At 35.4% G+C, this 70,819-nt stretch overlaps 7 protein-coding genes and 1 non-coding gene across 19 annotated transcripts; 4 read left to right on the plus strand and 4 right to left on the minus strand.

The window, feature by feature from the left end:
* Window positions 1–5,247: 5,247 nt before the first annotated feature.
* On the plus strand, window positions 5,248–9,302 carry LOC18040362 (wall-associated receptor kinase-like 14). Its single transcript, XM_006434832.2, has 3 exons — window positions 5,248–6,430; window positions 7,635–7,709; window positions 8,001–9,302. Exons 1-3 carry the CDS (start codon window positions 5,680–5,682, stop codon window positions 9,194–9,196), a joined length of 2,022 nt encoding a protein of 673 aa, XP_006434895.1. The 5' UTR covers window positions 5,248–5,679; the 3' UTR covers window positions 9,197–9,302.
* A 5,156-nt stretch (window positions 9,303–14,458) lies between these two features.
* On the minus strand, window positions 14,459–16,562 carry LOC18040363 (allene oxide synthase 1, chloroplastic). Its single transcript, XM_006434833.2, has one exon. It carries the CDS (start codon window positions 16,358–16,360, stop codon window positions 14,762–14,764), a length of 1,599 nt encoding a protein of 532 aa, XP_006434896.1. The 5' UTR covers window positions 16,361–16,562; the 3' UTR covers window positions 14,459–14,761.
* Window positions 16,563–24,790: 8,228 nt separating this feature from the next.
* On the plus strand, window positions 24,791–27,647 carry LOC18040364. 2 transcript variants are annotated; one of them, XM_006434836.2, is made up of 6 exons: window positions 24,791–24,934; window positions 25,021–25,208; window positions 25,317–25,383; window positions 25,501–25,839; window positions 25,977–26,317; window positions 26,418–27,647. In XM_006434836.2, the coding sequence occupies exons 2-6, from the start codon at window positions 25,122–25,124 to the stop codon at window positions 26,634–26,636; spliced, it is 1,053 nt and encodes a 350-aa protein (XP_006434899.1). In that variant the 5' UTR covers window positions 24,791–24,934; window positions 25,021–25,121; the 3' UTR covers window positions 26,637–27,647. The 2 variants fall into 2 exon arrangements, with proteins under 2 accessions (XP_006434899.1, XP_006434898.1); XM_006434835.2 differs by having other exon boundaries at window positions 25,459–25,839; window positions 26,418–27,646.
* Window positions 27,648–28,811: 1,164 nt separating this feature from the next.
* On the minus strand, window positions 28,812–31,329 carry LOC18042533 (plastidial lipoyltransferase 2). The gene is made up of 4 exons (XM_006434839.2): window positions 30,987–31,329; window positions 30,623–30,887; window positions 30,005–30,152; window positions 28,812–29,213 (listed from the first exon to the last, which is right to left on the minus strand). Exons 1-4 carry the CDS (start codon window positions 31,133–31,135, stop codon window positions 28,897–28,899), a joined length of 879 nt encoding a protein of 292 aa, XP_006434902.1. The 5' UTR covers window positions 31,136–31,329; the 3' UTR covers window positions 28,812–28,896.
* A 392-nt stretch (window positions 31,330–31,721) lies between these two features.
* Window positions 31,722–31,812, plus strand: LOC112098737. Its single transcript, XR_002905846.1, has one exon. It is a non-coding gene; the product is annotated as a small nucleolar RNA SNOR75 (small nucleolar RNA).
* A 2,304-nt stretch (window positions 31,813–34,116) lies between these two features.
* On the plus strand, window positions 34,117–36,497 carry LOC18042217. Its single transcript, XM_006434842.2, has 5 exons — window positions 34,117–34,681; window positions 34,874–34,951; window positions 35,124–35,223; window positions 35,333–35,466; window positions 35,573–36,497. Exons 1-5 carry the CDS (start codon window positions 34,331–34,333, stop codon window positions 35,789–35,791), a joined length of 882 nt encoding a protein of 293 aa, XP_006434905.1. The 5' UTR covers window positions 34,117–34,330; the 3' UTR covers window positions 35,792–36,497.
* On the minus strand, window positions 36,491–47,371 carry LOC18041580 (exocyst complex component SEC3A). Of its 2 annotated transcripts, XM_006434844.2 has the most exons (25): window positions 46,946–47,371; window positions 46,245–46,315; window positions 45,693–45,773; window positions 45,518–45,585; window positions 45,336–45,438; window positions 44,481–44,626; window positions 44,029–44,146; window positions 43,716–43,820; window positions 43,056–43,157; window positions 42,818–42,955; window positions 42,179–42,307; window positions 42,024–42,104; window positions 41,838–41,912; window positions 41,079–41,249; window positions 40,849–40,993; window positions 40,654–40,718; window positions 40,197–40,367; window positions 40,028–40,107; window positions 39,094–39,175; window positions 38,202–38,299; window positions 37,947–38,055; window positions 37,737–37,805; window positions 37,085–37,150; window positions 36,918–37,007; window positions 36,491–36,710 (listed from the first exon to the last, which is right to left on the minus strand). In XM_006434844.2, the coding sequence occupies exons 1-25, from the start codon at window positions 47,118–47,120 to the stop codon at window positions 36,600–36,602; spliced, it is 2,649 nt and encodes an 882-aa protein (XP_006434907.1). In that variant the 5' UTR covers window positions 47,121–47,371; the 3' UTR covers window positions 36,491–36,599. The 2 variants fall into 2 exon arrangements, with proteins under 2 accessions (XP_006434907.1, XP_024039045.1); XM_024183277.1 differs by lacking the exon at window positions 46,946–47,371 and having other exon boundaries at window positions 45,336–45,400.
* Window positions 47,372–49,082: 1,711 nt separating this feature from the next.
* LOC18041581 (dirigent protein 11) lies at window positions 49,083–59,499 on the minus strand. Of its 10 annotated transcripts, none has more exons than XM_024184792.1 (4): window positions 53,976–59,499; window positions 51,931–51,990; window positions 50,034–51,842; window positions 49,083–49,777 (listed from the first exon to the last, which is right to left on the minus strand). In XM_024184792.1, exon 4 carries the CDS (start codon window positions 49,627–49,629, stop codon window positions 49,096–49,098), a length of 534 nt encoding a protein of 177 aa, XP_024040560.1. In that variant the 5' UTR covers window positions 49,630–49,777; window positions 50,034–51,842; window positions 51,931–51,990; window positions 53,976–59,499; the 3' UTR covers window positions 49,083–49,095. The 10 variants fall into 10 exon arrangements, with proteins under 10 accessions (XP_024040560.1, XP_024040558.1, XP_024040559.1 ...); XM_024184790.1 differs by having other exon boundaries at window positions 52,293–59,497; XM_024184791.1 differs by having other exon boundaries at window positions 50,034–51,990; window positions 53,976–59,498.
* Window positions 59,500–70,819: the final 11,320 nt, after the last annotated feature.

The raw sequence follows: 70,819 nt of genomic DNA on the forward strand, positions 1-70,819 counted from the left end.
CACTGACGTCGCCAAATTGGGCCGCAATCTAAGAAATCCACCAGTTTCCGGGGAATTTTTATTTTTTATTTTTTAAATACACCAGTTTCCGGGGAACTAATATAAGTAAAATGGGGGAAAAAAAAGAAGGTTATAAATTATAATTTTGTTCGTTTGACAAGTTGCATGCCCAGTCTGTTTTTGGTTGAATCTGATGACAGTGTCTTTGAGAGTGAGGGATAACGTTCAGTAATGGTGGAGAGCCACAGTGAAGAGACAGGAAAAAGGCAGGAATCAAACCGACTTTCTGAGAGAAAAAGACTAAACCAATAATAAAAAATAAAAATAAAAAGGAAGAATTAGTAAGGTAAAACACGGAATCAGTTTTCAAGACAACCTCGAACCCACCAAACCGGCCAAAATTAATTATTCTCATTACATCTTCGTTTGTTAACTAGAGCGCATATATATAACATTTATGCGTCTGATACGCTCCTTCTTACAGCTTGCTTCAATCAACATCCCACAATGACCGACGTAAATTCCAAAGATAAGTCCAATCTCTCAATCTCAGTCTCAGTCTCATCGGAAGCTGACAGCATCGGCAATACAGAAGATCAAGAAGAGCCGGAAGGCCAGAACATTGTCACCAGCCATGTCTACTTGAGACCGACGCACACTTCACGAAGTTTAGACAAGGAAACGGTTTTGCGGCGTATTCGTCATCGTAAGAGAATGGATAAGGTCAGAAATGCTGTGCAAGGTGTCCTTCGCCTTGGCCCTGTTTCGCCTAAGACTGACAGCCCCTCCGCCCCTCAGTTGAAGTGGGTCGATGATCCTTTTGCTGCTCTTTAATTCTTCGACACCATCCAATTCCAAGTCCATCCATTCCCACTCGCTTGCTTTACTCATATATATTTATCTATGTGTATATATAGATTTTTCTTTTACTTATTGTATACAGGAGTCCTTTCTTACCTTTCTCTACTTTGGATGCACAAGTTGCTTGCAGAAGTTGTACAATTGATAACACAACGTTGAATCGAGCAGCTTTAATAATTGCTGGTATTAGTACAGAATTCTCCAACTTAATTCCGATCTTGATTTCGCAGTATACCATCTCCTTCACTCTAGTTGTTGCCACTGGCCAGTCATCACCGTTTTAAGTTTTGCGGCCAGATTATAAGTTATAAATTTTTTATTTCTACAATTTCATTACTTTCTGACACATTTTGCTATGGAAAAATTATTAAAAAAAAAAAAAAGAAGAAGAGGGGTGCCCAAATATATATATTCGAATAATTAGAAAAATAAATTATTTTTGAAAACCAAGGGCAACCCAAATAAAAAGTTTTGAACATTGCTGGTTAAAATTTGGCAGATTTTTGTTCCACTTCGAACATCATTACACAGCAGCGCACTCTACACACTGCTATCTTATTTTATATATCATGGCATCTCTACTTTTCCAAGATTATTTTTCTAAGAAGAATAATCACTTTAAATATATGCACTCCATAAAGTATATATTGGAATTTGGAGGTAATCTGCTTTAGCTAGTTTTTCTCCTGCTCGAATATAGTATGTTTATTGAAAGTGACATTCTACCAAATTACGGTATTATCTGACGGATGAAACTTTAATAGCTTATAGCTAAAATGTAATAGCAAGGTGTGTCTTTTTGTTAAGATTTGAGAATCCTAGCTTTTCTAATCGTCATAAGATTAGGATCATCCTTACCTGTGGCCCTCGATCCGAAGCGTAAATATCACATAAAAAGGTGAAGCGGTATGCGTATTGTTGAAGACATAATTTGAGATCAGTTGCGTGTTTAATTGCTGCCTCTTCATCAATAGGGTGAAGTCATCCGACTCGGGTCCTAATAACAAAAGACTTTTTAGAAGAATGTCAAGGATAAACTGGGATGACTGTGGGTTTGCTTCGTTTGGGCTTCAGGAGCCTGATTACCCGAGCGGGCTATCTGATTTCTTTCCATGTGTAGCTATTCGGCCCCCATTTCTTTTTTCAATCGACAATTCGAAGTCGGACTTATGACTAAAATCATTATGAAGGATAATTTTTTTTTTTAGGAAATTATTTCTTCACTACCTTTGTTCATAAACTTATATCAAGCAATCACTTTGACATTAAGAATTTAGATAAAATGACTATTTTATCTCTAGATGAATTAAAAAATATTTTAATTATAATTTTTTATTTTTAAAATTTTTGAAGGATAAAATAGTCTGCTAATTCATTTAAGGGTAAAATAGTAATTTTATTTAAATTCTTGATGTCAAAGTGTTTGATTGATACAAGTTTAAAAATAAAAGTAGTGAAAAGAGTATGTCAAAATTTTGTGGTGAATAGATATACATATGACAAAATAAAAGTAGTGCAGAGATAATTTTTTTTTATTTTTAAAATATATTTGAGAACAAAAGTTGGAAAAAACTGTTAGAGGTATTTGCCTTCCAACGTAGTTTTCCTTTCCATTTTCGTGCATAATAGTTTTGGGTTTAGTTAAGCAACGATTTCCCTGATCTCTTTCCAAACAAAAATAAATAAATTGTGAGTGTTTCCAAAACGTTGGTTGAAATACATGAATAAAAATACTGCTTTGGTCTCTTGAGATTGTTTTCTTAATTAATTTTTTGTGATTTTGAGTTGCACTGTAAAGGAATGAAGAAATAAAAGAGTTTCCTCGTTGACTCATAAAACTAGGCCTGCATAGTGAAAAAAGATATTTGAAGTCCACTTAGCAGGCATTCACACACTTAATTCTACGTTCAGACCAAGCGTATGAGGCCTGCAAAGCTCATCCATCAACTTCAAAAAGATATTTGGAAAAAAAAAAAAAAACTACTTTTTGACCATAATTATCTCTATATCTTTCTCCGTGTCCAATTTTATTTTCTATTTTTTTTAATACATGTATTACAATTAGAAATTCATTGATATTCATTATCAACAATCTATTTAAGGCTATTCTAAATTAAGACACAACTTAAATTTTTAACCTCATTTAATATCAATGGGATATTCAACTTCACCCTCTTAGACCCATTAAAAATATGGTTGTTACCGATAGACTATGAGTCCACATGTCCAAAAATCATTGAACTCGATTAATTAGGACCAAATGACATGTTCAAGACGAGAGGGTGACACGAGATGGATTGTTTCATACTTTTTATCGCATGCACTCTTTTGTCACATGATGGGCCATGTCCCCAATTTCAGGCTTTTGGACACAACACACAGCACAGAGACGAGGCGTCATAACAAACTTGGATTTATTATGCTATGATTGTCTCGGTCTATTAGTTGGAAATCCTCTTATCGATTGAATATTATTGGATTCAACCAGAGACTAATTAAAGTGTTGAGACAAGACAATGAAAGCGATGAACAATTTATTCAATTATAGTCATTATCGCTTTCAAAGATCCATCGCAAAGACATGAAAGGAAGGAGTGCAAAACACGCCTTAAATTATTTCCAATCCTAAGTGGTCCTTTAATTTTTCTTTTACTCTAATTTTTATTTTATGGCTCTTCACAGACACAAGTGCAAGCTTGCAAAGATTAATAATGCCATTTTGCTGATCGTAGATCATTCACACCACACGGCAGGGGAAACAATGTGGGGTCTCTTCTCCCGTTACTATGCGTTCATATATTAATTTTTTGTTGATCAATGTCATAGAGCGAATTCTTAGCTAAATAGTAAAAATCAGTCTCAACCACTAGTGTGAGGAAAGTAGTTTAAGTCCCCACAAATGTATTGTATATGTTTAATTTAAATTTCTTTACTTTAAATTTGAGTGAAAATAATCTTTTTTTTTTTTCTCATAACCACCAATTTGACTTAAGGGGGTGTTGATTTAATGGCAGTGGGCGGAAAAGAAGAATGAAAAAAAAAAAAGAAAGCAAAAATCAGTCTCAAATATCTAAAACATGCGATAGTTACAATTACCAGTTAACATGCACCTCAAGTGTAAGTATGAATGATGAAATGCCGTGCTTGGCATTGCATCGGTTGATATGTGCATGCCATCAAATTTTGGTGAATCTGCGTGTGGTACGGTGTTCATTATTCAATTATGATCACGAGTAATTTATTATGTTGTTCAAAAGGGTCGGCTCCACGTCGCCACCTACCACCGAAAACTATAATTGTTCATTATGAAATTGATGATTCTACAGTTTGACTTCTTCCGAGCAACAGCATGCCAAATTCCACCAAGTGCAAAGGGAGTGAACAAAATTTCGATTGCGTGCGTTGAAATTAATACAATTATCTTCCATTTCTTTATCCGTAGTCTGTTAGCTTCATTCATTTGGCAAGAATTTACCCACTTTGACTTCTTGACCCCTGTTTTTAATTTAAAATCCTATGGGACTTTAAATACTTGCATTTTTTTTAAATGAACCACTGTAGGTGCTTGAACTCATGCTACCAGATCTCTAACTTGAAAGCACCATTAATGTATAAATATTAACTTATTCAAGTGTTACGTAGACGAAACTAAATTTTTTTTATCCATGTGACCATAGCTCGTATTTGACGATTTACTCCTACATTTACATATGTTTTTTAGGTGAGAAAATAATCAAAATCATTAGCTGTTTAGAAATTTAATTATTTTCCTCTTAGATTTCAAAACTTTTTTTTAACGCCGTCGAAATTTTGATGGATTTTAAAGAATGATAGGAAATTGATTAATTTTGACAAATAATAAGGGATTTTTATTTTTATTTTTTCAATTTTTAGACTTTAGCTTCTAGAAGTTTACAATAATGACCTTCAACCCTTCCCAAACTTGGTACCCTTGGTGCATGGAAAACATCTTATGGACTCAGTTTCAGGTTCCAATCCCACCAAGGGGAGAACACTCTTTCTACAGCGCTCTTTTTTCCCTGAAATACCCAAAACACCCTTCTCCTTTGTAGCAGAAGCAAAGGGCATCGTCATTTTTTAACCCAAAAAAGAAAAAAGAAAAAAGAAAAAGAAAAGAAAGTCAAAGCCTCAACCAGAATTTTATCAAGATTACATATATTGAAACAAAGGAGAGAGAGAGATCGAGTTCGCAATCATGGGCATGGACTCACACTCTTTGTTAATTCAAGAGTTCAATACCAAACCAAGCAAGGCGACATTCAAAAGCAGTTAGACCTTTGTTTATTTATTTACTTTTAAATCATGCATTCCACCCTAAATTAAACCTATCCATCATCACTTAAGTCGTTCATCTCTCTACTTAGTCTTTCATCTCTCTTGGTTTCTTTTACTTTTTTCCTCTGTCCAACTGAGGTATCCCGGATCTTAATATAGTATGTTTGTCACTAGGTTTGTCACCAGGTGACATCAAGACCAAAATTTCAATATTTCCTTTCACGAACTGTACGCAAGAGTCCCTCTTCCTCGCAATTTTCATTTATTAATTTTAATCAATCCTCATCTATCTTTCTTTCCTCTGACGTCGACAAAGTTAAAATCCTTTTTTTCTGAGCCATGTCTGCTTTTACGGCCAAATGGCATTAATTCTACTCAACAATAACAGCATTAACGACTAATTAATAATCTCCTTCTTCTTCAAACTTGTTTAAGCCCTCACAACCAGCTTCATTGAATGCTTTCATCCTCCTTCCCTTCGAATTTGATCTTTCTTTCTATGGTTAATTGAATCATTGAAACATGACTCTAAAGCCACCAATTCTCTTCTTCTTACGAATCTTGATAATATTTCCATTAATCACTGGCACAACTCATGGATGTAACAGAGCATGCGGCAGCAACCCGGTTCCTTATCCATTTGGATTCTCCGCCGACTGCCTTATTCGTCTGAATTGCAGCTCACCATCAAATGATGCTCAGATTTCAATCGGCGAGTTTCCAATCCAAATCATGAAAAGTGATCACATCAAAATCATCATGGAACCCATTTGTAACCGTTCAATCCAAACCCTTCACCAACTATTTAGCCAAAACTATGCCCCGACATCAAGAAACGGAATACTATTAAGCAGCTGCAACTCCTCCAAGGTTACCGCATGTAAGATACCTTTAATTGACGTCAGGACTCAGTTTAACTCTATTAAATGCGACTCTAGTAGTAATAGCAGCAGTATAAGCTGCTATTCAGAGGAGAAAAATGATCGTGAATTTATTGATTATGAAAACGCGACCAAACAGCAGTGCAAGTTTCTTCTGTCAGCTATATCCTCGGAGCTGTTTAATACTTCGGCGGCGTCGATTAATATTTCAGCAGCTTCGTTAGATGTTAAGGTGCTTGAGGTCGGCTGGTGGCTTAATGGACATTGCCACTGTTCTCAGAATGCTAATTGTACTCCTGTTCTAACGCCTCATGGACGGTCAGGATTTCGATGCGGTTGCAACAAAGGGTTTGAAGGGGATGGGTACCCTGCCGGCTCGGGCTGCCGTAAAGGTCAGTAATTAATTAGTTCTTGTTAGTTCTCAGGACTTATTTATTTTTGGTTTTGATTATGGGATTAATTAGGTGACTAATTAAGTAATCCGGCCAGAACTTAATTATCTCACCTCAAAGTGCAGTGTTGTAGGAATAGGAAATAATCAGAATTAATTACTAGATACTCTGCAAAAAAATTCTGATGCCTTATAAATGAAATAGTCTGCAATTAGCTCTCTAACAGACTATCAGTTAGTATCCGTGAAATAGACGCACTTGATTAGAGTTCGGTTTCTCTACTAGAACTTGTGATTAGTATTTAGTAGTGAGACTCGACCGACATAATCGTTCTATGTACATATATCCAAACGGGAAGGCTGCAGTGATATTGTTGAAAACTGAATGCATTATCTTTGCCTGATCCCAGGCCCTGCTCTCGGGGCAAAAAAGTAAACACCAACTCTCTTAAAAGTCTATGATTTAAATGTACGTCTGTATGAAAAAAAATAAGAGTAATCTAATACTAAAGAAGGACTACGCATATAATATGCTCTTAAGGGCCAGCTATTTCATCTTAAGAAGTCAAATTAAAGTAATCAACTAGTAACTAGGGCCATCTTAACATTTGATGGAAGAAATTGTTTTTGTTTGAGCAAGGAATAAGTATTGACTATAAACCGAGTTCAATAAACAAGCACAAAAATGGGTAGTTTTACCTACTACATCTACGACCCAGGGACCCCCTAAATTATTTATTTCAGGAAATTGTATGCAGATCACTATGTAACTTAGACTTCTAAATATGGCTAATCAAATAAAATAAATCCACGTTTAAACCATCTGATGAGGTGGAGCTTGGAAGGCTTGCGATACTTACGTTACGGACTAAGAATTATAAACGAATGAATATGCCTTTAATTAAAAGACAAAGCACATGATGAATTGTCAATTGTTGATGATACACTCCACTTTCATAGTTGGTATGAGAAAGCTCCATTTTTGTCAAACTTCGGAATTAAAATAAGAGGAGATAGGCTTGATTAATTTTATATGATATAGCCACAGGCATTTCTCACGCAAGATATAGTGAATCGCAGACTTGCTGGTTTTGTCGTAAAATAAAAGTAACTCAATAAATCTATTGATTTAACTAGTTGATCATAATCTGGTTGTAATTATACATGCTGAAAAAGGTTTCCTTTGATTTTTGTTGTATAAACAGCTTCTTGCAATGCTGCAAAGTACATATCCGGTCAATGCGGAGGAAAAACTAGAATCGCTGTTCTTATAATTGGAGGTATCTCTTAATTTTTACCGAATCCCTGCGGAATATACTTATTCTCCTTAAGTTTCTGTCTACTATTGATCTCTTAATTCAAACATTTTGGTCAAGCAATTTATTTCGCATTATTGTATCAACCCAACGTCTCAAATGACTTTGTAAATCAGATAATGATCTGTAACATGAAATAAGAAAGCAAGACAAATCATTTTTTTTTGGCTAAGTTTAGAACTAGAAGTATGGCAAGTGGAGTCACATTCTAAATTTTCATTCCCTGATTATTGGTTGTTAATTTCTCTTTTTCAGGCAGCACTGCTGGAGCATCTTTGATAATAAGTATGCGTCTGTTGTGCTGTTTGATGCGAAGGCGTTCATATTATAGGGCAAGAAAAAGCACAAAACGCTGCTTAAAAGAGGCTAGAGGAATTAGCAATATTCCCATATATCCCTACAAAGAAATAGAGAAAGCCACTATCGGGTTCTCAGAGAAACAGAGGCTTGGAACTGGTGCCTTTGGAACAGTTTATGCAGGGAAGCTCCAAAATGATTTGTTGGTTGCAATCAAAAGAATCAAACATAGAGACACCGATGGGATTCAGCAGGTCGTGAATGAGATAAAGCTCATCTCATGTGTGAGCCACCCGAATCTAGTCCGGCTCCTAGGTTGCTCCATAGAACGTGGGGAACAGATTCTTGTCTATGAATTCATGCCCAATGGAACATTGTGCCAGCATTTACAAAGAGAAAGAGGCGATGGACTTTCCTGGCCAATACGCCTCACAATTGCCATGGAAACAGCACAAGCCATAGCTCATCTCCACTCTGCCATCAATCCACCAATATACCACCGAGACATAAAGTCCAGCAACATTCTCTTGGATTACAACTTCAAGTCCAAAGTTGCTGATTTTGGTCTGTCTAGACTTGGTATGACCGAAATATCCCACATCTCTACAGCGCCGCAAGGGACTCCAGGATATCTTGATCCACAGTATCATCAGAACTTTCATCTTTCAGACAAAAGTGATGTATATAGCTTCGGAGTAGTGCTTGTAGAGATCATAACAGCCTTGAAAGTAGTGGACTTTTCTAGGCCTCCAAACGAAGTGAATTTAGCGGCTCTTGCCGCTGACAGGATAAGCAAGGGACGTTTGGATGAGATTATAGATCCATTAATCATAGAGCATCGTGGTCATAGTGATGCTGGGACACTTGCTTCTGTGCATAAGGTGGCCGAGTTGGCATTTAGATGCCTTGCATTTCACAGAGACATGAGGCCTTCAATGACGGAAGTGGCAACTGAATTGGAACATATAAGGACTAGGACAATGGAAGATATCAATTGTACAGCTTCATTGGAGGCATCTCTGTGCTCTTCATCGTATAATGCAAGCGAAAGAATGAAGGATAATTCTCCTCCGTCGGTTCAAGATTCATGGTCAAGTGAACAAAGCTCGTCATCACCTTTATCAAACAGTTTGTTAAGTAACGTAGTCCAATGATTGAGTCTTTACTTTGCATGCTAGCCTCGTTTCATCGCGTTTTTATTTCGTGTTATAAATGCAGAAGCGCTGCTCAGTCAACAGTTTTGTTACCTCCCCATGTATAATCCTGATCAATTTGTTAATAGTTTTCTTTTTTCTTTTTTCTTTTCCTTTACCAATTTTAGATTCAAAATCTTCATTTTCACCGAATACGACAAATATTTTACTCTATTATGTACGTGGATTACGAGAAACATGACTTTTATAAAATTAGTTGTCACCGTCACAGATAATATGGAGAAAAGTTTTATAGGTTAAACCTCAGATATTAATTTGACATGATAGCTCATCTCTTTTAAGAATTCAATCCGTCTCCTGGAGCATTTTTTATTGTATTCTTAATCCAGCATATCCAAATGCTTGCCGCATTAGCTTACCTTTTTTTTTTTTTTCTTTTTTCTTTTTTCTCTTTTCCTTCTTTGGCGGCTTGCGTTTCTTTTTTTTTTTTTTCCTTCTTCTTTCTTTTCCATTTGCTTTTTGTTTTAACTTTTGTTTTTGTTTATAATAATAATAAAAAATAAAAATAACTTTTTAATTTAATATTATATTATATAATATTTTTATTTTTAAATTATAATTTAATATAAATTAATAAATATATAATTTTTTATTCAATAATATTATATTATAATTTATTAATAAATTTATAATATAATATAACTAATAATAAATATTTAAATATGAACAAATTTGAATAATATTAATTTAAAATTAATAAGAATATAAATATTAATATAATAAAATTTAAAATTTAAATTAATTATAAAAAATTAATACAATACAGTGTAGTGCCAAACATTGTACAATATTATTATAATACAATACTAATATAATACATCAGCATTAAAATAATGCAATACAGCATAATACAATACAGTGTGCCAAACGCACCCAAATTGTATAAGACCAGGTAGTCGTCCTTCTAATCTTCAGTTTGTTTTTAAAAGAGGAAATACTTTTTGGAAGCTTCTGTGCACAACCCATTTAAATAAATCAAATAAAATAAATTTCGTTGATAAAAGAGTATTTGGTAAATATCCTTTGCCGATTAAAAAGCTGACTTGTTGAAATCATTCCATGTCCAACCAATTTGGCATATTATTTTGGATTGGATTAAGGCAATCTTTAAGTTACATTTAGTGTAACTTGCAATTGCCAAAAACCATGCAAAAATAGTGAAGGTTGGATGTGGCGGCTATTAGGTTGTCAATTTAAAATAATATATATTAATGTTGTAAAATACAAGGAAATTTGATAGTAAAAGGGAATTTTTTTAATTTAATTTTAATTAGTAAATCCATGCTTTCTTTGGAAAATTGACTCGAAATTTTATTTGGCTGTCGAGAAGACTTTAGAAGCCAAAATTTTCCTAATTTTAAGTGTATATGTATGTATGTATGTACGTACGTGTATTAGTTTTATTTATTTATTTATTTATTTATTTATTTACTGGCATAATAGTGATAAAAGATTAAATCGTGACAAAAGCTTAAATCATTTTTTTAGCCCTCCCTTTGCAATATTTGAACATCGGTGGTTATTAAAATCTGTTGTCTAAAAATTATTCAATTAATCCCTTCGGATGGGATTTGCAAAATTACACATAGAAAGGGATAAAATGAACAAACTATCTGTATTTTAATATTTTTCTTATCATCACTTGGCAATATTGTAGGTTAGCAATTAACATTTGAAAATATTATAGCCAATCGTTTTAGGAAATCAACCCGAGCATTGCATAGGGGTATATTGTTTATTTTATTTTGAATTTAAGAACTCTCTTAAGTAATAAGGTGGTGCATCTCATCTTGATTTAGATTTAAGCTTCCATGAGTAAGGCGTTTGAATAAATTAATCAAGTACAAGCAAATTGAGTTGAAGAATCTTTAGCAGCAGATCCATGCAGGCCGACTATAAAACATATTAACTTGTTGATTTGATCCCATGTCCAAGTAGAATTCTATCCAAGTTATTTATTTTTTTTTTTTTTGCTATCCCGTATGGCTTGTTCAAATATAAACATATGGAGTAAAAAATACTTTCCTTGATATTCAAAAACTCAAGGTATACTCGGATGCATTCTGCTCAAAATTAAACGGCATCCAAGAATAAATGAGAGTTTAATTACGAATTAATACAAAAAAAAAATTCAGCATATTACTTTAATGGTGGGGTTATTTTAATTTAAAATTTTTATTGAGTATTTTAACATAAATTTTGAATTAAAATTAAAATAATATTTAACAATACTAATTCATTTATCATTAGATTACATGAGTTCAATGACTCAAATTTTATGTCAAAATTTTAAATAAAAAATTTTAAGTTAAAATTGTCTAACCCATTACTTAATAGCAAATACAGGCTATAATCTTATCTTCATCCCAAAATTATTAAAAGAGATTCAATTTTTATTTTTATACAAAATGGCTAAAAAAAATACATTTTCTCACTTTTGTTAAGAGCAACAATAAACGTACAAAACGGTGTCAGAACAAGTTCAAAAAACTTGTTTTTAAGTTTTTTTTTTTTTAATTAAGTGTCAAAACAATGTCTTTTTAAAATTTTACTTTTATCATAGTTTTGTATATTTATCATTTTTCTTATCCTAATATATCACATTGTCACTAACATTTTTCAGGGCGACTCTATTTATCATTTTTGTATTCCCTCAAAATGCTCTAAACCCCCCACATATTATAAACAAAATTTTTAAATGACTAGTCTAGAATGAACTTGTACTGACGCACTACTGCATGCTTGTAAATTTGAAGGCAAAGGCTTAGTTACCGTATCTGTAACTTGCGGCCAGCCATTATGATCAGTTAGATTTGAGAATCTAAAGTCGAATGGATGAGAAACAATAAAACGGAAACTATTTACAGGCATATATGTGTCAAAGGATTTTTCAACAATTAGTGGGCAACCGGAGGCAATGGTTAGATGCATAAGAGCGAGTGACCGATAATGAAGAGAAAAAATAAAATTAGTGTAAGTAGATTAATTGTGAATCAATCACCCACAAAGTTTATTCTCCTCGAAATCAAGCACGAACTAGAAAGAGTGGGGCTCTCTATTTTAAAGCCTCGTTCAGTCAATAATCATAACACATGATTAATTTTATGACATTTGGAAGATTAAAGAGTTTATAACTTGTACAATTTACTAATAAAAATGATAGAGGATAAAAATTAATAAACTCGCTTATATAATCAAAAACTACCGTGTAGGGTGCGAGATTAGATAGAACTTCTTTACATGTAAATAAAATAAAATAAAAAAAAAAACGCTGGAAATGATACATAGACTAAAATCTCCAAGCCATAAAAACAAACACAACCAACAAAAGAAAAAGAACAAAAAAAAAAACTAAAATAAAGAAGAATTTAAACTAAAAAAAAAATAAAGAAAAGCCTAATAGAAGAGAAGAAACTATAAGAAGGTGAACACACACCCATAACGCCACTTATAATATACTTGCGATCAATTATTAATGTGAAGCCCTTCTTTGAACCAGAGGCACGCGTGCCAGAAACACTAAAATCGAGACTAAGATCAAGCCCCTAGTACTCTTAGGCTCAAACAATAAATAATTATCAGCCACCAAGTTCCCGTCAAAACCAAAATTCTCATCAAATTGGTCGGGATGTCAGTAAAGTGAAACTTGAAGCTCACAACCATATGCAAAATATCTGCCACAGTAGATTTGAAGAAAGTAGAGCACGTGGAGACCCTTTGAACATCCAAATTCAAAATCATGTCATCACCATCACCATTCGCAAAGAAGAATCACCAATTCACCATGATCATAAGTCTCAACAGCTAAATTAGATTCAACTTGGACCTCAAAATCCTCAACATGTCCAAGCCCGAATTAGGAGGGACAAAAGCATCATTAACCGTATTAGGCTGCAAAGCCGAACGAGAGCTTTGACCTTTATCCACAGGAACCTAGGCAATAATATCCAAAACATACCCCTAGGGCCAATTATCTGCGACAACCACGTACTGAGGAATATGAGCCACCTAAGGCTACATATCTGCATCTGATATTGGCCTTTTACACCTATCCGAAAATTATATCAAACGGAGCCTTAGAGACAGCAAAAGACAAAGGCCGCCGATCAAAGCCATGCGGCGGAGGTCCGATATTTAGTTGATAACGAGATGAACTGTGGTGATAGCTTGAGATGTATGGATAGAGTGATATTTCCGGCTAATTGTAAGATGAATTGTGTACATCGACGAGCCGATTTGAGGAGATCAAGTTTATATTGCTTGATGTGAGGATTGAACATCTAGAGGAATGTGCTGCAAATAATTATCGAAAAGCTACTATTTTACGCAAAGGCAATAACAAGTTTTGAGACCTCAATCAATTGTCCTAGTATGGGCTATCGCGATGACAGGGAGTAGAAGCATTGATAGTTGTAGGCATTTGAAGACTTCAATGACGGTGGAAGCTATGTAATCATCAATTCTAAAACATAGGGGATCAATAAATTACTGGAATTCATAAATCGATGGTGTGTAAAATGCTTTTCACTATTTATTGGTTCAATAGCGCCAACTTGTTCCAGTCATGATCTGAGTAATATTATGAGAATAATCATAGAGTTGTCCATATTCCTTTTTTTTTTTTAAAAAAAAAATAATTTTCAAGCTATTTCATTTTACCCGCTGGTCTGGTAGAAACATAAGGGCACTTGTCTATTTCATGACCTTCATCAGGTTTGCTAAGCCCAACAAATCGTCAAATCCAACAGCGTGTTCACCGCAGGACAAAAAGTCAAAAACCCGGGGGAGGGGCCATTTTATAATAAAAAATTGTGCACGCTCCAGCGAAAGAAGCAAAGGCAAACCAGCCTTTTTATGTTTGCCCAGAGTAAAAGGACCAGACGATCCATTTTCGTGTAAGTAAAAAGAGAAGAAGCACATGCACATGCTACCCTGTGGAATGAGGGATCCACATCCACTTTCTAGATCCATTAAGAAAAGGCACTCGTTACTTGGTGGTCCGTTCGAATTCAATAAGCGGTTATCATCGAGTAAGATAAGTAGGGTAATGTTGGTGTTTGGACAAACTGTTGTTTCAAAAATGAAAATGTTTTTGGAATGTATAATAAAAGCCAGATTGCAATTTATGATTGGACATTGCAGCGCGAATTGTAATGAAGCCAAAAAATAACAAAAATACATCAGTTAATGAGCCAAGTCAAAGGTAGCAAATAGTGATATCCATATCCACATAATCCATCCATCATCGTACAAGAAGAATAAAGACAACCCAGTAACCGAAAGCCAGAGCCAGACCAGATCATCTGAAAAAAAAAAAAAAAAAAAAAAAAAGTACTGCTTGCTAGCTTACGTCTAATATTGCGGCTGCTGAACTGAGTCACGGTCCGCAACAAACAGTAACAATCAGCCTCCCAGCCAATTGGATTATTAGCAGTAAACCCACTTTTCCCATTTTTCTTACATGTCCCTTGCTTTCTTATAACTTTTTCAATTTCCTCTAAAAAGTCAAAAGCTTGCTCTCTTCAACGACGTTAGAGTAACAGAAGATCCTATCGCCGATTTTCCGACTTGGATGTCAAAAGAATCGTATCGGAGAAACAATTCCACCAACAGAAGCCTCGACGCCAGGACAACAAAGTCTTTGCCTGCACACTGTTTATTCCCAACCGTTGGGTTCTCTGTCTCTGGACCGTTCGACCAAAGCACGTGCTTGAGCATCTTCTCACCTTCCCCGACAAATCGGTCCGCTACGAACTCCTCCGCTCGCTCGAATATCTTCGGATCTTTTGTTGCAAATGGTTGGTACCCGAACAACATCTCTCCTTCTTTGACCTCAAACGACGCCTCGTGGTTCGATATGATCAAGTCTCTTTTAGCTTTGCCGTATTGTAACGCTACGGGTGGTTCCATACGCAGCACTTCGTACACCACGGACTTCATCCACGGCATCTGTTCCATCCCCGCCATCGTCACTTTGCCGCCGTTTGATCTGACTACCGATCTGATCTCTTCTGCTAACTGCATGTGGAGTTTGACCCCCCCACGGCCGATCCATTTGACCATGTTCGGGAATAAGATCTTCATGCCTCCGAATGAATTGAAGCATGTGGCAAATACGAGGTTGTGACACGCTTCCTCCCGCGAGACGCCCAACTTCTCGGCTTCGTCGAGAACGAAGCCCGACGACTCGTGGAAGAAATCGTACAGCCTCTGGTAATCTTTTTTCACGAGCGCTGGAGGGAGAGGGCGCGTGCGGAGCAATGGTTCTTCGACGAGCTTCGGTAGGCCCAGGGAGAGTAACGGAGCGAGCTGAAACAGAATCCACTTACCGATCAAAGTCGGGGCATCCGAGCCAAGTGTGGTATCGGCGGGGTTCTTACCGAACCAAGCCCGGGCCAAGAAGTTAAAGGCGGCTTGCTCGTTGGCTCCGCTGAAATCTGCTTTGCCCTTGGCGGCTAAGTCTCTTTCAAGAGTCTCAAATGCCTCCGTGTAGGTGGAGTGAAACTCGGGGATCACCTTGTCGCGGCGATTCATTAGAAGAAAGAACAAGAGTTGCTTGAGCTTGGCGTGGTTGGGCTCCGAAGGGTCAAGATACGACAGAACACGGTAACCGCCGGTGAGATCAGTGGAGGGCATGTAGGTGCCGGTGAAAAGATCTTTCTTTTCGACTTTGGAAACGTCAAAGAGAACGGGGAAGCTCTTGCCGTCGAGTAGAACGATGACTTTCGGGTTCGAAGAGATGAAAGGACCGGGGGGCATGTTAGCACGAAACACCGTCGAGCCGTACTTTTGGATTTTGGACTTGAAAAACTCGTCTCTTCCGAGGTTGTATAAGTAGTCTTGGCGGTCTTTGATCGGACCTAAATAAGGGAGGCCATAGCTTCCGGGGATTTTGCGGATCGGAAGTTTGGTGGGTTGTTCATCAGATGGCGAGATTGTGATTGGTGGTGGTGCTGGAACGGGCTGTTTCTCTGAAATGGAGGCGGTGATCGGCCTCGGACGGATGGCAGCAGATCGAACCCGAGGAGTGTATAGCTTTGATGATTTTCTTGGGGATTGAAATTCAGTTGGCAGAAGAGAAAAAGATAAAGAAGTTGATGCCATTTCACAGCGATAATAATTGTTGTTGTTGTTGCACACACTTTACAGAGAGAGAGAGAGAGAGAGCACCGAATAATTAATGATGCCTTTATATTGTATTATTTTTATGAGATGTTCCTGCAGTGTTCTTGCATGTAATTTTCCACCCCCTCAATTGGAATTGTTTGTGTTTGCGTTCGTGTTTACGTTTGTGTGTGGTGGATCGCACGACTTTATTTACATTTATAATGAGTGGGGTGCGAGCTCTTATAAAGTCGCAAGTCGTAACACTTCAACTCAGGAACCTAATTAAATAGAGTCGTGGAAGGTGTGCGTTTTCTCCTTTTTTTTTTCTATTGATTTTTGTTTTTCCGACCTAATTTGCTTTAATCTTTACTGTTTCCTGTTTATGCCCTTTAGAGCACGTGTTGGGTATGCAACCTTTTTTATTTTTATTTATTTATCTATCTTTTGAGACGGGTCTACATCTACAGTGTTGATGTTAAAACATTTTTCGTGAGTGTAGCACTGAAGTGTTGACGCTGATAGGTGCAATTTGCAAAATCAATGAATATGCATTTTATTTTACTACTTACTCGGATGAGGATAACAAATATATGCAAATGCAAATGACCCACATTTAATTTGCATGCTATCCCATGGATTGGTTTACTTCCTAGTAGGCTAGTGCATTGGGCACGGACAAGTTTCTTTTTTCTTTTTTTTTTATCTTTTTTTGTTTTCTTGACTGCGATATTGAGGAGGAGGTTGTAAATAATTTTCATTATCAATTTCCTCTGTGTATCGAAATCTACTATTATATTTTAGTGCGCTTAAAAAGCAAAGAAAGGAAAAAGCATATATATGACCAATTATTTTGAAAGCGGGTCCAAACTGATTCAATCAATTAGTTTAGATGGATTACTAATGGGCCTTTAGTCCAGTGAGAGAACTCTTGCACTTACAATGTTGAGAGTAAGTGTTCGAGCCTCCATAAAGGTATTATGAGGGTTAATTTTAATTCTCCCTCGATTATCAAATAATTGAGTGGAGTTAGTCTATTTTTCACAAAATGTGAGTGAAGTTGACACCCTTTTAATATTAGGGAGGATTTTAAGAACCTAGACCGCGCTTCAGAGGAGTACATGCCACGATGAAGGTCTCAATTGTATAATCTGTTTGTAAATATTAATTGTGATATCTAATGTAATATCAGTAACAGTCTTATATAACAGTATTAAAAAAAAATAGTTTAGATGGATTCAATTTTATTTTTATGTTGCAAGGTGCAAACTCAAGTAGCAGGCTTGGACGGTGATTTTATTTTATTTTTAAATCTTGTGTCTTCTTTATAATGCAAGAATGATTCGCGTGGGCCCATATATTAATATGACCAGTTAACTATTTTATTTTATTTTATTTTGAATGGGAAATCCATAAGCTGGTCGTCGGACAAATGAAGGACGGAGTTGAATAATCAAATCATACGGTAGACGAGTACCAGCTTGCAATACTCCCCAACAGGGTTTGAAGAAATAAAAGATTGAAGCGAGAAGAGTAAGAGGAGAGGTCGGTCAAATCGTCAAAGTCAAAACACATAGTTTTCAGACTTCCGTCCTAGGGAGCCGGGGTGCAAGGAAACTCGATGCGATGACAAACATGGTAAGCTGGCGTCGCGTTTCTCATTCAGATTCGGCGCCGTAATGCACCGGCAATCCCCGCTACTTCCAAATCAACCTAACTGCAGCTCGAGCCGGACATCTTTGCACGGCGTCGTCTTTAGCTTTACATGCATTTTTTGTTTGCTGCGATTGCGATTGGACCCTTGTTTGATTCCGCGCACTGTGGCCGCGAGCCCTTTTATGTAATTTTATCTATTATTGTTGACTGCCACGTGGACATGGACTCCTCGTTCGGACAAAACGAAATATTCATGAAGATTGATTTTTTCGATTCAACCATTGAATTAAAATCAGAAGCCATGTTGTATGGACGTTCCCACAAATGTTAATTTCAAGGAAATGCACAGCCGTACAACAATTGTTTGAACGTAGAGTATAATAAAACAGCCAACAAACTTTTGGCGCTTCCTTCTTTTAACCACATTATAATATGAATCCCAAAATACCTTGTAGGATGATGAAAAATTTATGAAAAAAATTTATTAAAATTTTTTGATACATTACATACCATATTATTTGAGATGAATTTTAACGTAAAATTTTCAAATATCTATCATTGCTCTTCTCACGTGCATAGCTAGAAATTCAATTTCATTTTTTTTTTAAAAGAAAGTCTTAAAAACATAATCTACAATACATTCATCATTTTTCTCACATTTTCAACCATTTACAATACAATAATTCTTGCATCTAAAGAATTATTGAAAACGCCAAAGTTTTAATCAAATTTATTTCTAATAATTCATAATTGAATTTACTATTTAATTATGACAATTGTACAGAACTGAATAAATAAATATCACTCTATGCTTCAATATTTATTTTAGTGTCAAACAAAAAAAAAAGTTGTTTCTAAATAGAAAATTACAAGAATTTTCAGCTTTGCAATTATGATCTTTTTCAAGCATACTAGTTTCACTTGAATAAGTTCATGATTTTTTTTTCACGACCTGTGGGCCTTCTACCTTCATGCGTCATTGCTCCATCAGGCTTTTGCCCATTGTAGAAAATTCCCCTGGCTTTCATCGGTTAAAACACGCCAAAGCCCTAAGCGTAGAGGAACCACACCAATCTATCCCGAACTTGGTAGTTAGACTCTACTGCGATGACGATATTGTTGGGGAGGTCCTGAGGAAAAATAGCTCATTTGAAATATTGAATAACTTGATTTATAATAATGAGGTTAACCTTTTATTTGTTACATTGTGTGCATTTCTATTATTTGTCGGCCCAATTGCTAGTAGGGATAATCAAAACACCAAACCAACTAATGTAAAGATGGTTTTTAGTGCTAGTTATCCAGTTACAGAAGTGACCCCATAGGCGTTTGCTTTCATGTTAGTTTGTGAGTTTGAAAATTATCTTTTTTGGTGTAGATAGTACACATCAAAAGGTTTCTAAGCTAGAATTAATGTTTGGGAAGAATTTATAAAGTTATAAAATTATGAAAAAGATAATTTACAGCATTGTTAATCCATCTTAAATTTCTCAGATTTTATTTTTAAATCTCGAGCCGACTATAGGAAACTATATATTGTATAAATTATGTATATAACGAACGGTTTAGGTTGAAAAAATGTAACAATAATTTTTAGTATTTTCAAGGATGTGGCTAGTAAATATTTTATCTTTAAAATTTAACTAATGGTGATCTAAGTAATGCCAAAAGCCGCATCAATTGTCAAAATTTGAAAATAGATAAAGAATGCTAGAATTTTTCTTTGAGCTTTAGGTGAGCAGGGAAGGGTAGTTTATCACGGGTGCTTGGTACTGTTTTTAGCAATTTTGTTTTTTCAATTTATAGAAATAAAAAAAAACTTGTTTAGTGGGATTTAATTACGACATATTTTTAATTGGCCAAAGGCCGAGTGGTTAGGACTGTTGTTTTTCAAGTTGGCGGACAATAGTTTGAACCACCACAAATGCAATGTGAGGGTATTTCATTATTTAATTATAATATATAATTAAGTATTTACTTGTAATGTATAATTAAGTGAATGTATTTTTCTCCTTTACCCAAGTGTGAGAGAAATAGGCATCTCTCGAATATTAGTGAGAATTAAAATCTGGATGTAAATTAGTCTCAATAATAATATGATTTATAAATATAATTATAATCTCATATAATATAAGTTATAATTTGAACAATAATCTTATATAAAAAAAATTACATTATATTTTTTATTTAGATGAAAACAAATTACACTCATTTCCCAAAGAATCTAACGGAAATTATAAAACAATAATTTCATGTTCCCAACAATCAGAATATGATTGGGTCCTACGCCTTTAAAAAAGTAAAATCAATACCATTTTCAGTTGTCGCAACTGCTGTGCGGTTAAGCAGATGGACCCGACCCACAATACCAGTAGAAATATATGAATGTATTTGATGGTGTTTTTGACTTAATGAAAAATTTATTTTCTTTTCGAAAGAAAAAAAGTAAATGGACCCACAAAAATTAAAATACATTTATATATTTAAATGCAAACACAAAAGTATATTACGGTAACCCATTAGATTGCTATGCACATTTATTTTTTGATAATAATTTTAATCACTGAAATATCCTTACAATAATTTACTAATAAAGACATCAACAATATAACTTAATAGAAACATTTTTACTCTTTATACGATTAACTATAAGTTATTATCAATTTATCATTCTACAATGACTTTACATTACCAACAACATTCAACGATTTCTCTTTAGAAATGATTAGATGAATTTAGAGAAAAAAAATGCTTCAATCTGCTTCTTTATGATGTTGGGGTGCAGATCAAGATCAAGATCGCGATCAAGTTTTATGAAACGTATTTTGGAAACATGATTCATGAAAGAGAAATTAAAAGATAAATGGAGAATTTTGAAAGGAAAAAAAAATCTCGTATCCTGTTATTTTACTCCCTCCTTTCTATTTGATTCATTATATATATATATATAGATTAATGAAATTGTCACTGATCCAGTGATCCTCACACTTGCAATGCAAAAGGATGATTTCAAAATTATTGTTTTTTGCTAATAAATGGTCATCCAATGATCAGACTCAAAACGAAAATTTAGAAAGAAGATAACGAGCAAAGAGAACGGAGACTTTGAAGGACAGTGTGTGTGGTTAGCCAGAGGAATTTCATTGTAAGGGTATTTTTGGCATTTGAGTAGGTGTAATGAGTAAAATTTTATTTTTCAAAATTTAGTAGTGGGTATATCTAACAAATGAATATAAAGAGTATCGTAGAGGGTTCAAATAGTCCCACTTAAATATTAGTTTAATTTTTTAATAATATTATTTTTACACATATTATCAAACATATTTTTGTTATTTGCATTTTCAGATATCATATAAAAAAGGCTACCAAATTCATTTTCACTTTTATAAAAATTAATCATTCTTATGTTATAAATAAATACAAAAACAACATTTAAAAATAATACCAAATACACCTTTATTTTAAGAAACTAAATTTGTGGTTTAATTACATCCACATTAACATCCTTAGATCCCATCAAACTCATTTATTGCACTTGGATCACTTTTTTTTCCCATTTATAGTTGGATTATAATTCCGCAATTGCTAAATTACATTGTATGTAATTTGTAATTGACTCCAAAATATGACTCTCTTAATTGTTTGACAAACTAGCTGAGTCATTAAAAAAAAAAAACTGATTTGGTGCAAATTACAGATGATATAACTTAACAAGTTCCTTATAATATACTTACAATACAATATTAACTTTAATAAAGTTTATTTTTAGATTTATATTTTTCACTTCAATCTTATTACGGTAACAAACCACACCAATATTATACGTATCCTCATGTTTTTCTAAAGTTTTCTCTGGCGACCACTATAGAAGTAGGCATACGTCTTGAAGTTAAAGATTTTTGATAAAATAGGAATTTCACTTGTTTTGCGTATAGATTTGAGTCCCTCTAGTAAATAGTTTTTCAAAATTAAACTTTATTTTCAAAGGTTACTAGCATTCTCTTTCTCTCAACCCATAAAATCTGAAGGATTAGTCAAGCTTTGTCAATTGCTTTCATTGAAAGGAGATGAGGATAATATTGTCATGCTGGGAGAGATTGTTATAAAGAGTGGGGGACAAAAATTAGTCAAGCCACTTGTGGGTAATGTCTTTTCTGAATAAACCCATCAATAGAGAAGGACTTTGATAAGCAATTATATGGAATCCTATGAATGGCGTTACAATTGAGAGTTTTTTTTTTTTGGGGGGGGGGGGGGTGGTCATTTTATATTTCATTTCAAATCAGATAAAAAAAAAGGTCCTTAGAACTGAACCATGGCACTTTAACAACTCTTTAATAGTTCTAGTTGAACCATAAAGGAATATTTTAAAAATAAGCTTCATAAGGACTCCATTCTACGTCCAAATTCATAACTTTCCCATCATTTGTATGAGTAAAGAAACATGCCTGTTTCTGGAAAAATTAATTGGTGACGTGGAGGAGGTAGATTCAGGGGAGACAGGTGGTTCATGATTGTTTTGGAAGATTTCTCTGTGTGCGGGTAAATATTGACATTACAAAACCCTTATGAAGAGTACTTTTCGTGAGATTTTTTACAAATGAGGAAGATGCCATAATGATGCCATCACTTTATGAATGTCTTCCAGAATTCTGCTATTATTATGGTAGGATTAGTCATGCTTACAAGGAAACTGAGATTATGCCTAAAGATGAAAAAGTAGAGAATTTTGGTCATAGAGCCCGACTGAAAGCAGCAAAGAACAAGCAAGACAGAAGTAATAGAGGAGGAGAAAGCCCAGTTAACCATATTGGATCGGTGGCCCACGTGAAGATAGGCAATCCTAACACTGGGATAGTCTTTGATTGAAGTAGACGGGCAGGTGGATATGATAGGTGCAACTAAAAATTTCGACTCCTTGGGAAGTACGAAGATAATTTCTTCGCCAATAATTAAGAAGGAAGAAATGGGCAGTCAAAAGATAATACAGAGCTCACTCAAGCCCAAAAAGATAAACTGGGTGTTGAGCCTCCAACTTGTTTAGACTCAGCTTGAATTCCAACTAATCTTCGACCTAAATCAAGTTGTGCTAATTGTACTTCTTCTCAAAGAACATAGAAACTACTTGTGCAGAAGCTGACGAATTCAATGATCTCCATGACTTCAGCCTTCTCTGAACAAGATACCATGAAAAAGAGTAGCAAGGAAATGGAGATGAAGAGTTAAAATTTCCTCAACTGCTACCAGGATGAACTTACAAGGAAAGTTAATGTTGCTGTCATCTTTCTCTACTCTCTCAACTTTTAAATTACAAGCTAACTTTTTGGATGTTTTAACGGCGGTAGCTGATCACAACCCCACCGAACAGAAGGAGGGCCTTATGTTGGAATGTTCGAGACTAGGGGAACCCTCAAACATTCCACACATTAATAGATTCTCCACCAGTATAAACAAATTTTGTTTTCTTAAGTGAAACTAAGCATAATTCTCATCAAATGGAAGTTATTCATGTTAAATTAAATTATGAATTTTGTTTTCTCTGTAGACTACTCGGGCTATGGTGGAGGGTTAACATTACTCTGGAATTCAGATGTTAATATCAATTTATTGTCCTATAATATGCGCCATATTGACATTATTATGTTGCACGTGAAAATCTAACATGGTGATCGATTTACAGGATTTTATGGCCACCATGAACAATCGGAAAAGAAACATTCTTGGTGCTTATTGGGAAGGCTGTCCACGCTATCAGCAGCCCCTCGACTATATGGAGGGGATTTCAACCAGATTTTGAAGGTTAAGGAGAAAAGAAGAGGTAGCCCAAAAGAACATAAACTTGATTTTTGATTTCAAAAATGCTTTAGAAGATTGCGGCTTGTATGGTCTTGGTTGGGAGGGTTATCCATTCACTTGTTCAAATACCGAGACCTTAATCGCCAACTTGGATCGTTTTAACAACATTAATTATTGAACTTGGGGCGCTTTTAACTAATATTTTACTGAGCCTTATTATGTAATATGTATGGAACATTTCATCGAACTTTATAACTTACATAAATTTGGAGGTACATAATTCTTACGACCTCATGTTACAAGTTGGGTATTATTTATACAAGTTGGGTATTATCCAAATATTGAGCGTTATTAAGTAATATGTATGGAACATTTTCGTATTATGATTGTTAGATTTTTGAGCTGAACTATGGATAAATTCTTGCTCTCAATATATTTCAAATTATAAATACATGTAGATTGCACCCCATTTAAGGAAAAAAAATGTGAAACCATATGTTATTTAAAAAAATTATATCTTATTCAAAGAAAAAAAAATAAAACATGAGTATTATTTAATTGAGATAATAAAATCTTCAGTATTAAAAACAATAAATGCTATATTTAAATCTCGTTTACATGAGAAATGAAAGGATTAATGTGCGTTTAGCCTTAAAAAAATAAAAATGAAGAGCATATTAGGAGGAAAGATAACCACTGAATAATATTGTGTTAAAACAAGTCCGCTTGTCATTCCCGGATCTCACAAGTAACAATATTGCGTGTAAAGTCAAATGTGGAAAGGTTAACAATTGTATGCCTCCAAATAATTATTAACTTTCACGGATATGCAACTATTTACGCACAATCTGCAGATTGTCTCAAAACGACTAAGAAAAGTCTAAAATACCCCAAGGTACCATAAGCAATATCGACCCCACTCTCTTTCACCAACATAACTTTCAAAATCAAAATCTCTCAAAATCTTTCAAAAAAAAAAAAAAAAAAACTCAAAGCCTTCAAACCAATTAACTCCAATGGGCAAGTAAAAAAAACTTAACTCCAATGGGATTTCTTTTTTTAATTTCTAGTTTTTAATTCATTTCTTCAAACCCGTCACGCATGTGGAGTTTATGAATAAAGGTAATTTAGTAACTTCCAGGATTGCTAGGATATTCATGTAACATAATTTTGGTGGAAGAATGTTCATGCAGTTTCTCAATTTTCAGAGTATAATGGCCGCAAATCCTTACTTGAAGCAGGGTTTAGGGTTTTAGAATCGAAAAGAACGAGATAACCAACGACTACGCCAAAACCCTACAACCCTCGAATGAAAATGGAAGTTCAATCCGTTTGTCGTGGACTTCAACTCCCGAAATTTAAATCATCGAATTGTGGTTTCCTCTCGCATCAATTTGTAAGTAAATTATTTTCCCGTTTGAACATCAATTTTACAGTTCATTATTGATTATCTTTGTTTAAAACCCACTCTCTTCATTTCTGTCTGCAATCTACTACGTTCAAGGTTTCACCTTCTGCAAGCCAGTTCGGGTCAAGAAGTCAAAGCATTCGATTTGGAAATGCATACAAATGTACAGTCTCCATCTTTAATCTTAATTTGTTATCTGGTTGCTTAGGAAATTGAGGAAATAACTCTTCTTTTTCAGTTTTAGGGAACACTTTTCCTAATTTAAAGCATAAAATTGAAGGGTATTCGGCATGGAGTTCGAAAAGAGGAGCTATATTATGTGCGTCTAATTCTGGTTCAGACACAAAATTGGGATTCCCTTCGGGTGAAAATTCTAGTTTGCCAGTTGCTATTTTTAATGGGCCGGAGCCGTTTCGTGGGAAATCGGGTTCAGTATCGTTTTGTGGACTGACTCACCAGCTGGTGGAAGAAGGAAAGTTGATGTCAGCTCCGTTCCAAGAAGACAAGGGCTCATTCCTTTGGATTTTGGCACCTGTCGTGTTGATATCGTCGTTGATTCTCCCCCAGATGTTCCTTGGCAATGTAATAGAGGATTTCATCAAGGACAATCTTCTCATGGGTATATCATAGAGCTGAGTTCTTCTTTTTATGTTGTTTAGCTTTCAACTCAGTAACTTTGTATAAAATATGTGAGCTTTGTAAGTTGCATTTGTTTTCTTCTCTGTGATCAATTAAACTGCTGAGGTTGTTATGCAGAGATCGTGTCTTCTTTGACTTTTGAGTCCATGTTTTATGTTGGTCTTGCAATATTTCTGCGAATCACTGATCGAGTTCAGAGGCCATATTTACAATTCAGCCCAAAGAGGTGGGGTCTTATCACAGGGCTCAGGGGATACTTGACTTCTGCTTTCTTCACGACGGGCTTAAAGGTTGTTGCCCCTCTCTTTGCCGTCTATGTAACTTGGCCAGTGCTTCGACTGCCAGCCTTGGTTGCAGTGCTTCCATTTCTGGTTGGTTGTGCGGCTCAACTTGCATTTGAGACCAATCTTGACAAGCGTGGGTCGTCATGTTGGCCCTTAATTCCTATCATCTTTGAGGTTGTTTCTTGACTCATATTTATCTTTCTCAGGCCAAAATCAAGGATTTATTAACTTTATTTTAAAATCAAGGATTTTAATGACTTTATTTTATTGGCAGGTATACAGACTTTATCAGTTGAGCAAAGCTGCTAATTTCATTGAGAGATTGATGTTCTCAATGAAAGATCTTCCGAGATCTCCGGAATTGCTGGAAAGAGGCAGTGCAATGGTTTCCATGGTAGTGATTTTCCAAGTCCTTGGTGTGGTTTGCCTCTGGTCATTGTTGACATTTCTTCTGAGGCTCTTTCCTTCTAGACCTGTAGCTGAGAACTATTAATGTATCAATGGGAATACATCAACAATGGTCTTCCATGTAGAATCTTTACGTCTTGTTGATGAATTGTAGGGAAATGCTAGTTTTGCTGTAGATGTTGTCCTAATGATCTTGAGGCCAAGAAGTTTTGTTCTATTGGGGTTTGTGCAACTTGTGTTGGCTGAGTTGGTTTTGAAACAGTTGCCTAGCTTGCTAGACCGCAGTTGATCCTGCTGTATCACTGATCTAAGGTGCTTGTTTGTACAGAATGGTAAACAGGCGCAGTTCATAAGGTAACACATCTGTATTTTCAGAATCTGCAACACTTTGAAGAGCCCAAATTGTCTAGCTCTTCGTTTTTCTGAGGATTTGTAGCAAAAGAATCAAATGCTTGATTGTCACACATCAGTTAAAGCATCTGTCCAGAAAGTAAATGGAAATAGCAGCTCCCGAATTTTACATCAAGAGGAAACCAGTTAATTACTTGACCTTGAACAAACTTGGATCCCAATCATATCAAAGTGTTTAAAATGACAAGAAACAAAAGTGTCATTGCACATGATATCGTTTCTGTTACGAGTACAATAAACAATCTATCCGTATTTGTTTTCACAACAGTAGACGATTTTAATTCTAACGATCAACAGTCGCAAGCGGGATAATCACGATATGAACACTCGCCATCCTTAAAATGATGAAATCTCATGTTGTCTTGTCTCTGACAATTATCTCTCTGTTCTCAATGCTTGAAAGTTTCTTGATAAAGTTATGGCACTCCCCGCAGATCCTCAAGTTCTTTTTTATCCTTGAGGTTCTACCGGGAGGAGTACTAATAAGCCCGTAAGCAACGGCTAGTCTTTCACTGCGACACGTCTGTGGCTTCTCTTTTGCTTCTTGGTCAAGATCATGGAGCACATACTCTGTGTATGGCATATAGCCTGCATCCTCACCTCATTCCTCAAAGACCTCAGCTTTTTGTAAGCCTTGCTCCTATCGGGGCTCGTTTTCTTCTGGCTAAATCGGGATTTCCCTTACCTTCTTCTTGTTGCTAAGTCTCAAACTCGAAGATGGTTCACCTAGCAGCAGTCCTGGCTCAGTTTGGGCGTATTTTTCCAGCGTCTCCCAAACAACAGAGCTTGCGTCAATTTGCATATTTCTAATAAATTCTCTGGCCTCAGCTATCTTCTGTAATCTTCCATAAAGATCGACAATACCCAGAAAATGTTCTAGTGTAGGATTGATGTCATAATCCCTGGTCACGGACTCAAAATGTTGAAATCCTTCATCCACTGCACCAAAGCAACCGCAGGCAGTAATAACACCAACAAAAGTAGACCAATTTGGCCTTACTCCATCATTCTTTCATCTGGGAAAAAAATTTTAGAGCGGCTTTTCCTTTCTCATTTTCTGCCGAACCCTGAAGGAATAAATACCAAGAGTGCAAGTTTTTGAATCCAAGTTTTTCATTGATATTTGATCGAACACTCATTTCACAGTCCTCGTATCACCCAATTTACAATATACTTCCACCAGTCCATTAAATACAACAGAACTGGATTTTGACGGGGACCTCATAACATACTTCAAATCTTTTCCCAGCTTCCAACAACTTCAAATCCATGCAAACGTTAAGCAGTTCAATGATATCAGGCGAGTCCAAAAAAATTCCTATATTTTTCAATTTATCCATGACTTCAAGTGCTGCTTTCACTTCCCTTTCTCGACATAAATGCTTGAGCTCAGAGTTTAAATCATCTTGAAGGTAAAACAATTCGTTGAGACAAACTTGATACAACCATTAAATCTTTATTATCCATTTTCTTTTTCTTAGCTTGTAAACTCCTTCCTTCTCAAAAAAAAAAAAGCTTATAAACTCCTTCCACTTCCAGTTACCCCATAGACATAGAGGGGACAATATTTCACACAACCAACACACACTCACATCACCCCCGTATGTTCCTCAATATATTGATTAAATAAGTAGAAAGTTTGAACAAGGATGGTTTGAAGCATGCAATAACATACACTCAACACTGGAGCAACAGGTTTGGAAGTTGGATAAGTTACAGACTCAACAGTTCAAAGTTCAGAAAATGAGATGTTGAATTTTAAACATTGCAAACAACAGGAATATTTTCTAGAGCCGAGTACATCATAGTCAAGTTATGCATTGGTATAAACAGAAATACTTGGATCTTCTTCCTGGAAATTTCTTTCTCACTATACGTCATTCTTTTTCATGTTGTGTACAATATTTAGACTAACAGTAGTGTAGCAGATGAAATTAGATATTTTTCTCTAAATGCTCTGACAAAGGGATGGCCTTATTGTGGATTTCAAGCTGAAAAACTTCAGAAAACTCCTTAATCAAAGAATTGTGAGCGATATCAATCAGTTTGCAGTCATCAGGATGACGGAATTCTGCAGTCAGTGATTGAGATTCTCCTACCAAACCCTTTATGCTTCCAACATGACGATTTTGTATACCGCATGGGACTATCCAACGAAAGGGTGTTAGATCCGTGGTAACATTCAATGCTAAGCCATGATAAGCAATCCACTGAGATACACGTATCCCTATTGCTGCCAGTTTCTGATCTCCTGTAGTTAAAATCAGAAAAGAGAAAACACATCAAGAGACTGCAATCAATTAGGCCACATTTTCTTTTTCTTAATGACATTAAATCAGGACAGAGTGGTCAACTAATATTTACAAAGAGTCAATGGCGAAGGCCGAAAACCTGCCAGTTTCCAAATATATAACTTCGACTATGGACCACATGAAGTCCTGGTTCCTCAATCACCAGAACCATAATACTTGTTAACTAGGATTGAATTTTCCTAGAGCTTTTCCTCAGCCAATATGCTTTTCTGTGGCTCACTGCAATCTCAACAGCAAATGTGGACCTATAAAACTATATACAGGGGTCAATTATATACCAATTCAAAACACTTACCTTGATGGTCCAACAAACTTTTGGAAAGAGATCCAGGTAAAAAGCAATATCAATTTGATAAGTCCTAAAATGAGTCTCATCTAAAATAACTCAATACAGCTAGATTCTTAGGTACTTAGAAAGGTGCTGCAAACTTGGAAGATTAAGTATAACTGAGGTTAAAGAGGCTTTTCCAAATGTTTACCATGTTTTCTATTCGAAAATTTTATAAATTCTTGACAGAATTCGTGTAAAAGCAGTTGCTGCACCATGTTTTGTACTACATAATTCATAAATGACAATGATTCAGTGAGGAAAGACACCCGTGTTCAGAGTTGACTTCTTACTACAGTCACACATATATGCACAGACCTTCCATAGCACTGGCACTATGAGGCATGCCAGCATTTTCAAAGCTCAAATATACCAGAACAAAGAGTAATAAAATGTACTTACCAACCCAGACCCCAGTTAAACCCTCGACCCGGGAAGCCTTGATGGAGAATGTTGAGAGAACACGAATGGCAACCTCCTCAAGTGCCCTGAGGTACCAATGAAGATCCATCTTGTGATTTCGCAGATTGATAATAGGGTACATAACTAGCTACAGAACAATACATGCATCACAAGTTAGGCATACAAAATGAAACAAAGAGAGGACTACAATTTATTAAGGAAGTTAAATAGTGTGATCCCCAAAGAGCCATGAAGGAGGTAACAGATTTCAAATTAGAGTGCCAATAATGTCTAATATAATCAAATATTCCAAATTATAATGTATTGAGTTACCTTGTATTCAAGTTCATGGTATCACAGAATGTCCTGCAGTTCATAGTGATTTGCCTCAGTTATAAAAAGCTTCAAGGTTTACATGCTTGCCTTAGATGTCAACTGATAGAGTTATAGTTGTACATAGAGTCCAATTGATGCTTATTTTAGATGACATATACTATCGAGAGTAAAAAAAATAATAACAAAATGAGATGATATGCACGTAAGCAAGCTACTAATACTAGAAATATCAATTTGTAAACATAATTCAAAGACATCATAAGCAAGAAATGAGCTTAGCACCTGGCCAGGACCATGATAGGTAACTTCACCGCCACGTTCAGTTCGATAAACTTGAAAAGGAGGGTCCTTTAAGTCAAAATTAAGGTACTCTTCAGAGCCACCAGTACCCATTGTATAAACAGGACTATGCTGTAGAACAATCAGCGTGTCGGGGCAGTCTTCATTTCTTTCAATCAACGCCTTCTTTTCCTTTACTACGTTTTTCTGCCATGACCATGCTTCATTGTAAGGAACCAGTTCCTTGTACAAATCAAAACACTCACACCTGAACCAATAATTAAGTTGAACAAGTCGAGTTACACTGTTCAATGCATTGAATAGAAGGTGTTTGTGAAAAAGAGAGAGCAATTTACGTTTCACTTACGTTTTTCTTCTTTCATGGGTTATTGAGGTTTTGGAATATAATACTTGCTTTGATTCGCAGAAGATTTTGCCACGGTTTAGCTTTTTGGATTGGTCAAGACTTGGGCATGTTGGGACTGAACAAAAACCTGAAGTTGCTGCAAGAATCATGCTTTTTTCTTCTTCTTTTTTTTTTTAAAGAAAGGAAAAAAAATGATCTTCCACTAGTCGGTCGAAGAAGGATCCATTTGATCAAACATGAAGCCAAAAATGCACCAAATTCTCATTCACATACATTTGGGAAAAAGGTTTACGAGAATAATGAAGATGAGTGAGAATTAACAGGGCAGCGTAGTAACCGATGCTACAGTTCAATCAAGACCATCAAAAAGAAAGAAGAGGACGAATGCTGACGTGGACGCTCAAGGTGCAATACAAGTACAGCCAGCAACTTTTGCTTTGAGGGGTACTTTTGACATTTAACTAGCTAGTGATTTTCGTAAATTCGCCCCTTTGAGCTATTAACAAACCCTAAACAGGGTAACGAGAACACTCGTGTATAAATCAAAGTGAGATTGGCTCTTAATTGGTGACGCTGCACTCGCATTACTACTAAGCAGTGCCTGTTCTAGGTTAGGGCTTTTGTTGTCTCAGATGATTGTCTTGTTGTATCTTTTGCTTGTTTGTTAATGTTCATTTATAAAAATTGTTTTATTTTTACACACAACATGAATAAGAGAAATTGATTTGGGGATTTTATCTGTGATGATGAATTAATGATGACGAGTCCGATCAATTATCTAATCCATTCACCCTTGACGACAAATCGAGGCATTTGTCTGAGATAAGCCCCCATTATATCACATCTATTTCGTTCATAAATTTCTGAGTGCATAAGCTTATCTTCGTATTTTGCTTATTCATCTAATCGTTTGGAATTGTTATTTATATTCACTACCATGTTCCTTTGGATGCATAAATTGTATGCAACATAAACTGGGTTTCCATCTACAGACTGTAGAATCATATATTTTATATATAATATGCATTGGTGCTTGTATGTGCAAATCCTAATTTTATGATCTTCCTATAGTTGTTGAGTTATTTTTCAAATGAAAATTGGTTGTTTTTTTGCTTATGAACATATACTAATAAGCTTTGTCTTAGCTTGTTTACTGTGAATTATGCCAGAAAGCATTGTTTGGTTATGGCAAGTATGAAGTGCGTAATGCGTATGCATGTATATTCATGTATCTATGAATGCTGTACATTTCATAAATACTTGAGTTTGTTGCTTGCATGCCTTTATGTTGGTTCTCCAAGTTCTGTGATTCGATTTGACAAGTCCTTTCTGGACATTGATAGAGAAAATGTGGCTATGATGAAGAAAAACGACCTTTTATTTCCTGAGGCACTCAATTCCTTTGATTAATTTCAAGCACTTTTGAGCCACATTACTATGAGAATAAATTCTTTCATGTACTTTTATTATGACGATTTCAAGTGTTTTATCAATTATTATCTGAAGTAGAAAATTTGATGAGGATTTACTTAACATTTTTGCATGTGTGATCTCTAAGGTTTAGCTGAATCATCACCATCATCTTCGGTTGATTCATATAGTGTGTCTCTATGTGGAACATGTCATGTATGGTAGGTGTTAAGTACTTTTACTTGCACTGCCAGTCCCCCCTTTACTAATAATAACAAGGGAAAGAAAGCCTCAACCAGAACGACATTCCTTTTGCGTGCGGATGTAGCTAAGTGTGTGAGAGCATCTTTGTTGATATATTAATGTTTCTATATGTGGATTTTTGAGTGGGTCTCGCATGATAGGTGTTAAGACACTTTTACTTGCACTGTCTGTTAGTGTAAGGTTTTGTTATTTGATATTTTCAAACCATGCATTTCGATATTTCTGTCTGGCATTTACAACCTTATTTTAAACCTTTTTGGCGAGAGATTCTTGTAAATTTCTTCTTAATATTATCTCAAGCAGCTGAGTTTAGATTTTATTGTGATTTGGCTTTGGGCAAAGCTTGGGAGTTTGGATGTTAATACAAAATTCTTCTTTTGTTTACTAAAATTTCACAATTGATATAATGAATAATATTGGAAATAATTTTGGGGCTTGAGCTGCAGCAACAGCAAACTCCGATTTTTTGCCATGACGAATCCTTTGGGCACATTATTGAATTCTTTTAGTCTTGAAGCAGAGGCTGCTGAGGCTAGGCCTTCTCCGGTTTTGGGATCCGAGGTTCTATTCATAAGTGGTCGTGTTTATAACTGATCCATGATTCCATGTAAATTTCACGACAACTTTTTATCTTAATTATTATCATTTTTCCAATTTTCTTTTGCATTGAAGATTGATTACTCAGTGAGAAATTATACACTATGTAGCGGCATTTAAACTCGTTTTAAAAATCTTGAAAGTTAATTTTTATTAATCAGATATAATCATGATTTGTTTGCGCCTTGCGGCGATGTTTCTTATTGCTCCGGATTTGTGGAAGACTCCGTGGATAAACAAGGCTGAAGCGCTTTACGATGACTCACTCTCGGTCGTGCACCAAGGATGGTTCTTACACTTAATAATCGAATTGCATAAATTTATATACATATATATGCGATATGTTATTAAAGTAACAGTGTAGTTGGCTTATTTACAGTAATGGTATATTTTGACAGTATTAAAATTTGATTATTAAACTTTTTAAAAATTGATTATTAAACCGTAAAAAAAAAAAGGGACGCAAAGAAAATGTAGATGTAACGTGGTCGGTATATTTATTAATGAAAGAAAAATCGAGACGGTGGTGTAGGTAATCAATCAGTCTACGGTAATCTAGGATGGTTAAGTTCAATTCAGGTGCCGGCTGCCAAGAATTTTAACAGGAATCATTTAAAGATCCCATGCGCGGGCAAGCCAACGATGGAGAACGCAAGACATTGGAGTATTATTTACGGACCTTAGATATGAGTTCTGGAAGTCATTGCTAACTTTGAAGCCACGGTGGTAAAACTTGTCCTCAGCAAAGAAAAGTACTGACCGGTAACACGCGTCCGGTTCACAATGCAGACGGACCCACACGCTGGGAGAAACTAAACCCTCACGGCCTCACGTGAGGTCCTTGTGTGGCAATGAACGTTGTAAAAAGAAGACCAACCTCTCCAAGAAAAAGATGACTATCCCATGTAGCGCCAAATGTTGCGGATCTTCTTTTCTCACATACCGCCCGGCGCCCGCCATGCAGGGACAGTGATGGTTACTGTGTATATAAACAAACAACTGCAAGCACGTTACAAATGAAATCTTTAAAGCTCAACCTTAATTGATTAATTAATATTTAATTCCAGCTACAAATGGCAACCACTAGGTTAACGTTGCCCTCGACCTCGAGGTACATACTTCCTTTCTCGTGTTCTTCATTTAAAACAGTGAGGTATTTGAGTAACTCCGGGTTTAATACCGGGGAGAATAGATCAGTTTACAGTGATCCTGGTCAGAGGAAATCAGCGGCGCCCATTAAGTTTAAGGCGTCCGCGGCCGCCTCAGATAGTCTTATGATCACAGCAAAGACAGAGGTTGGTCGAGGAATTGACCTGTCCTCTCTGCTTGCAAATGTTACTCGTGCTGCGCTTAAGTTCTTAAGGCCAAGGCCATCTGTGAATCCAACATCTTCCAGCTCACACATTCAGAGGTTCATTGAAAGGGTAAATATATACATTACATAATTTATTCATGCATCGTCTTTCTGTTTATATATATATATTACATCATACACAACTACGTTTAGGATTCCTAGTGTTTGGCTCTTGATGATGACAGGCCATCGATCTTAAAGCTTTGATAAAAATAATTACGGTAATGTGCTTATATTTTATTCTCTATTGCAATCCGTTCAGGTTATAATTGATTGTCGATTCTTTACATTCTTTGCTGTTGCGGGATCCTTACTCGGCTATATATTGTGTTTTCTGGAGGTAATAATTAACGTTTTCTGCTTTTATTTTATATAAGGAACAAATAATTGGTAAAAATTAACAGGACTTGTCTTAATTATTTATGTGTGCGCGCGCGCGCGCGTGTGTAGACAGAGAGAGAGAGGGAGAGATACCATAATGAGAAAGATCACTTACATTATTTGTACTGCAGGGTTGCTTTCTTCTTTTAGAGTCATATTTCAAGTTCTTTAACTCGTTATCTCAAAAGGCAAATCAAGCACATATAATGCATCTAGTGATAGAGGCCATAGGTATCTCTCGATCTCTCTCTGTATTTACTTTGTTTCTTAGATGAGAGAACATGTAAGTCTAGATAGTTTCATTACTAAACTAATATATGTCCATATCTATATTATGCAGACATGTTCTTGGTAGGGACTGCCCTCCTTATTTTTGGGGTAGGATTGTATGCCATGTTTGTGGGATCAAAGAATATAAAGGAAAAATCTTCACAGATACCTGGATCAAATTTATTTGGTCTCTTCTACTTGAAGGTAAATTAATTAATTAATTTGCCCAACTCTTTTGCTCCAACATCACAAAATTTGCATGTTTCTTTGTTGAAGTTGTTAAAAGGTTTGTGTGCGTATCCTCTTTCAGACTCCTCCAAAATGGGTGGAAATGGGATCGGTTTCGCAAGCCCAATCAAGAATTGGGCACGCCGTGATGATGGTACTTCAAGTGGAAGTGTTAGAAAAGTTCAACAGTATACCTGTAGTAACAAGTCTGGATCTTGTTTGCTTTGCTGGAGCTGCATTACTTTCCTCAGCTTGCATATTCCTTCTCTCAAGGCTTTCTGCTAGCATCACTGCTTCGTAGGATAGGTATGGTAGCACATGGATATTGTCGGTTGGACATTAAAAACAAATAAAAAAGGAAGTATACTGTATACATACCCCTAGGTTCTTCACTTTTCTAATCTTTTATACTTTCCCGCAAGTTCTTTTCTTCCTGTACCACTCCATTCCGTCCGTAGCATATGTTTCTGTCCTTGTGGTCGTGGTGCCTTCTTGCTGTTCAAATTCTATTTTGAAAGTGTATCCAAGACCAAGAGATAATAAAAGAAGCAAATTTTTTACTTCTTATTTAAGCTCGGCTATTTTAATTTTCATTTCCTCATTTTGTCGCGTTTTGTCCCAGCTTACTCTTTGATTCTGGACATGTTTCTGTAAAGAATTCTTATAAAGCTTAAGCCAGCAAGAGATAATGATGAAAATATTAACGGAGGAGAAACAGTTGACAATATAACTCCCACCGTTGACATAAGTAAACATATATTCCGGGGGCTTACACACGCCAGATGCAATTTGAAAAGAGACGATTGAATCAGAGGCCTTTGAAGGGTTTGTGTTTTTTCATCAACCAAAGGAAACACGGGGCAAGAAACAATAGAGGAGGCAAGAATCTGAACAACGATCACAGCATATCCCGTAAATGATACAACTATTGGGAGGTCGACTGACACGATTGCGACTAGTGGTACCGTTAAATTGTTCAATAAATCGACTTAGAGGGGGGGTGGGGGGGGGGGTGGTAGGAGGAGGAACTGTTGAAGAAGAAGTAATTACAGCGGGCTATTGCAGCTCTTTACTCGAAGTACTAAAGATTGTACAAGTATTTTGCATTTTTACATGGAAGCTAAAAGATCTCTCATTTCTGCCACAGAAGGAATGGTCTCGTTGGGGTACACCTTGGCAACAAGTTGTGCAAAACTGTCATACTTGTCTAGAAACTCCTTCTGTCAAATTTAGCAAAGCAATTTCAATATTATAAATTTCAGACGCAAGAATAAATAAATAAAAACAGGAAGGTAGGAGGCATAAAAGGAGGCTTCTTCAGCTGAACTGTTTGCACACAGAATACTCCTATGTTGCATTACCTCACATTTATCAAGGCCCAAAAAGTAAAACACATAAAAGAATGCAGATTAAAGCAGTCAGCTTACCTTGCATTTATCCCATAAAGAAGGTAATAATTCTTCTGAAGTTAGGTTCTTCTGTAACTTCTTATACATGGCAGCAATAGATTTGTCAACCTGTGTCAAATAAGTCAAATTACTTTTACGTCCCTGGGACGAAGAACAAAATATTCTGGAGATATTTACTGACATACCCCAGATAAACTGGATTTTAACATCTTCCGCAAATCCATTTTTGACAATCCAAGCTGGAAAGGGATCTGAAATTTGATCCAAAAAACTTACATAAGGCCAAGCTTTCAGCAATGCATTACTGGTATATAAAATTCTGTTTATCTGCAAACACAACTACTAGGCACTACTGCCATAGTTAGAATTACAGTAGAGCTTCTCAACATATGGTATATCAAAAACTGCACCAACACAGCAGAAAACTTCTGTCAAAACACAAATTTAAAAGTCAACATTCTATACTAGGCATCATGCTAAACCAGACATTTCAATGTTGGGAAATCCAGGAATCTGATATGGTATAATGGGTTTACTAGTTAAACAAGGCATGCAATTACCAGTCAAGAGACTTGAGACAAGCTCTACAACTCCGTATATGCACACTCTTTCGATTCAACCCTACAGATCTATCAAACTTAAGATGCTTGCAATTAGGTTATGATCTCCTGACAGAAAAATGAATTTCACTTTTGACATGGAAATAAGATATAGAACACTGCAACTTTCTGAAATCCAGAGAGAGATACAGCGATAAGGCCCAAGACGATGATAAGTATATTTATTATGATTTTATTTCTATGAAACTAATATGATTATGATCAACAATTTACTAACCTCTTCTGGTGTGATTGTGTACATCAAATCCTCGATCTTTCTTGCAAATTGGAAAAGTCGCTCAAATTGCTGTAAAGGACCAACTTTATTATGACATCCGACATGATATAAAATCAGAGGATGCATCGGATAACAGAAAAGCTTATCAAACTCTCATGCAATATTTCGCAGTTTCCACAACAGGGGGAGAGAGGGAGGTTGATTACTTACATAATATATAATCATGCTGATATGACGTGTACAAGCCTGTTCATAAGCTTCGCTTGCCTGGTGATAAAATTTGGCTAGAGTGGGCACAACATTTGCTAGGTCATATAAGCTGCAGGTAGTTGCTTCTGGTCAGCAGAATGAACAGAGTAATGGATTTATATTTGAAAGAGTAAAACCAAGTTCTGCTTGCTTTTTTCAGAATCACTAACAAGATCAATTTTAAATCCATGAAATTGCCAAAAGAAAAGAAAATACCTATTCTGAAATGCTGCGTAGTTCTCTAAAAGAAAAATATCAGCATATTTTGGATCTGTTTGTGCAATTTTCTCCAAAGTCACAAACATTATGCTAACCTGTGAAGCAATAATTAGAATGTAAATCTAAACCCTCAACTAACTTCAGAATGTAAACAACATTTGTTTTTTCCCTTTTCTTTTGGGGACAAGAAACTCGAAAATGTATTAATAAAGATTTAAAACAGATAGAGGACCAGCTGCCCACTAAGAAACAAAATGCAAACAACAGATGGACAAGGATTTCTCCATAGTTCCAGCAAAAGACTTGAATATAAACTCTCTCAATGATTCCCTCAAATCTGGGACATTTCTCAGGGTAAATCAACATTCAATTATAATAACACAAGAAGACCAAGAAATAAAATACAATATATTTCCATTCAATTAAATGCAATTACAAATTCTTATTGGAACTAAAAAACCTATGGCCTAAGCAGTCATTCTAAAGGTTCTATTCAATATGTCATGCACCCAAAATCAGACTCAAGTTGGTCAATGTTTCATTTAGATCTAGATGCTTTATCTGTTGTAGACCACAGACCATACAAACAAAGCTTATGAGATACAGGTTAAGGTAGTCCACAACTAAGATTTCTGGTTACAGAATGCACTCAAATGTTTTCCTATACCTTGGCTGATTGACCATTATGCTAATCCAAATTATATCAACAAAACCACTGTACCACCCACTGAAAAGAAAAAGCCCACCCTAAATCAGCATTACTTTGTCTGAAACTACTGAACTCCGTCACATCTATTTAGCTATTTAATACAGTCACATAATAGTGCACAAAGCACAACACCCTCATCAAATCAACAACTAAAAGGAGTGCTTTAAAAGATGTACTCACAAATTTTGTGTATGCCTGATCAACCAAATCCCTAGATTGTCCCTGAATATACTGCTCCATTCGGGTAGCAAGAGTTGCAAATCTGTACAAAAGTAAAAATATTAATGTAATCTCAAACCAAAAACTTTAGTACAAATAAACACATCAAGAGAGCATGGAAGAAGAATATTGAATATAGCTTCAGTGAAAAATAAAATTTGCTAAAAATATAAAGGTAAAGTATGCAACATCTTGAACAGCTTCTATTGTTTGCACAGGACAATCTGGAGAGGGTCTTAGCACCACTCCAAACACCAATTTTTGCTTTGCTGCATCAGCATTGCACTGGCTTTTCATTTTTCTTTTATCATTCATTCATTCATTCATTTATATCTTTGACAAACTGCATTAGAAACAAAAAATTCAAAAGCAATGTGCAGAACATTAGGGTCCACAGCCCAATACGTGTAGGCTCCCAAACATGCGGTGCGTTTGAGACCATTATTTAAAACTAAATTACTAGACCTATAACTCATGAGATCCATCAGTCACAATGGCATACAAACATTCTTCAGATTACGGCAATAGCCAGCCAATTATTGCATATGTACATAATCTGCAAGCTGACTTAAAAGCTGTCGTCCCATAACAGTTTTCCTGTGCATGCCACAACATGTAACTTGAAAGTGGATGATAGGTATCTGAATGATTGAGGAAACTGTCAACACGTAACCATTCATAACAGCATCATGCATTCAGCACAACTCATGGGACCTTTGATTCACAGTCCTCAAGAACTTAAATCCATAAATCAAAAGACACTAGTGTCTTAGTTAATCTCCTTTCCCTGTCTCATCAATGTTGGGCAAATCTATCCCTCATAACAATTTGTTGTACAAAATGACCAAGATCAAATTCAAAAATTAAGAGCATCGGCCTGTAAGATCCAGAGTACCTTGGGATGTATGATAAGACGCCCATCTGCCGTACGTTACGCTCATTTCTTTCGATTTGGTGACAAGCTTCATCAACAAACTGCACAAATCATGAATGAAATTAGTTAGCATCATAGAAATCTTTATGCATATAGCAATTGCTTTCTTTCGGTAATAGCGAAAACATACACGACCAAACTGCATAGATATTCTTGACTCGAGGTCACCAAGTAACAGACGAACAAATCCTGCTGCATCAGCTTTCTGGCCAGAAAGATAGCGCTCTGTAATCCCATGCATTGATATGCAGCGGAGAGGGTCAATTTTGTACGCCCAATCCACCACAGCATAAAAGTCTTCCTAAAATTCAAAGAACAAAAGTTGGCACCTTCTGCTAGTCAAACAGGAACTATCAACGTAAAATAGGAAGTTCAACTCTGGAAGACTGATAAATATGCATATGCACGCACGCCCACACACGCGCATGCAGAGGAGAAGCAAGCCACCAAAATTTCAATAAAAAAATTTCCAGAGTCTAAGATGTCCTTGACTCTCCAAAGTTCAAGGAAACTCTTTCAATTGGAAAACAGCACAGCAAAGAGATATTAGAAATATGAAAACATAGGAAACATTTTTCACGCATTACCTGGATGCCATTGAGCAACTCCTGGAGAGCTTCATTTAACGTCGCTAGATCTGCTGAGTTTTTATCTAGAAAATCAAAGCAGATTACTCAATTGCCACAGCATGAAATCTATCCATGAGAGGCAGAACCCTGTGACATACATTACTGACACAAATAAACTTTATACAAGCATATTAAGGGGGGAAAAAAGATTACCAGCTTTGCTGTCATTCTCATCTATGTCCATAATGCCCAAGTCATCGTCGTTGGTGTCGTCATCACTTCTATTACCATTAGGAACACCTCCTGGAGAAACAAGTGTAGGAACTTCAAAGCACATGAAGTGTGCAAAGAAAGAACTCTGCAATTTGAGCCATGAAGAAGAAAACTGTTAATAAAAAGTGATAACATCTAGCTCAGAGTATGTGATAAAATAGAACATTGACCTCGTCCACAAGGAGAGGAATAAAAATCGTCAGCATTTTGGCATATGCATCAGAAACTGGAGAAGTGTCTGAATGTCCACCATGACCAGATCCCGAGGAACCTTCAAGCCAGACAGATGGATTTCTTGATGCTTTTGTACTTGCACGAAGCTCATTTGCAAATTCACGAGCCTGTTGTTGCATAAATTAAGATTTTGAGCCATGTGTTTAAACTTAAAGCAGCTTCACAGGGTATTAGACTATAATGAGGCCAAAAGTCTTAAGAGAGATTCACGACATGATTAACCATTTTAAACCATTAGAGATGGATTAGAGCCAAGATTAAGTATGTTCCATAGAGTTTGCTTTCCTTTTGGGTGGCAGAAAGAGGGTATTTCAGGGTTACATGCATAGATGTACAAAGAAGATGGGACTTATTGGATGCATCAGTCATAATATTAGTAATAATGTTGCTAGAGTTCATCTGGAAGTGCTTTTAGTTATTGATCATGAATTAATTTACCAAAAAACATCAAAAGAACTAGAAGAAGAAGATAAATAAATATTTCTCAGCATTCACAAAAGGCTAAATGGATGCTTTGCAGTACAAGGATCCTCATCCAATAATAGTGCAACAACTACTATTTTTTGTATACTTTTAATTACAACCCATAACCAAAATAAAAGAACCCAAGGGTACATGGTTATCACCAAACAAATACATGTCATACCCATATAAATTATTTCAAGCTATTTGAAAGAAAGTTCGTGGTGCCTAACCTCCCGGCGAAGAAGCAAGTTCAGGGAGCTACAATAAGCTTTCCTCAAAGTACCCAAGCACTTCTTATCAAGACTCTGAAAATGGGAAGAGAAAATGATTAAAAAGGAAACCAGTGATACACATTATCACAAGTGCATGTGTACAAATACAACCAAGTGCGCAATCAGGATTGTGCATCGTTTGACCTTTAAATGTTGCAGAAGGCGAGCATATGTCCTGCATTTATATCGCAAGTCAGCATGATCAGGTCTCTTCAGTTGTCCTCGCTGTTTGCAAGCAAATAAGCAAGTTAGAAGTTGATAAATTTTATCAACAGAGCAAGCATAAAGCTGAAAGTTACCTGAGAAAAGTAACTCTTGTCACTTATCATGAAGTCTACCAAACTAGCAAAGTAGTTCCTCAAGAATTCAGAAGCTCTCCGAACAAATGTGGTCTTTAATTTTTCAAGTTCTGCCCGTTTCTCTCTGACCTGTAAGCATTTCAGCAAGTGCTTTCAGAAATAGACACATCCGTACAAACCAAAAACTTCTAAATAGACATCTTAATCAGGCAAAGAGAGCTCTTCAATTGATATTTCTGGTTCACACTAGCAGAAAATTAGAATGAAAACATAAGTTATACAGCTGCCCATAATTATTTACCCATAAGTTCCACAACCCGTACGCATATTGTGGCAGCTATAACAAGTAGGTTGCGAAGACAAAGGTTAAACATGTAGTCAAACAGACATCTAAATAATAAACGAGACATTAGATATTGTGAATTCCAGTTCAAAAAGGAAACCAAAGCTGGCTCTAACATTTTGAGAGGAAAAGATGTTGGAGAACACAAGAATTGATATTGCCTTGCCGTATTAGTACAGGCATAAACCATAAAAGTAGAACTCCAGGCCGTAGATCATCAACTGATTGCATATTTGCATGGTAACCAGATCTTTTAAAGGAAAAAAAGAGACAAACAAAAGAAACAGAATACATACAGCTCGCATGTTTGCATAAATGGGATCCAGGTTAGGTACTTCAAGACCACGTAGCGCACCAGTTAACCACTCACATGCCTCGACATTTTGAAGCATGCGTGCCTCATCAAATGAACCTCCAGTTAGACATGCTGCATACTATAAAAGACAAAACATTGATAAGGAAAAACATTATGGTTTGCATAAATTCCTACATTTATATATTTTATGTTCACAACAGAAGTGGTTGATACCATACCTCTGAAGGTACACGCAATCGTTCAAGCAGTCTATCTAGCTCTTCAATAAGTGATTTGTTATTTACAGATTGCATCTCCAATTTGTTATTGCGGGTTTCTATCTGGATAGTATGAACACAAAAAATTACAAGCAAACATAAACTGAGATCAGGTGCTCAACCTAAAAATGCAAAGTATCCAGAACAGTCCTCCAATCATCTATTTTGACTTTTGAGAACAAAAATCTTTACTACCAAATAAAGAGAACTATCAACAACACGCTTAGATGTCACATTGAATATTGACATATACTCTTCAAATTTTATGCTTATGGAGAATAAAATAATTAGAAAGACAACTAGTAATTTTACATATGGAAATCATTCTTGCAGTTGTCTTGCTCAACCCACAACCCATAACCCTTCCCAATAAAAAAGGGCAAAATTCACCAATAACTAAAAATGTGACTGTCTCTGAGATAACTGCAAATTTGATCAACTCTGAGATAAGACAGACTGAAATGACAAAGGTAAAGTTGCTTTTTCAAATAATGTAGTGACACAAGCGAAGTATTTTTTTTTTTTGGGGGGGGAAAGAATATGTGACCTACAGTTAAAACCCAATCAATAGGCAGGACCCTACAATCAGAATAATCACAATTTTGTACAGACAAGCCCTACCGATTCAATGTCTTCTCTCATGTGCCTAAGCTTTACATTGAAGATGCTCAACCATTCATCCATGTCATCAACACAATTTGTGGCCGCCTCAAGCCCTTGCAGTACCTGCAAGATCAAGAAACAACAATTAAGTTGCAAATATGTTTGTCACAGGAAAGGATTCTTAAGAAGGTTTTTTTTTCTACTGTTATATGTAATGGTCCCACTCAATACCATAAGCCTATAACTGATGGTAGATCACTATCCAGCTTCAAAGACATCCTCCTTGGTTTCCCTTTAATTCCAAGATAAAGCCGTAAATGAAAGAGATTACCTCGTCTACCATTGGTTCACTTTCCAAAATGGCGTGCACATTTGCTGCTTCCAAAGCAAGAAGCTCTCGCTTCAACCTTTCAGAAAATGCCTCTGCTTCACCAATACCCATGACATAACTGCATAACATATTTGCTCAGACACATCATAGCTATCTAAAATGAGTTTAGCTATCGGGACATAAAGGGTGATGCAAGAACTGCAGTAACTTGGTTTCAGTTTCAATAATACAGCAGATTAAGATCCAAAATCATTAGAAAGAGATTAGTAGTACAGTGCAAGTCTCACTTTGTTTCTCCAGTTTGTTTGAACATATATACATCTCTAACTATAGTTTTTCATATATTCACGTTTTGTAAAGATACTTCTCCCACTATGGTCTTATTTTGTTAAAACTACATCTCAACCTGACTTAGGAGCTTCTGAAGCAAAGGAAAAAAGTGAAACACATACGTTCCCAGAAGAGCTTCCATGTCCTCTTCCTCTGCTTGGGAGACAAGTTCTCTTTCAACAGTCACCTTCAAATCACTCTCTGTCACAGTAGCTGCAACAGGCCCATCTTGCTGATTTCTTTGAGTAGTAACTGTAGGGTTATTTTCCTGCATCCAATTTGAGAGTTAGAGTAGCAAAATCAATCACAGACAATATTTTAAGCGACTTCTGCGATCACAACACATAACCAAGGGAATTTAAACATATCGCCAAGGATAGTGCACACCAGATTAACCCATCATTGCATATTGTCGTTCCAATTAATGAACATATGTACATAGTACATGTTAAGAAGAGATCAAGCGACAAATAGAACATGTAAACAACCACTGACACAATAAGAGAAGCAAGCCAGGTTCTTATTTAAACGGAAGCCAAAACAAGAAAAGGTAAATGACAATCCTCACTGTAGGACCCCTGGGAACTGCAGTCCAATTCAATTTGAAATACCACATGTACCTGGCTTGATTTCTTGCATACTGAAGGTTCATTATTTTATCAAACTATTATAAACCCTGTGACACTTTACCATTGAAGCAAATCTACCATATGTGAGGAAGGAGTTCAACTCTGATTGCCCCCCCCCCCCCCCCAACAAAAAAAAAATCTATTATTTCAACATTCATAGCACTAAGGATAAAACTAGCTAAATGTTCGATAGAACCCAAAAGATTCTGATACACAAATTCCCATCATAATGCAATATTTTCTCGTACCAACAGCTACAAACATACTAACTGTCCATTAATAAGATAAATCAAAAATCAAATAGAAATACATGAATTATCAAGGTAAAAGAAAGATCAAAATATGCACCTTAGCCCAAAGAGCCATCTCCACAACATCTATACCAACAACTTTGGGAAGGCGACCAAGAACATCTTTACATATATTAAGAATGCAAAGCAAAAGGCGGTTCCTGCAAAGCAGGAAAAAAAATTAAGAGAAAAAAATGTAGCTGTTTGAAGTTCCCCAGGTAAAAGAAAAACAGAAATTACCTATCATCAATGTTTCGCATGGTCCACTGGGGTGGAGCAACACTCTTGCCTCTGAGGTTATCAAATCCCTATAAGAATTACAGTCGGGCAGGAAGAAAAATTCGTAACTTCCAGAAGGAGGGAAAAAAAGAAAAGAAAAGATATTTCCATATATAAATATTAGATAAGGCATTACCAGGGTAAACGTACACCCACTGGGGTCATTAGTTATAACCTCCACTTTTGACAGATGCTTAAGCTTATACAGTTTTGCAGGCTGTGAAAGACATTTTCAGCAGTATCAGCATTTAAAACAAGCATCATACATATATGTTCTACATATAATTCACTAATAGAAACTCAATGCTTTGATGATAGGATATCATAATGTCTCACTTCCCATATCAACCTGTATTCTTTACTAAGATATATGCATTGGGGAATCCTTAAAAATTCATTCTTTCCATAATGTCCTAGCTAGTGTCATCGAAAGGAAACCTGAGCTTCAATATCATATAAAAAACCTATTTTTGACATCTGATAAGCATAAAATTCTAGCTTAGCCCAGTAAGAATACTACCAAGTCAGCTCTATGGTCAAGATAAGGATACCCGCCCCAAATGTTGTATATTAGTAAAGACATTTTTTCGGCTATCATTAAATTAAGATTCATGTACCAAACTAATGTTAAAATTTATTCAATGTTCTTTGCTATAAATTGATATAAATGCTTGGAAAACAAAAATACCTCAAGAACTCCTCCAGTGGAATATTTTAAAACTCGAAGAAAAGCTTTGGTCCGCTGACCCTTGGCTTTTGCTGCACAGGCAACATGTTATCACAGATGATGCCACATAAATAATGTATCACTAAATGGTCTAAGGAATCAATTAAAAGCCCCAAGGAAAACAAGAAAAAGCTGCAATGATATTTAACTTTCAAGGCTAAATGAGAAGAAGGGGATTTTCATAAGAGGGTGTTGCTGTTCTCTAAACCACAAAATCAAGAAGCATCAGAGATGACGATATGACCCTCCAAATTGGCAAGATTATATTGAACCCAGCTTATCCTACAGTCACCGCAATAAAGACTAGGACACAAATATCCTTTGCTTTTTTACCAATGTCAGAACTACAATTTTTTTTTTTAAAAAGTTCAAAATCTCAATCACCACAAAGTAACTGATGATGAATCTGAAAACCTAACAAGGCATAAAATCTAGCTGAATTCTGACTGAGTCTAGTTTCATCAAAATTTCAAAGGCGTGTCCCGGTAACTTCACATTTCTTGAATTCGAACTAATACTACTAATCCAGGTCATCATCAACACATCAATTGTCAGAATACAATAGAACATTTCTCTAACCAAAAAAGCAAAAACAATGCTGAATGAGAACAGATCAGAACAATGAAACCAAATTTGATAGCTAGAAAAGAAAGTAAGCGTACTGGAGAGTGCGAGTACTCTCGGTTTAGCCATGTTGCGACCTAATTTGCCAGATTTTCCCCACATCCCTCGGCCTTTAGCGACGCGAATCGACATGACGATCTTCTGCTTTGTGCCTTCAATTGCAGCCTCGCAAGCTCGACGAAGCTCCTCGTCATCGGCGCTCGACTTTGCCATTTCTTCTTGGGCCTAATCACAGCGTCACAGATTCTAACGATGCAAGAGAGAGAGGATAGAGATCAGCGAAGCTCACACGGTGCGTGAATTTTTTTGCATTTTAACTGTTAACAGACGCCGACCGTCTAAATAGAAAAATAAAAATAAAAATAATGCGAAAAATATTTTGATTTTTGAGTGCATGGAATGGAATTGTCACACGGTTTGATTTTTCTGTTTTGATAAGATTCGACCCGCCCCGATGATCCGGGTTTGAAATATATAATATTTATGGATTTTCAATTAAAATTAAAAATACTTTAGGTAATTGTTTGCCAGCAGATAAATTGATTTTCAAATCGTTCCTCCGAGGGCGATGGAGGTAGAGGCTACAAATTTTATTTCAGTTTTGTGTACCTACCTCTATCTTTAAAAATAAAAATAATGATGTAATAATTATAAGAGTATTCTATTACCTATAAATTATAGTAAAATAAAAAATAATGTAATCATAAACTGAACGCTATTAAGTGATAGTAGTAATGATAATCAAGGTGCAGTTCGCAAACTATATTGTATTGTATTAGTTATGTATTGATCGGGGTGGAGCCCAAAATAAATCTCTAAAAAGATTAGGTTTAAACTTTAAGTGTTAATATGAGATTGATTTTAAATGATTTTGAATTCAAATTTTTTATTAATAATTGAGGCTATTGTTATAAGTAAAAATATAAAAATGAAAAAGCAATTAATCAAATAATAAAAAAAAGAAGCTGAGTCCAAACTTTTAAAGGCTATTTGTCACTTTATCATAATACAAAAGCAATTAACAAAATAAAAATCAAAGAGTCACTTTGACTTTATTTTTATAAAATATAAAATTACATTTTCATCCTATATATAGTTTACAAATTAATTAATCATGAGTCAAATCAATATTTGAATACTTTTTATTTTATTTTATTTCCTTTAGAAACTTCAAATTTTTTTCAAAACCTACATGTGTCATGTCCCCTATAGTTTATAAGAACCTCCAACCTTTTATATTGCATTAAGGTGCGTTAAGCTGTAATGCAATATTATGTTTGGTGCAACATGTACCGTAATATATATAATAATACATGTATAATAAATGGTATCAGAGTTTAATATATGTACAATTATTTATATTACTATTAATTTTATATTAATAATATTCAAAATTATTAATATTTTTGTATTTATTGTTAGTTATATTAAATTACTTTAAAAATATTTAATTTTTTATATTAACTATTGTAATATAATTAAATAGAATACTATTAAAATTATATTTGTATTTTTATATATTATTAAAGTATTTATTAGTTGTTATATTATAGCAATTATTTTTATATTAATTATTAAATAATAAATTATTTAGTTATATTTTAATATAATTAAAATAAAAATATAGTACAATATTATTGAATAATAATAGACAAACTTATCAATTTACATTAATAATTATGATGTAAAATAAAAATAATTAATAAAATAATGGAGTTTAGCTAATGCAGCAATTCGGCATTCCAAATTTATTCCAGTAATCTAAAAGGTATTGATTTTTGGTTCGTTTGAAAAAAAAAGTCTTGTATCCATTTAAATTGGCCAGAATTTAGTCATATGCTGATTTGAACTTTTGCCTGGCCCTCGCAATCCGCACAAGCAGTTCCATCTCTGGATAGATACTGTTTCCATACTAGTAAAATTATCAGCACTCAGCAAAATCGGAAACTCAAGTCAAGTTGTTAATAATATACACACGTGTCATATATTTATAAATATAAATATAAATATATATATATATATGCGCCTCCATATAAATTGGCTGAACTAGTTCTCTTCAATTGAAGTGAAGAAAAATTTCAATGTATATTACTGAAAAACAATAATTTTTTAAATAAAAAGAGAGAGAGAGAGAGAAAAAAAAAAGTAATAATATAATATAGGGGGGGGGGGGGGGGCGGCGCTCAACTCAACCAGGAATTGAGTGAGATCGATTAGGAAACTTGAGGCGGAGGTTTACATGGTAAGTTTGGCGTTGAGTGTTGGAAAAGATAGCATGACCACGAGCAAAGGCAAAGGAACCAGTGCCTCCAACCACAGTTAGTTCCTCATTCTCTTTGTGAGCAACGTCGTTTGCCTGAACGCTGAGACTTCCGGAATAATCGGGAGTCTCAAACGTCAGGTAAATAATATTGAATGCCGAATGGGCAAACTGTTCAATCGGCACGATGAAACCTTGAGCTTTTCCAACCGACCGAGAAGTAATCTCGGGTCCCTCTGTAAGGGTATGATGGAAAACAAATGCTCCAGCGCCGCTAATCTGTGCCACCGATGACTGCGTGTCTGAGCTTACAATTTGGGGTTGCTGAATATACAGGGACAGAGCCATCGAAGGAATCTTTGAGGAGTGATTTCTGCGCGCCGCGGGGGAAATCAAAGCCAAGAGAACCACGGTTAATGTAGCCAAAACAACTGCAACACAGAATATAATCCTGGGGAGCATAATGCAGCTGTTCGATATCTTTTTCTGTCTGATCGTATTCTCAACATTACGTACCTTTTAATACGACACTTCCGGTTGAAAGTAACCTGCTCCTCGACTGTCTTGTTTTTGCATTTGGCCAACCAATTCACTTCTTTGAAAGCTGTACCTAACACACGTACCAAAATTTAACTGCAAATTAAAGTTCAATAAGTCAAATTTAGAATTGATTTCAATTATTCACATTGAATTAAATTATAAAAATACAACGATGATTAATTTAAATTAAATAAAAAAGTGAATAATTAATTTAAATTGTACAAAAAAAAAAGAATTATGGAGGATGACTTCCCCACTCCTATTTCATATTTTCTTCATCGATTTTTCTTTTACTATCCTAAACTATTATATGCTTAAAGTAATACCTCACAGTAAACGCTAGAGGGTAATTTGCTTTATTTGTATCTTTTTTGTATCGAAGAATCTTCTAAAGAAGTAAAAATAGCTCCGAAAAGTCGCTGAATGAACAGTGCACGCATAAGCAATAGTTGGTCTTTAAAACAGTACTTCACACGCGTTGATGTTCTATGGATGCTGCTAAATGAACAGTGTCGTACATATTATCAAATGAACACATTATCATTAAGAGTAACCGTTATCTACTTATCTTTCATATTTTGCGGGCATCGCCTCAATCTACTGATACTCAGTGTTTGTTAATCGATGTTACTAGTTCAACTGAAGCTCATTGTCAGCAGTGTCGGCATGACGTTCTCTTCTTTTATCACCGTACACCTAAACCACGCATCTTTCATTTCAGTCATTGAAACTCGCTGGCTTTTGAGTTCTCATAATCCTTTACTTTCTCTTTTTGTGAGGATTAGACCTTAAACACTAATTAAGATTTTTTTTTTTTTTAGTTTTTATTTTAAGATAACTGGAGTCTCATTATCGTAAAAGTTAATTACAATTCTATCCAAACTTGATCCCGGGGTTTTTAATGCAAGTTCCGCCATGTGATTTTGGTACATAATCCACTTCAAAAAGATTCTTAAAAACTCCAAACCTGATCCCCAGGGCGTTTAATGCAAGTTCCGCCACGTGATGTTGGCACATAATTCACTTCAAAGAGATTCTTCAAAACAAATGCTTGATACGATCAGTATTCCACCCCACTTCTGCTAACGCTGTTGTTAATAAGATGCACCGTATCCATGGCATCGGGTTCAACAATTGCAGGAATTAATCCTGTTCCAATGGCTAGTCACAAGCCTTTTCAGAATTGCAACAGAAATGAGTCTTACGAACGGAAGCAGCCGTTGTTTCACCTTTTTCATTCTTCATGAGAACGCCAATACACAAGACGGCCGAGATAAAAGTTTAACATTAACATTAAAAGCGCGTGGATACCACAATCTAGAACCAGACCTCTCCTGAGTCATTCTTGGCTCTTCCATCAAGCCACATCTCAATATCCATTTCCCAAATTCAAAATTCATCCTTCGAAGTTTCCATCTAATTCATCCTTTGTGTCCGTAGTGGGTGAGTAGCTGGCGAACTCTTGATATCCATGATACAGCCAAAAGAAGTTCCCGACTTTCTTAACATTCTGGCAATAGTCACATTGAAAGCAGACGGTTTGAAATGATATTCCTTTGGATCGAGAAATGTTGTAAGGCCCGTTCGAAACTACAAGGGCATATATTGAGTCATGCTTTCTTCTCATAGAATCTCAAAGGATCAAATGCCAAATGTCATGCCCTATTTATAGGGAGGCTTGCCAAGCTTTAGGGTTCTAGAGAATTCTACCAACTTGCCTAAATATCTAGATATTTACATGTACTAGAAATGTGTAGAGAATTGTACATATGTACAAGCTTGAATTGTGCTAGATTTAGCTAGAAAGCCTTGAGTGCGTCCGTCTTCACGACCGCGGGATGGCTCCGGTGGAACATACACACCAACACCACCCTCTTCTGCTGGGTTTGGAGGGTTGGCCATTGCAGTGCGCAAATGGACTGACCGTTTATTTTTGCACTCATGTACATGAGCCCCTTCTTGGTGAATGCGGGCTGTTGGCGATTAAGTGCGCCAAGACGTTGGAGAGAACCCATGTTAGCTCGTCTCTATGTTGTCCGTCATGATCGTGAAGTGTGAGCCAAGTAAGTAATGTCGCCACATTCACAAGCAATGGATGATGGCTGGCAAAAATCAAACCACTCTATGCACAGTGCCTGCAGCATGTTTATCAACAATAAAGTAAGCGAAAACAGAGATCTAAGGAGCAGCATTTAGTAGCAGCTAATAATCACTTAACCATACCATAAAGTAAATCAACACCAAAAAGTTCCAAGAACAATCCTCCATCGCCGCAAGAAAAGCCTAGATAATTGCAATTCATTATTCACAGAGACATGCATAGATGAGTGAAACAAGAAAAAAGACTAGACAACCGATGAGCAAATGCTTATCCCAAACATATAAAAAATAATGAATTACTGCAAGAGAAGTTAAGAAACTATTATTGTTATTCTTGTTATTCAGTAATGGTATAGGATGCATGGATGAGTGAAACAAGGAAAAAGACTAGACAACCTATAATAAATTACTGCAAGAGAAGTTTAGAAACTACAATTGTTATTCAGCAATGGCATAGGATACATAGATGACTGAAACTAGACAACCTGTGAGCCCAAACATTCCAAAAACAAGTCATCAACATCAGCACTCTGTTCACATGGTCAAAATAACCAACGACGGAGCACCAGAATCACTGCAACCACAGAATGCAGGAGGAGTTGATGGGTCTAACTCAACTAAGCAGAAAATAATAAATTAGCAGTAGAAGCTCAACAGCATAGCATTCCATAATTTTACCACATGGAAAATGCTAATTGCATATACGATAACATATCCCTTCACTGCATAATTTCAGCAAACTTATAAATTTGAGACCACCCCAGACAGACAAAAGAACAAAGTTACAAGCTTAAAAAACTGGAAAACAAGAATCTGAGAAACAAGGCAACCACTTATTGAATAGGGAAAGAAGCAAACCAGGCGGTAATCCTCACAGAAGTCAAGACTCTTTTTGTATCACAAGTTTGCAAAATGAAAAGATCAGACTAAGATTGAGCCTAAAAAGTATTGACAGAAGCAAGAAACTTAAGCATGCTCAGGGGTTTTTTGATAAGCTTTTGTCCTTTAACCATTTTTCAGATATTCCACAATATTCCACAAATAAAAAATGAAAGAAACAAGCCAACCACTCATCGAATTGGGAAAGAAGCAAACCAGGCGGTAATCCTCACAGAAGTCAAGACTCTTTTTCTGCAATAAAAGTTTGCAAAATGGAAAGATCAGACTAAGATTGAGCCTAAAAGGTATTGAATAAGGACAAAAGCTCATCAAAGACCCCCTGACCGTGCATATTTCAGATATTCCACAATATTCCACAAATCAAAAATGAAAGACCAAGTTACCAAATGTATTTTGTGCATTCAGCCAACGAAAGTAATAAACTGGGCAAAGAACAAAAATGGGTTTAGTAGCACAGTCACAATAATCCACAAAAACATAGAAATGTTGTCCCCACGGCATAGCTTTCGGAGTAGAAAAGCAAATTAGAATTTGAACTTTTAGGACACATGGGCACAAGTAGGAGCAAGAAATAATAAAAAAGAACTAAAAAGCTCAATATACACTAGAGTAACATGTTCCAAAAATCCTTTCAAAACACAGGAACATCTCTAAATCTGCGGCACTAAAAATGGGAGAGAAAGAAATGGACTAGCATACTATCTGAACTTTAAGTGCTTGGGTAGCATAGTCAGTTAAGAGATGAAAACACGCAAATCCCTCAAAATAAATAGCCTTCACATTCCTCAAAAATTTGAAACACACTGCCACCACTGCAACAAAATTTGGCAAAACAAATAACAAAATTAGAAACACGCTGCCATCACTGCAACCAAATTTGCAACAAAATTAGAGACCCCCGGTTCAGCAGAGTCCCAGTTGTTACACAAAAGCAAGAAACCTCTCACTATCACTGCAACATAAATTTGCACAAATGATAACCAAATTACAAGTTGATTTTATGTGTCTAGACAGCTGGAAAGAGAAGTAATAAACTAGAATATTAAAAAAAAAAAGAATAACCAAATTACAAGTTGATTTTACGTGCCTATACAGCCACAAAGAGGAGTAATAAACTAGAAAGAAGAATAGAAAAAACGCAATTAAATGCCCCCGAGTGGTAGAATGGTTGACACTCCTCAAAAACTAAGAATATTTCTCAAACACAGCAACAAAAAATTGCAAAATATGAAAGGACCAAACATACACAAATTTCTAAAAAAACTCACCAGAAGCCAAATAGCAAACTCCCAATAATCCTCAAGAACTAGGATCGTTTCTCTACAGCAGTATAAAACTTTACAACAGGGACACGACCAACATTCACACTGCTCTTGAAGGATCATTCCTCTACAGCAGTATAAAACTTCACAATAGGGACATGATCAACATATACAGGTCTTGAAGGATCATTTCTCTACAGCATTAAAAAATTCACAACAGGGACATGATATAGACACTGCTCTTGAAGAATCCATAAAAGTGATTTAAGGAAAGGTCTAAAATAACTCATTATAGACACCCTCCGGTTAAGCAGTTCCAATACTCGTCAAAAACTAACCATTTCTCTTGCACTGCAACATAAAAAATATTGCCCCAAAGCATTCATAATAGAAGAGATAAACTAATCGTTCCCAAATAGCAGAGTCCAGATGTTCCTCAAAGATTATGAATATTCCAACATCACTGCAACAAAAATTTGCAAAAATGAAAAACCAAACACATAACCTCAACTTTATAGTATTCAGAAAGCCACATATGGAAGCCAAACCCCAAAAAACCTCATAAACTCGGAACATTTGCTATCACTCAAACATGAGAAAATGAAAAACCATATTATCATTACAAGCTTTATATATTTAGACACATTAAATATAAATTATGGAAAAGAATAGGAACTTATTAGGCAGCCCAGAGCATTAGAGTCCCGGTATTCCGCCACAACATGGAAATTCTCCAAACCACTGCAACACAAATTTGCAAAAGTGGCAGGACATCGTAATGAAACTCAAGTAACCAGACAACTAGAAATAAAGATAATAACAGGAAACAACAAAAATACTCATGAGTAACCCGCGGGGCAATCTCCCAGAATTACTGAGAAAACGCCAAAACTTCGCCTAAAACTGCAGCACAAAATATGTAAGAATAAAAAGCTGTAAAAAATAGAAGTTCAAATATTCAAAAAGGTGCAGATAGAAGGGAGATAATACAAGAAATAATCTAGTGCGGTTAGATAGCCCCAATACACATTTTGCCATCACTGCTCCAGAGATATGCAAAAAAATGGAAGACATTAAACTGAATTTCAAGGATTCAGTAATGAAAGGGAAACAAAAGCATGCTGGAAAACCCCCCTAAAAAAAAAAAAATTGTCCCACACTCCTTGATAACTCTGACCTTATCTATCACTCCATGATAAAAATTCTAAAAATGACACAAACGAAATACTATGAAAAGCTTGGGTTAAAAACTCACTATAGACACTCCCTGAGTTGCACAAGTCCTTATATTGAACTACTCAAAACATCTCCTCTCACACTGCAAAAGTTTGCAAAAATGAAAGAGAGCTTAAGCGTTCAGATAAGACAAAACACGAGTTGCACAAGTCCTTCTAAGAACTACTCAAAACATCTCCTGACACGGCAAAAAAAGTTTGCAAAAATGAAAGAGAGCTTAACCATTCAAATAAGACAAAATATTACTCACATACAGTCTTAAGCATTCAAATAAGACAAAATATTACTCACGTACAGTCTGCTCTAAAGCATTCATAGATAGAAGAAAAAAACTAAAGAGAGGTTTTGGGGCGGGGGGAGCTCATTACAGAGACCCCAAGTAGCAAAGTCCAGATACTCCACATAAACTACGAACTTTCCAACATCACTGCAACAAAAATTTGCAGAAATGAAAAACCAAAAAATAACCTCAACATTATAGTATTCACAAAGAGAGCCAAAAGCAAAGAGAGAGAATGGAAGTGTCAATAGAAACCCCCTGAATAGGAACCCCCTGAATAGGAAGATGCCCCAAAAATATAAAAATAATCCCGGAACAGTTTGCTCTCATTCGAACATGCAAAAGTGAAAAACCATATCACAAACGTTATATATTTAGACACAACCCAACGCAGAAACAATAAATTAGGGAAAAGAATAAGGAACTTATCAGACACCCCCCAGAGTAGCATAGTCACAGTATTCCACAAAACCTAAGCTTTTCCAAATCACTGTAACATAAATTGCAAAAGTGGCAGGATATTATAATGGAACATAAGTAATCAGTCAGCTAGACATTAAAAAATAATAATAATAATAATAAAGTGTAGCACTAAAAATACTCATGAGCAGCCCCCATAGCAATGTCCAGAATTACTCAGAAAACACGAAAACTTTGCTAAAGCTGCAGAGCACAAAATATGCAAAAATAAAAAGCTGAAAAAAAAATAAATAAAAGCTTAAATATTAAAATAGGTGCAGATAGAAGGGAGATAACAGGAGAAAGAATGTAAGTCATCACAACACGGTGAGTAACACTGTTAGTTGGCCCCAATACTCGATCATGTTTTGCCACCACTGCTCCAGAGATTTGCAAAAAATGAAAGGCATAATTATAAACTGAATGTTAAGGATTCAGTTAAGCAGATGTAGTAGAAACAAACTAAGAAAGGGACTAGCATCAAAAACCCCCTAAATAAAATAGTCCCACACTCCCGAGAGCTCTTTCTCTAACACTGCATTATAAAGATGTTAAAAAATGACACAATTACAAGGGAAATACTAAGAAGAATTCTGGTGAAAAATTCACTATCGACACTCCCTGAGATGCACAAGTCCTAATGTTCAACAACTCAAAACATCTCCTCACACTGCAACAAAAACTTGTAGAAACGAAAAAAGAGCTTAAGCATTTAGGTAGACAAAATATTACTAACATACAAAAAGAATTAAGCATTCAGGTAAACAACATATTACTATTACTAACATACAAAAAGAATTCAAAGATAGAAGGGAAAAACTAAAGAGAGGTTGGGGAGTAAAAGGAGCATTACAGAGACCCCAAATAGCAGTGTCCAGACACCCCACATAAACCATGAACATTCCAACATCACTACAACAAAAATTTAGAAAAATGAAAAACCAAAACATAACTGCAACTTTATACTGTCCAGAGAGAAAGCCAAAAACAAAGAGAAAGAATGGAAGTGTCAATAGAAACACCCTTAGAAGAAGACGCCCCAAAAATATCAAAATAAACCTGGAACAGTCTGCTATCACTCAAACATGCAAAAATGAAAAAAATCACATTATAAACCATATATATTTAGATAAAACCTGACACAGAAACAATAAATTAGGGAAAAGAATAAGGAACTTATCAGACACCCCAGAGTAGCATTGTCCTAGTATTCCACAAAAGCTTAGAAATTCTCCAACTCACTGTAACATAAAATAGCAAAAGTGGCAGGATATTGTAATGAAACGTAAACAATCAGATGGCCAGAAATTAACAAGGAGTACGACTAAAAATACTCATGAGCAATCCGTATAGCAATGTCCCAGGATTTAGAAGACACCAAACAAGACTTCCTCTAAAACTGCAGCCCAAAAAATATGCAAAAATAAACAGCTGAAATAAAAGAAAAACTTAGATATTTAAACAGGTGCACATGGGAGGAGGTAATAGAAGAAAGAATGTAAATCATCAAAACCTCCGGCGTAGCACGGTTAGCTAGCCCCAATACTTGATAACATTTTGACATCATTGGTCCAGAGATTTGCAAAAAATAGAAGACATAATTATAAACTCAGTTTTAAGGATTCAGTTATGTAGATGTAGTAGAAATGAACTAAGAAAGGGAAAGGAGAGCACCCTAGAAAACCCCCCTGAATAAATTAGTCCCACACTTCTCCAGAGAGCTGACCTTCTCTACCACTGCATTATAAAAGTTTTAAAAATGACACAACTACAAGGGAAACACTATGAAAAGCTCAGGTTAAAAACTCACTGTAGACACTCCCTGAGTTGCACAAATCCTAATACTGAACAACTCAAAACATCTCCTCGCACTGCAACAAAAGTTTGCAAAAATGAAAGAAGCTTAAGCATTCAGATAAGACAAAATATTACTAACATACTGAAAGCATTCATAGACAGAATACGAAAACTAAAGAGAGGTTTTGTTTTGGGGAAGGGGGGACCCATTACAGAGATGCCAAACAGCGAAGTCCAGATACTCCATACAAACTAATGAACATTCCAGCACCACTGCAACAAAAATTTGTGAAAATGAAAAACCAAAACATAAACTCAACTTCTTGTATTCAGACAGAGAGCCAAAAACAAAGAGAAATAGAAACCTCCCGAGTAAAAGACAACAAAGAGAAATAGAAACCTCCTGAGTAGAAGAAGCCCCAAAAAATATCAAAATAAACTAGGAACAGTTTGCAATCACTCAAATCATGCGAACATGAAAAAAACCTTGTATATTTAGACACAACCTGACACAAAAACAATAAATTAGGGAAAAGAATGAGGAGCTCACCAGACACCCCAGAGTAGCATAGTCCCAGTATTCAGATAACACAAAACATTACCAACATACAGAGAGCATTCATAGATAGAAGAGAAAAACTGCAGAGGTGTTGCAGGGGGCAAAAAACTCATTTACAAAGACCCAAATAGCAAAATCCGCATACTCCACATAACTATTTACAGAGACCCCAAATAGCAAAGTCCGGATATTCCACATCTACGAACGTTCCAACATCACTGCAACAAAAATTTGCAAAACTGAAAAACCAAAACATAACCTCAACTTTATAGTATTAAGATAAAAAGCCAAAAACAAAAAGAAAGAATGGAAGTGACAATAGAAACCCCCGAGTAGAAGACGCCCAAAAAAATCAAAATGGATTCGGAACATTTTGCTGTCATGAAAAAACCAAATTATAAACCTTATATATTTAGACACATCCTGACACCGAAACAATAATTTAGGGAAAAGAATAAGGAACTTATCAGACACCCCCGGGGTAGCATAATACCAGTATTCCACAAAATCTTGGCCCGAGTAGCATAGTCTCAGCATTCCACAAAAACTAGGAAATTCTCCAAATCACTGCAACATAAATTTGCAAAAGTAGCAGGACATTGTAATGAAACGTAAGTGATCAAACAGTTGGAAATAAAAGAAATTAACAAGGAGTAGGACTAAAAATACTTGTGAGCAACCCGCATAGCAATGTTCTAGAATTATCAGAAGGAAGGAAATAAGAGAAAGAATGCAAGTCATCACCACCCCGAGTATGGCACAGTTAGCTAGCCCCAATAATCGATAACGTTATGCCATCACTGCTCCAGATATTTACAAAAAATAGAAGATAAAATCATAAACTAAGGATTCAGTCATGTAGATGTAGTGGAAATAAACTAAGAAAGGGAAAGCAGAGCACGATAGAAAACCCCCTGAATTAAATAGTCCCACACTCCTCGAGAGAGCTGACCTTCTCTAACACTGCATTATAAAAATTTTTAAAATGACAAAACTACAAGGGAAATACAAAATGACAAAACTACAAGGGAAATACAATTGACACTCCCTGAGCTGCACAAGTCCTAACATTGAACAACTCAAAGCATCTCCTCACACTGCAACAAAAGTTTGCACAAATGAAAGAGAGCTTAAGCATTCATATAAGACAAAATATTACTAACATACAGAAAGCATTCAGAGATAGAAGTGATTGTGGGGGGGGGGGGGGGAAGGAGAAGAGTATTACGGAGACCCCAAATAGCTCAAAGCTAGTAATACTCCATATAAACTACTAGCTTTCCAACATCACAGCAGCAAAAATTACAAAAATTTGCGGAAATGAAAAACCAAAACATAACCTCAACATTATAGTATTCAGATAGAAAGCCAAAAACAAAGAGAGAGAATGGAAGTGTCAATAGAAACCCCCCCGAATAGGAGATGCCCCAAAAATTAAAAAACAATCCCGGAACGGTTTGCTCTCATTCGAACATGCAAAAGTGAAAAACCAAGTTACAAATGTTATATTTAGACACAACCTGATGCAGAAACAATAAATTAGGAAAAAGAGTAAGGAACATATCAGACACCCCACGGCAACATAGTCCTGGTACTCCACAAAAACTTAGAAATTCTCAAATCACTGCAACATAAATTTGCAAAAGTGGCAGGATATTGCAATGAAACGTAAGTAATCAGATAGCCAGAAATAAAAGATTAACAATAAGTAGGACTAAAAATAGTCATGACCAACCCACATAGCAATGTCCCAAAGTACTCAAAAGACACCTAAACTTCCTCTAAAACTGCAGCACAAAATATACAAAAATAAACAGTTGAAATAAAATAAAAACTTAAATATTTAAACAGGTGCACATAGAAGGGTGGTAATAGGAAACAGAATGTAAGTGATCAAAGCCCGGTGTGTAGCGCGGTTAACCACCCCCATACTCGATAATATTTTGCCATCACTAAGCTCCACAGATTTGAAAAAAATAGAAGACATAATTATAAACTGAATTTTGAGGATTCAGTTATGTAGATGTAGTAGAAATGAAATAAGAAAGGGAAAAAAGAGCACGCTAGAAGACCCCCTGAATAAAATAGTCCCACACTCCCCTAGAGTGCTCACCTTCTCTAACACTGCATTATAAAAATTTTAAAAATGACAACTACAATGCAATTTCTATGAAAAGCTTGGGTTAAAAGCTCACTATAGACACTCCCTGAGTTGCACAAATCCTAATATTTGTTGCACAATCTCCTCGCTGCAACAAAAGTTTGCAAAAATGCAAGAGACCTTAGGCAATCAGATAAGACAAATATTAACTAACATACTGAAAGCATTCATAGATAGAATAAAAAACCAAAGAGAGGTTGGTGAAAAAAACTCATTACAGAGACCCCAAATTGCAAAGTCCACATATTCCACATATCTACAAACGTTCCAACATCACTGCAACAAAAATTTGCAAAAATGAAAAACCAAAATATAACCTCAACTTTATAGTATCCAGATAAAGTCAAAAACAAAGAGAAAAATGGAAGTGTCAATAGAAACCCCCCGAGTAAAAGACGCCCCAAAAATATCAAAATAAATTCGGAACATTTTGCTATCACTTGAAACATGCAAACATAAAAAAATCAAATTATAAAACTTATATCAGACACAACCTGACACAGAAACAATAAATTAGGGAAAAGAATAAGGAACATATCAGACACGCCAGTACTCCACCAAAACATAGCCCCAGAGTAGCATAGTCCTAGCATTCCACAAAAGCATAGAAATTCTCCAATCGCTGCAACATAAAGTTTCAAAAGTAGGGGTCATTGTAATGAAACATTAGCGATCAGACAGCTAGAAATAAAAGTAATTAACAAGGAGTAGGACCGAAAATACTCATGAGCAACCCGCATTGCAATGTCCAAGAATTATCTGAAAGGAGGTACTAAGAGAAAGAATGCAAGTCAAATTATTACTAACATACGAAAAGAATTCAAAGATAGAAGGGAAAAACTAAAGAGACGTTGGGGGGGAAAAAAAGCATTACAGAGACCCAAAGTAACGAAGTCCGGATACTCCACATAAACTATGAACATTCCAACATCACTGCAACAAAAATTAGCAAAAATGAAAAACCAAAACATAACCTCAACTTTATAGCATTCAGATAGAAAGCCAAAAACAGGGAGAAAGAATGGAAGTGTCAATAGAAACACCCGGAGTAGAAGATGCCCCAAAAATATCAAAATAAACCCGGAACAGTTTGCTATCACTCGAACATGCAAAAATGAAATAAACAAAACAAAACCTGGCACAGAGAATAAATTAGGGAAAAGAATAAGGAACTTATCAGACACCCCAGAGTAGCATAGTCCTAGTATTCCACAAAAACTTAGAAATTCTCCAAATCACTGTAACATGTTACAGAAGTGGCCGGACATTGAAATGAAACGTAAGTAATCAGACAGACAGAAATAAAAGAAATTAACGAGTAGAACTAAAAATACTCATGTGCAACCCGCATAGCAATGTCCCAGAATTACTTAGAAGACACCAAAACTTCCTCTAAAACCGCAGCACAAAATATGCAAAAATGAACGGCTGAAATAAAATAAGAACTTAAATATTCAAATAGGTGCAAATAGAAGGAAGGTAATAGGAGAAAGAATGTAAGTCATCACAACCCCATGTGCAGCGCGGTAAGCTAGCCCCCATACCCGATAATATTTTGCCATCACTGAGCTCCACAAATTTGAGAAAAATAGAAGACACAATTATAAACTGAATTTTAAGGATTCATTTATGTAGATGTAGTAGAAATGAAATAAGAAAGGGAAAGGAGAGCACGCTAGAAAAACCCCCTTAATAAAATAGGTCCACATTCCTCCAGAGAGCTGACCAGCACGCTAGAAAAACCCCCTGAATAAAATAGGTCCACATTCCTACAGAGAGCTGACCTTCTGTAGTTCCAGAAAAATAGAGGACATAATTATAAACTGAATTTTAAGAATTCATTTATGTAGATGTAGTAGAAATGAAATAACAAAGGGAAAGTAGAGCACACTAAAACCCCCTGATTAAAATGATTCCAGACTCCTCCAGAGAGCTGACCTTATCTACACCGCAATATAAAAATTTTAAAAATGACACAAGGGAATTTCCATGAAAAGCTCGGGTTAAAAACTCACTATTGAGTTGCACAAGTCCTAATATTGACAACTCAAAACAGCTCCTCACACTGCAACAAAAGTTTGCAAAAATGAAAGAGACCTTAAGCATTCAGATAAGACAAAATATTACTGACAGACAGAAAGCGTTCATACATAGAACAGAAAAACTAAAGAGAGGTTTTGGGGGGAAGGTGGGGAATCATTACAGAGAACCCACATAGCAAAGTCTGGATACTCCACCTAAACTACGAACATTCCAACGTCACTGCAACAAAAATTTGCAAAAAGGAAAAACCAAAACATAACCTCAACTTTATAGTATTAAGATAGAAAGCCGAAAACAAAGAGAAAGAATGTAAGTGTCAATAGAAACCCCCGGAGTAGAAGACACCCCAAAAATATCAAAATAAATTCGGAACATTTTGCTGTCACTCGAACATGCGAACATGAAAAAACCAAATTAGAAACCTCATATATTTAGACACAACCTGACACAGAAACAATAAATTAGGGAAAAGAAAAAGGAACTTATCAGACACCACCAGGGTAGCACAGTCCCAGTATTCCACTAAAACTTAGAAATTCTCCAAATCACTGTAACATAAATTTGCAACAGAGGCAGAACACTGTAATGAAATGTAAGTAATCAGACAACTAGAAATAAAAGAACTAACAAGGAGTAGGATACTCATGAACAACCCGCATAGCAATGTCCTAGAATTACTCAGAACACACCCAACACTTTCACTAAAACTGGTAGCACAAAATATGCAAAAATAAAAAGCTGAAAAAAATGAAAACTTAAATATTCAAGCAGCAAGAAAAAGAATGCAAGTCATCAAAACCCCATGAGTAGTGCTGTTAGTTAGCCCCAATACTCGAAAACGTTTTGCCATCGCTGCGCCAGAGATTAAAAAAAAAAATGAAAGACATAATTATAAACTGGATTTCAAGGATTCAGTTAAGCAGATGCTGTAGAAATAAACTAAGACAAAGGATAGCATGCTAGAAAACCCCCTAAATAAAGTAGTCCACTCCTAATATTCAACGACTCATCTTACACTGCAACAAAAATTTGTGGAAATACAAAAATTTGTAGAAATGAAAGACAGCTTAAGCATTCAGTCAGATAAAATATTAGTAACATACAGACTGGTGTAAAGCATTCATAGATAGAAGAGATAAACTAAAGAGAGGTAAGGGGGAAAAACACATTACAGAGGCCCCAAATAGCATAGTCCAGATACTCCACAAAAACAACGAACATTCCAACATCACTGCAACAAAAATTTGCAAAATTGAAAAACCAAAACACAACCTCAGCTTCATAGCATTCAGAGGGACATAGATGGAAGCCGAAAACAAAGAAAAAGAATGGAAGTGCCCTCAAAAAGCCCGAGTAAAGGATGCCACAAAAGTACCACATAAACTCGGAACATGTTGCTATCACTCAAACATGCAAAAATGAAAACCAAATCACAAACCTTATATATTTAGACACAACCTGATACAAACAATAAATTAGGGAAATGAAAACATATCAAATACCACAGAGTAGAATAGTCCCACTATTCCGCAAGAACGTAGAAATTCTCCAAATCACTGCAACATAAATTTGCAAAAGTGGCAGGACATTGTAATGAAACTTAAATAATCAAGCAGCTAGAAATAAAGAATACTCATAAGTAATGTCCTATAAGTCATCAAAACCTTGTATGTAATGCGGATAGCTAGCCTGAAAACTTTATAACATTTTGCCATCACTGACCGCTGCACAGATTTGGTAAAAATGGAAGACATAATTATAAACTGAATTTTAAGGATTCATTTAAGTAGATGTAGTAAAAATAAACTAAGAAAGGAAAAAGGAAAGCAAGCTAGAAAACCTCCCCCAAAAATAAAATAGTCCCACACTCCTTGAGAGCTCCGACCTTCTCTCGAACACTGCATTATTAAAATTGGCACAAGGGAAATACTATGAAAAGCTCAGGTGAAAAACTCACTGTAGACACTCCCTGAGTTGCACAAGTCCTAATATTGAACAACTCAAAACATCTGCCCACACAGCAACAACTGATTACAGACAACCCAAATAGCAGAGTCCGCATACTCCACATGAGCTAGAACATTCCAACATCACTACAACAAAAATTTGCAAAAATGAAAAACCAAAACATAACATTAACAGTATTCAGATTAAAAGCCAAAAACAAAGAGAGAGAAAGGAAGTGTCAATAGAAACCCTGCCAAAACACCACATAAACTTGGAACATTTTGATGTCAAAACCAAATTATAAACTTTAAATAACACAACCTAACACAAAAACAATAATTTAGGGAGAAGAATAAGGAACTTATTAGACACCCAGACTAGCAGTATCCCAGTATTCCGCAAAAACATTGACAATCTCCAAATCACTGCAACATAAATCTGCAAAAGTTGCAGGACATTGTAATGAAACAAAAGTAATTTGACAGCAAGAAATAAAAGAATTAACAAAAAGCAGCATGAAAATACTCATGAGCGACCTGCATAGCAATGTCCAGAACTACTGAGAAAACACCAAAACTTCCTCCAAGACTACAGCACAAAATATGCAGAAATAAAAAGCTGAAATAAAATAAAAACTTAAATATTCAAATAGATGCAGAAGAAAAGAGGTAATAGGAGAAAGAATGTTAGTAATCAAAACCCCGTAAGAAGCGCAGTTAGTGAGCCCCAATACTCAATAATATATGTAGTAGAAATAATTATAAACTGAATTTTAAGGATTCAATCAAGCAAATGTAGTAGAAATAAACAAAGAAAGGGAAAGGAGAGCACGCCCCCCAATCAAAACAGTCCCACACTCCTTGAGAGCTCTGACCTTCCCTAACACTGCATCATAAAAAATTTTAAAATTACAAGGAAAACACTATGAAAAGTTCAGGTGAAACTGCGACAGAAGTTTACAAAAGTGAAAGAGAGCTCAAGCATTCAGATAGACAAAGAAGCCAGAAACAAAAATAAAAATAAAAATGGAAGAATAATCAGAGAACCCAACTCATGAATAAGCCCTGATTTTTCTCAAAAAACCTGGAAGATTTTACCATCACTCCAACATAAATTTGAAAAATCAGAAGACCAAATTAGAAATTGAACTATGTATTTAGACAGCATAAGCATAAATAATAAACTTGAAACAACAAAAAACTGTAAAGACACTCCCGTGCGGCATAGTCCCAGTACACCTCACAAGCAGAAATGACATCACTGCAACAAAACTTTGCGAGTGAAGGCCAATTTTAATTTGGGAATTTAGATTGGTAAAAATAGAAGAAAAAGAATAGGACAAAAGACTAGAGCAACCTCATTAGAAAAAAGAGGGCAGAAAAGAAAGAAATACAACTTCTTTAATAACCACAGATATAAGCAAGAAACTAAGAGACAAACACTCATCAGACAGCCCCAAATATTGAGTATGGATAGCCACAATATTCCTCAAAAATTCACGCCATATTGCCATCACTGCAACAAAATTTGAAAAAATGAAAGAAAAGATTATATCTTGAATTCACTCAAGACATCTAGGGTAAAACGGACCACTAACCTTTCACATCAACAAAGAATTAAAGAAGTCAAAACTGCTAACAGATCTTAAACATAGTAGACCCCTCATCTTTCACTGCAACAAAGAATTAAAGAAGTAAAAAAATACAACCGATCTTAGGCATATTCACAAAGGAATGAAAACAAAGAGAAGATCGAAAAACTCATAACAACCCCAACCAAGTGGCAAAGTCCCAATATTCCTCATAAACACCAATTAATTCACATCAAAGCAACAAAATTTATAAACTGAGAGGTATAACGGGATAAATAAAAGCCAATAGTTTAATCACTCCCTGAATAGGCAGCCCAATATTCCTTAGAAACTTGGAACATTTGAATCTCAACATCAATGCAACCTAAATGGCAAGAAACAAAGATGAAAATGCAAATTGAACTCATGCACTTTTAGAAAACCAGACTCAAGAGCAGCAAACGGTGAGGAAGAATCCAAAATCTCATTCGCCACCCCTGCCCTGCACATAGAGCAGATTATAATTTGTAAATTTGTAGTTTTGGTATTCAGGTAAGCAGAAATAGAAGCATTGATAAACAACAAAAAGAACTGAAATACTCAATAGACGCCTGCTGAGTAGCAGAGAATTCCTAAAAAACTCCATACGCCTCTCTGAAGATGCATCACAAAAATTTGCAAATAAAAGACTAAATTACGATCTAAATTTAACATTGCTTGGTGAGCATATAGACAGAAGGGAAAAACTGGCAGAAAGAATTGGAGAGATCAGACAACCACTGCATAGTGTATAGTCCGCCGCAATCAAAACTTGAAACAGTTCACCATCACTGCCTCAGAAATTAAAAAAAAAAAAAAAGATGTTACTAGACGTTAACTTAAGGATTCATTTAAAAAAAATACTGGAAAACACGCTAGAAAACCCGCTGAGGTAAAATTGTCCAAATACCCTACAAACATTTGGAACATTTTACCTACCGCTGCAATGAAAAATTGCAGATTATAAGACCAAAATACAGCCAGATCTTAAGGATTCAAATGTGGAATTAATAAACTAAGAAAAGATCTAATAGCTCGCTTGATTTGCAGATTCCAATGCTCCTCAAATACTTGGGACTATTTCTCTAACACTGCAACATAAAAAGTAACAAAAATGACAACTCATACAAGCTATTAAGTATTAACAGAAGTGATCAACTAAGAAAAGGTTGGAAACCCCCATTATAAACACCCAAAGTAGCTGGGTCCCTATGCTCCAAAACACGACATTTCTCTTACCACTGCAACATAAAATTTGCAAAATCATGCAAATAAATTACAATAAACTCTTTAAGTATTGATAAAGTTGATAAACTCAAAAATGACATAAATAAAATAGAACTTGTTATAGTCACCGCAGGCAGCATCCCAATATCCCATAACAATTGGGAACATTTCTGCCTCACTGCAACAAAAAATTTACACAACGCTACCGTACCACGATTTAACTGAACCAACAAAATTGCAGGTTTCTCAGAGAATCCAAAATATTGATGAACATATCAAATACTTGGTTAATAGATAAACATGAAGCAAAAGAAACACAAAAATATTAAATCACGCCCTCTTGTTTACTGCTTTGGTAAATCATCTTCCTGTTGAATGTTCATCGGTGCCCTCTACAAGTTATGGGATGACTAACGTGGCACTACCTAAGACAAATGGCAAGTTTGTACAAAGCAATATATCTCACTTCGACAAAACCAAGAACTTGAGATGAAACAAATGCAGTCCAAGGAACTGATTATTATATATCATTAAACAAAAATGTTTACCCAATCGCAATCCAACAAACTCATAGACAATAAATTTTCTTTAACCTCTGCGTCCAACAACAAACATAAACACCATTACAAAAATCTGATACAAAAATATAAATACCATTACAAAAGTGTGATACAAAAATATAACAACAATAAACAATAATTAACAAAAGGGACAAGCGCACGACCATTCATCCTGTAAGCCACATGACTTGCCAAACTAGTCTTCAAGTGCCCATATTTCGAGACTGAAGATGAGACAATTGTTGAATAAAGGAGTTACAAGAAAGATCTGGAACATGAGATGCGTCCACAACAACAGAAACCAAAAGTATACCACAATTGCTCAAAAAAGATGTCACAAGAAGTTCAAGACATTGACATGCATCCACTCAATTGTTGAATAGAAGTCAAAAAAATTCAATACTGAAACATATTGCCATGTCCACAGCAACAGAAACTGAAAAGTTGAGAAGCAGCATCCATCTACCATTCTCTGCAATCAAATTGAAACAGAAACTGGGTAGAAGGACTAAAACCACAGGAGAGGGAAGCCCCCCGAAAAAAAAAAAAGGGAGAAGGGGAAAACAAGTCCTGGAGAAATAGCAGTTCCAATATTTGCCCGTCAACCCAGGTGCACTCCCAATAGTGTATAACCAAGCAAACCATGTGGAGCACAAAACTGGCTCATTAAAGAGATCCACCAAAGAGAAAATAGTGGAAAATAAATGCACAGGAAAAGCTCGCCAGCATTATGTTCCTTAAACTTCGGCACTGCTTCTGAAGATACTAAAAAGTTCAAAACTCCAAAGTGTCTGAACATAATAATTAAGTGACTCCCTCGTGCCCCCTTTCTGCTTCCTCCTCTATTGATTCCATGACTGCTTGATTCCAGCAGCCTCTCAAAAGTAATCAACAACAAATAAAATCAGCTTTGTGTCTCCTAATAATCTTTACAATCCCATGGACAATCTCAATTGGCAGACTTCAACAAGAACTTGACAAAAATGATTGACCAGACTACTAAAGGCAAAATATCTAAAATATTTACCATTAGGAACCCCTTGAAAGCAATAGTCATATACTGTTATCATCATCTTATAATAATGACTGTATATTATTCAAAACAATCAATATCTTTATATTATCAGATGATTGGACTATAACCCTTAGCCATGATTTCTATCAAAGCGCCTCAAAAATCCACAATTAAGAAGTCAGAGAAATCACCGATCAATACAACATAATATCACGATCGGACCTCGGCAAAGATCGGCACAAATTCAATATTCTGTAACCAAGAATTGAACAAGGAATAAAACAATTCAGCGCAAATCAAGTCTCATCCAATACGATACATTGTCACCGATAACTCAAAAACAATCTTCACACTCGCATGCAATAAATTAATTACCAACAACCCTAATAACCTGACAATCCTCTTTAATGAACGGCACGGATTCAAGATTCTGAAGCCAAGAATTGTTTAGCGCAAACCAATAACACCTTCCTCCCAAACAGAACCAGAAACACCCGAAGGAGACCGAGAAAATAAAAACATATAAATATATACACACACACACACTAGCGCTCAAAGCTACGGGGCCTCTCTCACCCTCGGGTGAAATATATTTATAGAGAGTGCTGGTCAATATCGATGGCTATCGCTCAGCGGGGCATGCACACATCAACGATTCAGATTTAATTCCTTTTCAAAGTCGGTTTATCCGCTGACGCGGTTTCCGCGTTCGGCTAAAATTGTACGCGTAACGCGTCGGCTTTTCTAGAAAAGAAAATTCCGGAAGGAAAAAGTATTATGTTAACCTCTGCTGATATAATTAATCCTAAGCATATTATTATTTTAATTTAACAAAAGTAAATTAATTTTAAATACACAAATTTCCTTTTTTTTTAATCCACTCACATTTAATTGGATTGCTCCGTACCTCTTCCATTTAAGTAGGATTCTTCTTGGATTGAAGTGAAAATTGGAGTCAGAATTTTGCTATTACAAGTGTAAAATAGGAGTGGGAATAAGAGTATGTTATTTATTTACATGGTTTACTTATCACGAATTGGAATGGAAATTAAAGAATGAGAATGAACGATATGTTTAATTGCTTAAATGAGAAAAGGAATCAGAATCCAAGTGCCGAGCATTGTCTAAAATTACCAATACTTACTAAAGTTTTCATTTCGAGAAAGGTGAGAATGAGAATCGCATTCCCTAGAGCAGTTATATTCCCCAACTCAATTATTATTATTGTTATTATTACGATGATGATGATGATGATGATGATTACTGTTATCAAAATAATTATTACTACTTAATAATAATAAAATAATGATATTAATAATAGTCACAATTATTATAATAAATAATGACAATAATGATCTAAAGTCAGTTTAATAACTTCCAACAATCTATTCTGATTTCAAGATAAAATAAACACACCGATGGTAGTATGGTATATTTTTATTTCGATTCATATAATTAAAGCAAATAATTTATTTCGATTCATTCTCAATTCCGATTTCAGCCTATTCTAATTCTACTCTATTATAATTCTAACTTATTCTAATTATTGATTAATAAATGCACTAACAGTGAAACTGAAGTGTGAAATATGAATTAAAATCTCATTTATGTATTTACTTTATTTTATATTGGAGTGAATTGTTTCAAATTATATTTTTACCTTTATTTAAACAATTGTATTTTTTAACTACAAAGTGAAAAAAAAAATTGTAAAAATAAATTGTTTAGGTTATTATTAATTTATATATTAAAATCAATAATAGTTATTAATATTCTTAATTATGTAAATCATAAATTTTTATTAAATTTAATTTTAATTATGTAAATTAAAAGTTATTGATAAGAGCAATATAAATAAAAATATTATTATTAATAATATAGTACAAAACTACTATTTTCGTAGAATAGACTATTTATCATTATTAATTAAATATAATACTATTTCTTAAATAAATAA

The sequence above is a fragment of the Citrus clementina genome, unplaced genomic scaffold, assembly GCF_000493195.1.
Source record: "Citrus clementina cultivar Clemenules unplaced genomic scaffold, Citrus_clementina_v1.0 scaffold_5, whole genome shotgun sequence".
Classification (NCBI taxonomy): domain Eukaryota; kingdom Viridiplantae; phylum Streptophyta; class Magnoliopsida; order Sapindales; family Rutaceae; genus Citrus; species Citrus x clementina.

What these genes read in the sequence shown, in the direction of transcription:
- LOC18042217 (XM_006434842.2), top strand. Translation starts at nt 34,331, where the DNA reads ATGGCAACCACTAGGTTAACGTTGCCCTCGACCTCGAGGTACATACTT. An exon ending in TCTAGTGATAGAGGCCATAG is followed by an intron (nt 35,224 to 35,332) that starts GTATCTCTCGAT and finishes TATATTATGCAG; the next exon opens with ACATGTTCTTGGTAGGGACT. An exon ending in TTGGTCTCTTCTACTTGAAG is followed by an intron (nt 35,467 to 35,572) that starts GTAAATTAATTA and finishes ATCCTCTTTCAG; the next exon opens with ACTCCTCCAAAATGGGTGGA.
- LOC18040362 (XM_006434832.2), top strand. Translation starts at nt 5,680, where the DNA reads ATGACTCTAAAGCCACCAATTCTCTTCTTCTTACGAATCTTGATAATA. An exon ending in CGGCTCGGGCTGCCGTAAAG is followed by an intron (nt 6,431 to 7,634) that starts GTCAGTAATTAA and finishes TTGTATAAACAG; the next exon opens with CTTCTTGCAATGCTGCAAAG. An exon ending in CGCTGTTCTTATAATTGGAG is followed by an intron (nt 7,710 to 8,000) that starts GTATCTCTTAAT and finishes TCTCTTTTTCAG; the next exon opens with GCAGCACTGCTGGAGCATCT.
- LOC18041580 (XM_006434844.2), bottom strand. Translation starts at nt 47,120, where the DNA reads ATGGCAAAGTCGAGCGCCGATGACGAGGAGCTTCGTCGAGCTTGCGAG. An exon ending in AGATGGCTCTTTGGGCTAAG is followed by an intron (nt 44,627 to 45,335) that starts GTGCATATTTTG and finishes AATTGGATGCAG; the next exon opens with GAAAATAACCCTACAGTTAC. An exon ending in ACAAGAGTTACTTTTCTCAG is followed by an intron (nt 42,105 to 42,178) that starts GTAACTTTCAGC and finishes GCTTGCAAACAG; the next exon opens with CGAGGACAACTGAAGAGACC.
- LOC18040364 (XM_006434835.2), top strand. Translation starts at nt 25,122, where the DNA reads ATGAAAATGGAAGTTCAATCCGTTTGTCGTGGACTTCAACTCCCGAAA. An exon ending in ATTTGGAAATGCATACAAAT is followed by an intron (nt 25,384 to 25,458) that starts GTACAGTCTCCA and finishes CTTCTTTTTCAG; the next exon opens with TTTTAGGGAACACTTTTCCT. An exon ending in CAAGGACAATCTTCTCATGG is followed by an intron (nt 25,840 to 25,976) that starts GTATATCATAGA and finishes GTTGTTATGCAG; the next exon opens with AGATCGTGTCTTCTTTGACT.
- LOC18040363 (XM_006434833.2), bottom strand. Translation starts at nt 16,360, where the DNA reads ATGGCATCAACTTCTTTATCTTTTTCTCTTCTGCCAACTGAATTTCAA.
- LOC18042533 (XM_006434839.2), bottom strand. Translation starts at nt 31,135, where the DNA reads ATGATTCTTGCAGCAACTTCAGGTTTTTGTTCAGTCCCAACATGCCCA. An exon ending in ACCCATGAAAGAAGAAAAAC is followed by an intron (nt 30,888 to 30,986) that starts GTAAGTGAAACG and finishes TTATTGGTTCAG; the next exon opens with GTGTGAGTGTTTTGATTTGT. An exon ending in CCTATCATGGTCCTGGCCAG is followed by an intron (nt 30,153 to 30,622) that starts GTGCTAAGCTCA and finishes ATTGTTCTGTAG; the next exon opens with CTAGTTATGTACCCTATTAT.
- LOC18041581 (XM_024184792.1), bottom strand. Translation starts at nt 49,629, where the DNA reads ATGCTCCCCAGGATTATATTCTGTGTTGCAGTTGTTTTGGCTACATTA.